Raw genomic sequence first — 60,948 nt, 5'->3', positions numbered from 1 at the left:
ATTATTATTTTTTTTTTACTTTGGGCAAGGTTGAATTTGATAGCATTCCACTCAAATATAATTCATGTTGCAATTATCAGATATTACAAATTGTTCAGTTTATTGTAACAGAAGGAATCCCAGTGAAATAAGCACTTTGGTGCCAATAGAGATTTATGAAAAGCTGTTGAAATTTTTGTTTGTTTTACAAAATGTTAGAGGTATTCCAAAATGTCTGAAGGGTATTTTATTATGTTTAAGAACCAAGACAAAGTTAGAAACATTCAATTCAGAGGCGCAGATAACTGTCAGACCCTGTATAGATAAACAGTAGTTACTTTGTCTGGCTTAACAGCTGCTTCTCCATAAAAACATCACAATACTGGATGGATTTCTACTTTTGGAAAGACATCAAATGATTCGAGTCAACACGCAAAACGAGGCACTGCTCAGCGAAGCACATTTAAAGGACATAAACCATCGAAGCCTGGCCACAGTACAGCCTCAGTGAGCCAACTGAGGGTTTTGAAAAGTACTCCACTTCTATAACCTGGAAATAGACACTAAATTTCATATTCAGTTATGATCACAACTCAAGTGAGGAATCATAACACATTCCACATTAGCCTGTCTTTTTTTTTTTTTTGGAGCTAGGAGTGTAGTCCCGGCTGATTTGGCTCTGGATAATGTTAGTGAGGTTTCCCTTGCACGACACGGATAGCTGCAAGGCAAAGCCCCGCCCATTTCTTCTTCCTGGGACAGCCACATGTTGGTTCATGAATCAAGAGATGAATGCTAGGCACGGTTTCAACCACATTCACGGTTTTAAACCATTTCCTTATGTCATCATACTTTTCTTTCATAAGCAGAGCAAAGACAAAAAAGCCACATTGGTAGCATTTTTATATCAAACTGCTTTCCCTTTCATTCTGAAGGCCATGCATACAGGATCAAAGTTTGGTGCTAAAACCTCTTAGGAAATCTTTGTGTGAATTGTGAGAAAGTGAAAAAGAAGATGCTTCGGACTAAGATGTACTGCAGAGCTGCTCATGATAAGATCAACCCAAAATGAGGTTTCTTCACAGACAAGGATAATAGGTTTGACAGAAGTCTGCATTGCTTGTGGCCAGTCACACAAAGAAGTTCTCAGAAGAGTTAAGGACAGACTTTTTACATAGAAAAAACCCCCAAACATTTTTCATCTAGTAAACAACTTCAAGGCATCTCTAAGGGTCTCCTGTGTAAAATAACCAAGTTGGACTGTCTTATACCCAAAGGAAATAATGAGTTTAACATTTTTCACATTCTTCAGTGAAGACCAAGGTCAAGATTTTCCACTCAGCAAGAGAAACCCTTAGAAAATACATAGTTCCATATATATCTCTGCACTACTTCAAACCACTTGAAAGGTTCAAAAACACTACTGGCAGGCTACTGCTTTGGAGTTTCATCCACAACTAAACGGAGCTGATGGTGCATGCGGTTGTCAGCCTTTAAGCAAGCGTTTCAGGATAATTTTGTTTTCCCAAGCAGTACAGATATTTCTATTCTTGTGAACTAAAAGGGCAAATGAACATCTGACAAGTCAATGGAAAATGTAATGATGATTTAATATATAAACACGATAAAAAGATTTAGTTTGAGTGGGGAAAGACCAGCCGTTGCACTGTGAGGAATGCTTGATACTGCGGCTCTGTAAACAGTGTCCCACACAATCGATCAGTTTCTTTCAGCTCAAGTTAAATTTAAACAAGTGCCTTTTAGCCTGTGGGACCTGCCCATTTTGTTTGCCCTTCTGCCGTTTCCACCTTACTTCACTTGTGGTATTTAAATAGGTCATGCTGGATCTGTCCTAAAAACAGATGGAGGATGTCACGAATTAAAAAAATGTTTCCACTGTGCCTTTGGGGAAGTGAACTCTCTCTTACAAAAGACCAGGGTCACAGTGAACCGTAAAATAACGATTGGGCAAGGGGCGATGGAAGTTACACAGTTAAAACCGCTTCTTGTCTATAACCTAGATTGCACCTTTATAAAAATATTCTTCTTGCTTTTTTCCCCCCCCTGTCTAGATGTCAAATTGTGGCAGAGTGAAAGTTGGGAAGTTGTGTAATTTACCACAGATGCGCACATTTGCATGAACAACTTCCTCATCGAGACAAAAATACTGCTGCAAAAGCCTCCTTTGTGCACACGGTCCTTGAATAATTACCACACTGGGGTAAATTAGTCCCATGATTCCAACATCACCTGTAAATATGAAGCTGAATTACAAATGGATGAACTTGAGGTGAAATTTGTTAACCAAAAGCCAGATAAGTCAAGATGCAGAGAGAGCTTTAATCCAGCATGTTCCAGAAAAAAAAGCCTTTCTATGCTGAAGAGCCAAGGTAAAGAAACGCTTCCTTTCTGTACTTTAATACAGCCTCATTTTTTCCTATTAATCTGTTATTCAAAATAATGTAAATATTTACATTTTCTCTGAAAAGAACTTAATGGAAGCCAGCTTTAAACTTATGACCAAAACCCTGATCGAGTTATGGATGCATAGTAACAATCAGACAATTTTCAAGTGAAAATACACAACTGTTTCTAAAGTTGGATACATTTTCTAGATGGATGCATATTTCATTGGCTTATTATGGATTTGAACAATCTTTAAGAATTATTTGTAAAGTCCTGCCAGTGGTTTTCCAGCTTTTCCAGTCATAAAAGACATGGTGGGTCAGGGGCAACGTATGGTCCAGGGCATTTGTTTAGGGACACTTCAACATGTAGTGTCGGTGTAAGCTGGAGCAACTCATGGTAGATTACTGCTCTTCCTCCTGAGACACTAAAACAATGATTCATAGTCATTTCTAAAATTTTAGTTTTATAATGCTGTTACAATTATATTTCACTTTCCCAGAAGCAATCATATTAGATAAGAAAATGCTTTTTAGTGGAATTTAGCAGACCAAGTTATTTGATCAATGTTTCTCTGTGCCATTTACTGATTCAGTTGAAGTTTCTTACTCACACACACACACACACACATCAAGGTAAATAAGCAGAAACTAATCTTGTAATAGTTCTTAGAAATGTTGATGCATTACACAGTATTGTTGCATATACAACAAAGTGGAAGAAAAACAAAATGGGGACACCTCTTCCCTCTGTCAGATCAGTTAGACGTCTTTAGAAATTTAAATAACTGTACATTTCCTTATTTTGGTCTAGTTTCCTTTTCTAACGTTTCACTCTTTGGTGACAAGTAATAAATCCCTCTGTGCACAGATGCACTCGTTAACACAAACCATGAACGAGTTTTGTAAACAACACTACAAAAGGAACACATTTCAAAGTCTTCCACTGCTTCACCAGTGACAAAATAATTTTGCATATATTCAAAAGAAATTAACATTTCTACTAACAGTCAGACTCACTACAAGACCAACAGTGCCACCATGTGGACATAGGACAACATGAAAAAGCCAGATGGATTATGTTTAGTGTACTTTTATTCACATTTTAATCAAGACAACACATATCCCACCATGCACCATGTGGCCTTACATGTTAACAGAAAGTGTTTCAGTAGGTTGCTAAAATGTGCCATATTTGACAGCCTCTTAAATATCTTATATTTGCAGCACTGTCTGGAAAACGGTAGACACAGCACACAGATATGATAAACAGACGTCACAAAATCAAGTAATTAGACAGTTGTAACTCAATTATTTAATTTATATATCAACTCTACATTTTTTATAATTAAGTCAGCAGAAACAGTTGAGCCAAATGGCATCTATAAGATAAAAATCAGCTAGCAGGAATCCAATTTGGTTGTTTGTCCCAAAAACTAATAAATCTCAAGTTTATTGCATAAATTATGACAAAAAAATGTTAATTTGTTTTAGTTACACTATTTTCCACAGTTTATTCTTGTATCTGGGGTACAGTGTGTTGGTCACATGTGGAAGGCAGTGTCTAAAATAGAAAGCAGAAAATTAGTTTTTAATTTTCAAAATGACGCTGCTCTACAGGATTATTTTTTTCATAAATATTCGAAGACCAAATATTTGTGAACTCCTGTTACGCATCTGTATACAAGCTGTGAGGTATTTTATTTTCCCTGTCTTGGGTGAATCAGTCAGGGTCAATCAGTCTCAAAGTCCAATACTCACACTTCAGTTGGAAATAGCAGTAGTCACAGTAGGGCTTCCTGTTTCGAATGTGAACCTGGACTCCAGTTTCTCTTCCTCCGATGTGTCGGTGGCAGCCCACACACTGAGAGGATGGAGAAGTGAGAAACGGATCAGAGTCAATTTAAGATTCCAGCTGATCTGTAATGTCTCAACTTCACTTCAAACTGTCCACCACCTTAGCACAAAGCAGATTGTTGTTTCTGTATGAACCTCAGATGCATGTTTGTCTGGGAACTCAACAGCAGAAAGTGAAGTTATTTTACATCTACTGGCTAATGAACCACCGTCAACAAAATCCCATGCCAGTGAGAACGTCAGCAATTGGCACCTAAGAGCGAAGCATGACAGAGTAGTGTTGTCACCCAATCGGCTAATAATTGTGCTTAAAATAGAAACTGGAGCAGAAAGAGCACATTTCACTACTTCTGGGAGAGCAGACACCAATCCAGATGCTTTAAAGATCAAACCTCAGAAATCTTCATGCAAGCAAAGCATGATTATAAAACACACTAAGCAGGATTTCTTCCGACCTCATTGGAACGAAAAAAAAAAAGCCTTCCCAATGCAAGCACCGAAAAGAAAGCAGGAAGTGTTTCTGGTGACAATTATTTAAAGCGAACAAAGGCTTTATGACCACACCCTAACCAGGTCATGACCTCTCACCTGGAAACAGGTCAGGTGGAAACAGAGACTAAGGGCATCTATGACCATGGCTGCCCCACTACCCAGGGCACGCTCACACATACAGCAAGTCCTCCTGCCACTGATCATCCTGGGGCGCCACATGTTAACAGTGTAAGGCCACCATGTGGGAAGAAGGTTGAGAAAAACTCTTGCACACAAGAAAATACATCTACATGAATTGTGTACCTGGCATGATGAGAGGACTCCGTGTTTGCATTTCTCTGAAATGATATTGATCCAGTGCTGTAGCGTGTGGAGGCATTCCTACTCTGATAATCGTAAACTGCAGCAGCTGAATTGGGGCGAGGGTAAGTAAATGTTGCAGCAGAATCTGAGGCCTGATGCAAAATATCCAGGTTGTCCAGAGACTCGTATCTGTGGCAGGTTGTAAAAAAAAAACATTTAATAAGACAGCCAATATGTAATATGAGCTTATGGCCCATTTATTTTTGAGTTACCTCTTTATGAATGTGCCAACCTCGATTGGCTCCTTGTGAAAACTGCCGCTGCGCTGACGTATCCAGCTGTTGTCAGTCAGAAGCTGAGTCCTTTTCTTCATCTCCTCCAAAATCTGCAGTCTCTCCCTCTCAGCTTTTGACATAGTCAGTGTTCTTCCCTTCCTTGGATCGACTAAACCTACTCAAATTTTGGAGTTAGCCCAGTGCATTATCAGAGGAAAATAATCGAGAGTAGAGTAAACTAACCTCTTGTTTGTTTGTATGATCCAGATAGAGATGGAGTTGACATGGACATTGCCCTGAGAAAAATGGAAAAAAAAGTGTAATTTCTCTACTTTTTGGTAGAAGTTTTAGTTTTTCCCATTGTACTTGATCTTAAAGATTATACAATCAAAGTAAGCCAAGCCAATTCTTTATTACAGCTTAAAGGAAAAAACCTGCAACAAAAGTAATTAAAGTTACATAAATTAAAGCAAATAGTCAGATGAAGCCAGAGTACAATAATCAGTGGAAACTGAGCTAAGCTTGTTCAGACCTGTGCGCATGGGACAGCTGAGCAAAACCATGGGAGCCCTCAGCCCTGATGTTCAGCATTAGGAGCAAAAAAGGCCCAGCCAAAGCACAAGATGACCCAGCAGTAAAGAGGGGAAAAAAAAAAACTTAGATCACGCAATGTGTGTACTTCATAAATTCTTGAGCACACAAGAACCATTGAAAGAAAGCTGGTTTACCAATCGTTTTCAGTATTCCTGTTATTCTGCACTCTGTGTGCATCATTGGGACGCTTTAGTTCTGCATCTTTTCGATCTCTGTTGAGGTTCAGCTTCTCATCTTTTGTTTTCTTCGTCAGTCCATTCACACAAAGCTGTGAACTGACGAACTTCTCGCGGCCACTCGTCTGCTCAGCTGTGTTCTCCTATAAACATGAAAATATATCTTGCAGATTAAGTGCATCAATAGATTTTGATTCTTTGTATTGCGTTTGGTTGTAAAACCTTTGTGCTGCTTGAAAATTATGATCTCAAAAGCCACAAACTTTAAGTCACATCTGTTCATTGGTTTAAAATAAGACTTCCGTTTTTGATTTTTTTTGTTCAGTGATAAACAGCATAAGGTGGTGAAACTCTACCCCACACCTCCATTCCAGCTTTTGGGAGGAAAAGATCGAAAAACTAAAAACCCAAGTTTTTCTAAACAAAATCAAAGATGATCAGATTGGATACCAGAGGAGTAACACCTAGAATCTCACACCAGTATATGCCAACTAGAATATTGGAAGGAGGGGAAATGTATTTAAATAAGCTAATATATAGGCATGATGGGAAGCTTGGGACTAAATTCCATTTAGTAGAAATAGTTACTACTACACCCCAAGACAATACCTTCAGCATCCCCCCTTCCATTGCAGCCTGTTGTGCCCTTTGCCACTCTGCCTCCAGCCTCTCTTGATCTCGCTGGTATTGTTCCTAAAGGATAAAAACACATGCAGTTTTTCGTCATCACTGACTGCATGCCAGTCAGTGATGGTGACTGCATCATCCTGACTGCATACCAGCATTTACCTGTAGGAGGCGTTCTTGCTCTTCCTGCCACTTCTCCTGACGCCTACGATCCTCCTCTCGGTCCCAAGACCAGCTGGATGAGGACGGGTTAAGGGAGGGCACCTGAATCTGGAATTGAACAAATGCATTTATTTTCTAATCACCTGGAAGTTTACATAAACTAAGCATAAGTCAAATCTGGCCATCCCAACAATAAAAACAACACCTTGAGGAAGTTCAGTAACTTACATCAGATATTGCCGATTCTGAGCCTCCTGTGTGAGAGTATCAGAGATCAGCAGAAACACCACACATTTCTTTCAGATGGTAAAAAGCAAGTGCAGCATTATATTCAGCAGATTGAACAGACACCACGCGAAGACTGGGGATACATTAAGGCTGCTGAATTTATATTTTACACTGCATACATTCCCTTTGTTACTCCCTTAGGCTGCATCTAAGGCACACATTCAAAATGAAAACAGAACAGTTTTGCTTTGTGCTGCAGTGACTTCTGGTGGCCAAAACACAAACATGGACTCTAAAGTAAATGGAAGATTTTTTTTTTCTTCATGTACATCTTTACCAGAAGAAATGTGTGAAATAACTTGTTCCAAGTTAACTGGACCCGAATCATGAACGCAAGGCTGCATTTAAATCAGCACACTGATGTTTCCCCAGCCTAGCATGGCACAGTGAAAACACTCAAATAGAAACTGTTCAAGCACAGAACAAAAACGACAAAAAATAAAAAGCATTCATCTGTCATTCTGACAAATTCCAAACCATTTGGTTTACTTGCTGATGCTCAACAAATGGTGGCTTTGCAGACTTTAGCATCCAGCAAGCTGCTCAAAATAAACATGAACTCCACACAGAGCAAACATTTACCACACAAGTAAACTGATGAGCTGATTCCTGCAAAGCCTGGGGAGAGAAGCCATTGCAGAAGAAATGTCAGGTAAAGCAACGACCACATAAGATGGCCACATGGTCAGTTTACGTAACCAGAATCTGGCCATAAAAACATGGCACATTTTCTCATTTAATATGAAACAGTAAAATGAAGCAGTTAGCTACAGAATGCTCACTACAGCATCTATGGGTCAAAATACCCAGTAAGACTCATTAGCAGGTTATTTTATGTAAAAAGGACAGGACCAGTGGTACCAGACCTGTGATCATTTGTTTGCATCAAGTGCAAAGACCAGAACAATTTTACTTCAATTTGCATGAACGTTTTTATATTAAAGTTCTTCCAATCCAAACTTTAACATTTTTTTGCAATGACTCAAATATTTGAAAGCAGATTTTGTAAATCTACCTTTATGCTTGACATGTTAGTCCATGTAGCCATTAATGTACACTAAGAGCAGTTAAGCGTGTTTTTTGTGCAGAAAGTGTAAAAGCTAAACGAGCAAAGCAAAGGCCTTCAAGGCTGTGATACAAGAAGCCTTTAGCATTACTAGCGTTACCTTTCTGTGTGAAAAATTCTGTCCTCTTTTTCTGATTTTCTGTAGTTATACTATTGTTTTCTACGTGGAAAGAAAGAGTGAATTATATAGGGAACAATCTTGTCTGCTTTTAAAATGGCTTGTGTAGAAAATCTACCTTTACGTCTGACATTAGTGGCATTGCCAGAGAACAGCGCACCGATGGCCTTCTCCTGGGTTTCCTGGAGGGATGAAAAAAACCTGTCAGCAAGTGAAAATAACAGAAAAGTTTAGAGACTAAATTGCGAGAGATTTTTACAATAGACTCACATTGTGTGTTTGCCCATTAAATTGTGTGTCTGTCATTTCTGTAGCGGCTGCATTGTTGGCATGGTGATTGGAGCAACCTATTAAAACAGGTGCTGCAGAAGTCAGGTCGAGGGTCAACATGCTCTGTCCTGGCCGGTTGAGATTACCTCCTTTATTCATGTGCCAATCTGAAAAAAAAAACAAAACAAACAAGCAGCCATAAGCACAAATCTTTTGGAAACAAATGCAATACAGAAATCCCAATTTCTTCTACTAATCAAAATATGAATTACTACTGCTGGCATATTTTACCCTTGATACCATAACGCCGAATGTCCATGGTTAGACTGCCGGTTTGCAGGGAGGATGCCATTTTATCCTTCCATTGACTGTAGGTCATGTATGCAACTCCAAAACCATCGACTGCCACAACCTCATCGTCCACACACAGCTGGCAGTGCTCCGCTGGACTGCCTGCATGATGGATGACATCAGGAAAATGAGGGAAAGAACAAAATATATGAGATGACTTTGTGATACCCATTTAATAAATGGGTATTGCATTCCTTTTTCTATAAAGGGAAAATGAAGCTAAAGCAGCTTCCTACTCCTTTAAGTTGGCAAGTAGGCAGGAAAGCCAAACTACAAACCAACAAGTAAGCGACACCTGCGTTGCATTTTAATTATTCATGAATGAGTTTAAAAATCAGGAGATACATTTTGAAGCTTTTTCACAGAAAAAATGGCCAAATAGCTGTACATCTGCTGAGGGGAGAATTGGAACAAACAGATTATCAGAATCTGCCATTTTTAACATTTTGGAAAATAAATACTGAAAACTATCCTTTCAGCAATATTATATTTTGTCCCGAATTGACCCACATATTTCCCAACACGTTGAAAACATTTTCTCAATCCTGCGATCTGACTAAAGCAGTTCAGTTTGGTTAAAAAAAAATATATATATATATATATTGTGCAATCAAGCTGAGAAGGAAATAATGAATTAGCTAAGCTCAATTTAGAATCTGTCATTCCCCAAACTCTAAATCTAATCCGAAAATCATTTGACTCCAGCTGTAATGTATTGCATAGATTTGAAACGCCTTACCTGGTTGAATAGATTTTATTTTTACTCCTGTGGAGTCCCAGTGAGTTTGGAAGCCAAAGTCTGGTACACTGTTCGGTTTAAGAGTCAAGCTCACTCTCATGTCACTGTGATCAACCTACAAACACACATACGTAGGTAAAGGTGACACCCTGTGATCCAGTGTCCTGCGCTTCCAGGTAGAAATAAGAAACCTGCTACACAAGTGTAGTAATGGATACCCTGAACACCGAATTTGTTTTTGGTGGGGGGTTTTTTTGTGTGTTTTTTTTGTGTACTTCATCACCATGTCTATAAATTTGATTTATGCTAAAACTGCATTACAAAGAAATGTTTGCTAAGCCAACATTTACTCTAATGATGAAGGAAAATATATTATATGCACAAAACCAATCTCTGACAAGATTAAAGTCAAGCCAACCAATAACATTTTAAGAAATTTATCTGAACAAATTTAACAATCTAATTAGCCTTTATTTAAGATAATGTGGTTTAATATACTGCTACTACAAAAACTCAGCTCAAGCATAACTTGTTAATGATGAATCCCTTCTTTCAAGGGTCTAGAGGTAGTAAGTTCATTATAAATTCTAATTCAGTGGACCCCCAAACCTCTCTCTAGGCCTTAAAAATGTGCAAGCAAAGAACAGTGGAAGATTAAATATTATACTGATATTTTGCTTTTAAGGCTCAATGCACAAACCCATCCAGGGTGGATAAGAACAGTGAGCAGCATCCTTTGGTAGAAAAACGCTAAACACAAATAAGGCGGTAAAGATATAGATGAGAAGCATTTCTGCCTCTGACAATTTAGCTACACAATTCCTCTTGACGTTATCGAGCATCTGCACTGATGTTAAAATCCAAATGAGCCTACATGAGGTAAAATAAATCTCAGATAATGTCTTAAGATGCTAAAATGTGTTTATTAAAAAAAATAAAGGTAAGGAGCCTTGAGATAAACACTTTGTGGACATAATTATCCACTTAGGTGCCATTAAACTATAACAGTCAGGGAGGAATAGCAAGAATTAAAAGAACTGCTGTCAAGCTTTCAGTGTTTAACAGCATTTCCCTGCAAAACACACCGGCAGAGATGCTGTTTATGGAGTGCACTAGCTGTCCAAATTTAAAATGACATTAAAGCACATTAACTCTGCCTTTAAGCTCTACAGATTTAAATGCAATTTAACTTTATGCTCAATTGAACTTTTGTCCAAGGTTTGAAGGCATTAAATTATTTTAAATAATTGATCATATTCATTTTATGGTACTTTACAGCAAGAATCACTTTTTTTTAATTGAGCTATAGTTCCATCGCCAAGTGCAGACTACTAGTACTGCATGTATGCAATTAATATAAGTATATATTTTAGTATCAAACATTAATAGCAGTAATTACATGAGAAGTCCATTATGAATGTAAATGAATTGCAGTTGCTTGGCAAATTACTGAAGCCTTTTTGGTTCCTCTAAAAATCCCAAAACTACAAAAGAAACAAAAAAATTTTCTCAACTCCAAAGTTTAAAAGATGTTTTTTTTTAAACATCTAAATTATCTAATTTGACTCAATTACTAACTGAATAAATGTGTACCTCAAACATGTAGACCTCAATATCACAACCTCACAAGCTTCCTTCAAAAAAATATTTTGGTAGGTTGCATATTTGATACATCGTGCTTCAATGAGCTGCACATTTTTATTTGGCTGTGATGCATTTATACTTGCCAAAACATTTTTGCCATGTTCATTTGTTACCATTTCATTTTAGTGCCTTTTTTTACCCCCCAGACAGTACTTAACAGTGAATTTTGTAATTACAGTGATCCCTCACTATAACGCGGTTCACCTTTCACGGTCTCGCTGCTTCACGGATTTTTTTGTGCCGTTTTTTTCACAGTGCATTGTGTTCTGCGTCCTGGTTGGCTGGTATTTAAATACAAGTAATATAGTTTAGCCATTCAGGAGATGAAAGTTGAAAACTTTGAATGCCTGCTGGAAAAACTGTGGCCAGAATCAGGGCAAAACCCAACCGGGGGCTCACTTGACGAGATCCATCGCTCTGTCGTAGATACAGCTGTGAATCTCGCAGCTTGGAGGAGACGCTCTAATGACATGATTACGGATCACATTAATAAGGCCCGATAGATGCACACGCACTTCTGCTGACCTGTAAACAGGTTTTGTTCTTTGGTTTCAATGTCGAGTATTTAATTATGCTGTATAATTGTAAAAACTAAAGGTAACTACTTCGCGGATTTCACTCATCGTGGGTTATTATCGGAACGCAACCCCCGCGGAAAACAAGGGATCACTGTATGTTAAAGTTACACCGAGTTATTGTTTCTCCAACTTGTAAAAAGATAATTTAAAGTCGACTCAATATTAATTCAACATTACCAAGCCTCGACTTGCTCATTTTATATTTTCAGTGTTGATTGTATGCTGAAGTACATTTGGCTTTGTACGAAAATAATACAACATACCTTTGAGAGGTCAGCATTATATGCAAGAACCAAGCTTTTGTTGTGGCGAGGTTGTTGTTTCGCAGGAGGTTGAAATTGTATGTGGGTGGAGGGTCGACTGTTCACTTCCTCTTTCTGTGCTGTAGCAGTCTGCCTCTCCTGGTTGGCCTTCTTCTGCCTAATTGAGGCCTGGTACTGACCCCTCAGGTGAGCTGCCGCAGTCTGTCTTTTAAGAGACGGTCTGTTGAATGAGGAATGTGAATCCTCAGTGTTTGACGTCAAACTCTGACTGTCAGCCTAGAGAATAAAAAACATGATCACGGAGGATCAGGCACATATCAGACTACGTCAAACCAGGTTTGAATATATATTTAAAAAACCCACAAAGTTATTAAAAACAGGACCAAAGACAATTTAAGAAGGGCAATTAATACTACCAAGGTACCACGAGCTACAGCATGGTACCCTAGTGCAAACTGAAATTTGGTTTCATAAGAGCAATCATTTGAATGATTTCAAGAAAAAAAAAAGCATATTCCAGGTTATCTTTACTTCATATGCAATAAATTAACTGGTTGACAAAATACATTTTCTTTGACGATGCCAAGCACGTTGTTCTGCTATAGCTGACTCGTTTGATGTTCTTGGATGACTGAAGTTTAAGAAACCAAGCTATGGCAATATAACCATTTATGCAATAAGCTGGGGCGTCAAGTAGTGGGTTGAAGAATTGAACACAACAACAGCCTGGCACCTCAAGCTGGTCACCAGCTTCACCACACACTTTAGTGGGATGGCATCCAATTCTTCAGTCAGCACTTACAGACTGTCAGCCAGTGTGGATATGTTCGTCACACAACAGCTTATCCAGGCAAATCCCACAAATGTTTAGTGAAATTTAAGTCAGGGCTGCAGGTGGATTATTCAATTTCGTCCATCCCAAAGTGTGGAAATGGTGTGTAATAAATCCCACTGTGTATTGACACAGGTATTGGCATCTTGACAGGTGGTACATTGTCCATAAAGAGTGGCGATATAAGATTGTTATGAATTGTGCAAGTTTATCGTGTCATCTTCTCTGCAATGAGATTGCCTAGAATGAAGATGAGCCTAGTCTGCTCTACTCCTCAACACATGCATTGAGGAGTAGAGCATTGACCAATGCATTTCCTAGTGTATCTGGGACCATTTAAAATGGAAATGAAAAGGTTTTCCTGTGGTATAGGAACTAACAAAATCATTTTTACAAATGCAATTGTAATCTTAGGTTTATTGGTAAGTTTATTCAATTAAGAGCACATTCACTAGCTTTATGCCAAGTATAAAGCCAATACTGTAAATCCATCTAAAAAACATTTTTTTAATTTTTCAGGGTTTGTTGGAATCATGAACTCACATTGTATTGCTTTGGTAGCGAGTGTCTGGATGACTTTGCCCCAAAAGGTCTGGCTGTGATTGCAGAAGACAGACGAGTGGAACCCTCAGACCGACGGTACCCACGAGGAAGGCTGGCAGAACTGGACCATGTTGTACTTCTGGACAAATGCTTTGAGGCCCCTGCAGACTCCTGCTGACAGGCTCCTCCACCCTCAGCTGAATGAATAATTTTGGGAGTTTCTTGAGATTTATTGATCTGATTAGTCAGATCCTCTGCTACAGTGACTCCTGATTGACCAGCTACATTTGGAGAACACATTTTCCCTTTTGGCTCGGTGCTGAAGGAATGTTTGTACAAAGCAGAGATGTAGCTACTAGTGGATTCTTTACTATCAAATAGTCCTGGTTCCGCGAGTTTCACAGAAGAGGCGTTCTGGTTTGGCAAAACACACTCTGGTTGCGTTTGCTCAGATGTGGAAGGAAAGGTAAACTGGTTGCCCAGGGATTTTACTTGGGTTTGAGTGGTGAAAGTTTGGTATAAAGAAGGGGTGGTAACTCTGTCTCTTTCATATGCAGCCAAAGAGGCAAAGTAAGTTTCCTCTCTTCTGATGGACCCGCCAGATTCAGGCTTGCCTCCAAGTTGAGACTCCTGCATAGACATGTTGAAATAGGTTGTAATAGATTTTAAGATCAAAGATAAAAATAGAAGCTCTCTAATCTCACCCGAGAACGGCTTTGAGAGCTGAAAGGTGCTTCAGTAGAGTAGCTGCGGGTCAAAATAACTTTAGTATGTGGTCTGAGATCAGAGCTCAGAGGTTTGGATGTAGAAACAGAGTAAGGACGGGGAGAGGAGCTGTGTCGCCATGGCGACTGGTCTCTAAATTAAAATGTAGAATGAAAATAAGGGATCAAAAACATGGATTTGCATTTAGTTTATATAAAGCTCAATATCATTGCAAGGCAACTTTGACATTTAGACAATATTTCTTACTGCATATACTCACATACCTCTTAATTGGCCCTCCTGTTGCTTCATTACCATCAGAATTGGTTACAGTCCCATTGGTCAAATGGTTGAAGACATGATCCCTTTCAAATGACTTCCTGTACAGTTCAGGTTTTGAGCTCTTGCGTCGATTCTTCCACCTCGTCAAATCCTGAACCAAACACGCAACAAAAACACCACATTGGCTGCATGCATTCAACCACAATTTCATTGTAACTAGTATATTATGAGAACTTCAGTGCCCTCATTACACCATTTTTTTTGGCAAGGCCACATTTAAGTTAGTCTAGTCTCAGAATAGGTAAACAAGTCTTGTTGGGAAACCAACATAAGAATATTCTTACTTCCATGCAACCTTTCAAACATCCAACAGTTCCATTTATCCAGCATGTGAAAATAAAACTACATAGTCAAATATATTCAATGACTACTAAAGACCTGATTATGAATTGTCGAATTTGACTTACATCCTGCCACTGAGCTTCGCTGTCCCTGGCTCCTACGCTATATTTTCTTTCAATTTCTAGATTCCAGTCCCTTGGCAGGCTGGTGTCTTGGCCTTTATCAGAAATGGCATTTCCATTTGAAACTTTACGTGCAGGATACACCATAGGGATGTTGCTGAGGGATTTGCTCCTGGTTCAGAAAGACAAAAAGAGAGAGTCTGAAATATTGATGACAAAAAACATTGGTTGTCATGCTGGCCATGAACAGCTGAAAGGTTTCAGAAAATGTTCACTGTTGTACTTAAGACAAATTTCAGTATTTCACAAAGACTTGGATGTTAAGACAATGTTTCAGAATGTATATGAAATCTAATTTTCTAAAAAGGCTGTTTGCATTTTTTTGTATTTCTGGCCCATTGCATTACATGAACAAGTTTGTTACTGAATAAGAAGTGATCAACATGACGCAGCAGAGCAAGAATAATGCAATTTTCTTAAACAATAAGCACAGGCACAACCAGCATATTTGACAGCCACTCTTAAAAAACAGATCGCATCTATTGCAGCTGTAAACACATTTTGAGTATACAAACGTCACAGAAAGCGGTAGCAAAGTGCAAGCAGAAGAGGAGCATGCCAGTCAAATACTGCAGGCGCTTAGCAGATGCTGCCATCTGCATAACACAACAGACATAACTTGTACAGTAACAAGTTATGGCATAGCTGTAGGCAACAGAGAATGTCAGATGCGAGATCTAAATAAGTTACAACAGCGTTTAGCAGGTGGTGTAATCAAAACAGCAGCGCAAGTTGATGGGAGAAAGAGAGACTGATTGCAAACAATGCTGAAGTCTGGCATAAATCCTGCTGTCAATTCTCTGTCTGGAAAATTAACAACAAGGATGTAAATCCAACACTTCATCTTATGAAGAGGCAAATAAAATTGGCAACTAAATTCCGCTGGCAAGGCACAACCGAGGCAAAAAAACATATCCAAATGAAGCAGCATTAAATCTGAAAAATGCGTCAACTCAACCATAATTATAACTCACCAAATCCAGCCAGGGTTGACCTGAACTGGTGTCTCAGGCCTGAGTTGGGTTTGATAAGCTCTACAGAACCAGAAATAAGATTAGTGAAGACCAATTTGTACCCAAATGTGAGGAAACTAACCAAAATACTAAAAGTGAAACAACTTATGAAAAAGAGGCTTAAGGGGTAAGTTGTACACACCTACATGTTTGGAATGCAAATAAAGCCAAAATATGATGGAAAAAAAAATAAAAATGAGCCAGTTTAATATTTTGTGTAGATATTAGACTGAGTTTTTTAGCCCGCATTTTATTTCCACACAACAGCAAACCAGAGAACAGTGCTGACATAAAGGTGTTAGTTTTAACACGTTTCCGTTATGGCTAAACAGAAGAGGCAATGCATGACTCATGTTCAACAGTTATTAACAAATGACTACATCATCAACATGCTGGTAAAATATCCTCAGTTACATAGAGTGCAAAAGTCACAGAATATCACAAAATGCAGCACAACACAATCACAGTCCAATCTTTAATGTGCTACACAAGGGAGGCCACAATATTAAGTTAGTATGTCAAAGCTGAACCCAGATTATCGATGTAGCATGCAATTAGGGATGGGTGTGAATCCGAGTCAAAGCTCAGGTTTGAAAAAGTTTGTCTTCATTGGCATTCAGACACTTTCCAGAAGTGGCAGAGACATCATCCACCATAGCAGGTGTGAGGCGCTGGGAGGTGTTGTCCAACTCTTCAGCAAAAGCTAAAGCTTTCCTGCTACAAACACAAAAGAAGGTGGATGAAATGGTTTTAAGTCAATTAATGGTAGATGACAACCAATTACATTAAATATAATTTACAGAGCATGTTTGTTTAGGTTATGTCTGCAGTCTTGCATTCTGTTTGCCAAACTACTGATGACCTGCACTGCTCTGCAAGTATAGCAAACACTTTAGCATAAGGAATTATATTAGCATGATAAAGAAAAAGTTAAATACAGCTTCATGTGCAACCGCAACACATTAATTTAATTCGAAAACCCTACAAAAGGCAGTAATACTTGTTAATGCAAAGTCATTATCAAGGAAAACCACACAAGTGTAATACCTTGGGCAAGGTATACATTTGACAGTCATACAAAAAGCACTGCGTTTTAATGGGATTTTATATGCCAGATCAACAAAGTAATAATTGTAAAACAAATGGAAAAGTACAATTTATTTTAGAAGATGTAAAGACGTGTGGCATGCAACTTCCTCTCACTGCAATTACAGCTGCAAGTTGGTACAGTTAATTATTTTACAACTCTCCTTGCAAAATAGCTCAAGCGCAGCTTGTGATGATTCAAAACATCCCAAAACATTTTATTTTCACTTCTAAATTTTGTGCCGTTGTATGAAATCCCAATGAAATGCACTCAACCGCGTTGTTGCAATATTAACAATTGAAGAGCAAGATGTAAGCATACTGTTCTAGAACCTGAGTAGTACTGAAATATAGCTCAAGCTATCAATTTAAAATAAAAACTGACCTTAGACCAAGCATTTTACGATACCAGGGTCGTTTCTGTGAGCCCAGGTGGATCCTATGGACGTGAATCTCCTCTTCAGGTGTCCAGTATCGAGGCAAGAAGCGATCATAATAGGGATTGGATGAGGTCTGATGTAAAGTATGCTTCATTCTTCGCAAATACAAATCATCATGGACGGGGTCTGCGTCGCTAAAATTCTCTTCTGAATCATCTTCGTTTTGATCTTGAAGAGAAACTTGTTCAGCGTCACTTTCATTCTCAGCCGGAGACCCAGGGAAGAATGGTTGTTGGGACAATACGGTATCTACAACACTGCAGTAAAGAGTAGAATACCCAAGACTGATAAGAGTGCTGGGAGTCTTCCCAAAGACACACCATATTAGGAACTATCAGCAGGCAAAAGTTCAAATTAGAGATGGGAAAGTTAGACTTACGAAATGCTTTTCAACCGTCACAGTTCTTGTGAGTTTTAGTTTAGCGATACCAGTTAAGGAAAGCTGACACATAGCAGGTGTTAAGGAAATTATATAAAAGTTGTGCCAACATCCAGCATCCCTGTGCAGCGTTAAAAAGTACTACAGATTTACTGTATAAGTTTTCACAACATTCAATTTCTAGAGTTACTTTACTTGTGGTTAACATTTTGGAAAATGTAATTTGCAGAACAATTACAACTGGTGGCTTCGATAGCAGTTTTGATTAAATTGTTTTGAAAAAAGGGCAAATACTGAAAATAAAATTAAATGTTTTCATTCAGCGCGTTAATTTAGCTTTTCATTTAATAAGTACATTTATAAAAAAGTTTAGGGAAATCGCTTGTTATCCCTTTTACTTGCAACTCTTGTTGAGAATCTCCATCAGTTTTCCCTTTTAAGGTCAGTGTTGTATACAGTTGAATGAAGACAAAGAAATATTCTATGAAAATCTTTCAGTTTTGAGAATGCATATAGTCACTTAATGCTTTGTCTCGATAAACTTAGACTTAAGCGTAGGGATAAAAATAAAGCTCAGGTCATTTAATCATTTTAAGCTTCTCTCCTCATATTTTGTTAAAACAATATGAAAAGCACTTACTTGATCTGCTACATCTCAATTTGTAATAGAAAAAAATAAAACATGAAAGCATGTTTTTGCAAAGCCAACGTCCAACTTAATCCCTTAAATCCACAATTTTTAAAATAATCTATTTAAATTTTTTAAATTACTGTCATGTTTTAAAGATTTGGCACTGTTAAAGGCCATGGCCTGATAAAAGTTTTCTACTTAGTCAATTTAACAGCAAAAGTGAATTCAGACAACATCAAAAAAATAAAAATAAAAGAATAAAACTATTATGAAAGCTTGGATACATTTTAGTATCAGATATTAACATTGTTTTAATGGCCAACAACTGACATTTTCCAGTACTATACGTTAAGCTCATTTCCCTACCCCTTGAGCAAAAAAAAAAAAAAAAGCCACACACAGCTGACATTGCTTTAGTTAGGATCCCTCCAACTCTGCACTGCCACATGCCCATACAAATAAAACATGCATGACCAACACCCTCTCAAAATAACACAAAGGAAAAGGGTTGAAATAAGCCAGCAAATCAGTTGTTTTAATATCGGCGCTATTCTACTTAGAGCAGCAAATATAAAGTAGAACTTCAGTCTATACAGATGTTGATGCCGATATGTTGTGCATCACTAAAATAAAATGTAAATTTAAACAGTTACAAACTAAACCAAATCTACCCAGTCACCCCCTATGGTGATAATTTACTTCAGAGCCAAACAAGGATGAAGACTCATTTACAACCATTACAAGATAAAATCTCTGCATATATGGATAAACTGTTGCAACAATCCAAATACTACAACTTTAAATATGCTGTTAAAACAGAAAATCCAGAATTAGTAGTGAAGAGGAATGCAAATAACAGTCGGCTGTTCTCTTGTGCAAGGCCAGCTGTAGATAAGCAAGTTTTTAGCAGTGTGTGAACTTTCTGTTAAAAGCAGCAAACACATTGACGTTACCTTGAGATTTGGCCCACCATGCTCTCTTCCCGTTCCTGTTTTCTACGAAGCGGTGGTGGGACATGTCCTTTGTCCAGGTGGGCTGAGACCTTCGTGCTGTCCATCTTGTACACTTGCTCTGCTTCAGCGTCACTTTCAAAACCTGGAGATTTCACACACAAAAATGATCCAAATGAAAATAGTTTAAAATTGATAAGGCAAAAAGTTTGGTGAAGAAAACCAAAAAGTTTTTTAAAGCTGAAAAAACAAACAGGCAGAAGGTCATGAAGAAGAGGGAAACCTTTGGAGGAGAACTGTGTTCGCACAGTCTCTGGAGTGCATAAATCAAATAATTATACTGCCTTCCATTACACAAACTTTTATCACCAGAGTGTTGAACTTGTCACTATGCAACACTGACGTGCATCAAGCCAGACAGCCACATGCAGAACATTTTTATACCGAATTAAAAAGGCAGCAATTGGTAACACAGTACATAATATTTTTCAAATGTACATTAAAATGTTGGCAACATCATGAATTACATTTAAAAAGAAACCTTAAAAAAGTGCAGTTTGCACACTAAAATGCCAGGAACAAGTTTACAGAGAAGAAATGGAGGGGGAAAAAAAACTGCCATTTAAGCTTCAGAGTTGGGGAAAACCACAGATTAACTGCATCTAGTAGCTGTGACACCCGAAATAAAATTTACATCTGGATTTCTTCAGACTGAAGGAAAACAGTCAACATGTTATATTTAGGCATTGTTTGATTCCACTAAATTTCAGGGTTTGCAAAACACACCATGACAAACACTCTCAAGACAGAACCTCACAAACCTTATTGGAAAAAAGTTAAACCTGTTGAAGCCATTTTCTCACTAATCTTGTTTGCAGAGAGCCACAATTCAAATTTCCATATCCGCCTTCTTTATGCATTTGACATTAGAAAGGTTAGAATCCCCTTTTTCTGAATCTGTAAATAACTCAAAACTCCACCCAATCTTACATAATATAATTCATGTGACATTGCAGGGATAGAGTGTGGAATACAGCAACTTATTGATGAGGGCATTGAATGGAGTACAAATACGTGCCTTCTTCATTTAGACGGACGGCTTGGGGATCCACATACTCAAAGCCATCCACTGAATTTCCTCTACCATAATTCTGTCTTGTTTGCAGACTTTGCTCTCCCTCCAAGTAGTGGCACTCCTTGTAAACCCCATCTTTCACAGATGCATTACTGCCTTCTTCTAGAGCCTGGTTTTAAAAAGGACAAGGTTACTATGGATCAGGGGGTCTTAAAAAAAGAAAGAAAAGCTGACAGAAATATCAAAAACACCCTACAGTTGAACAAGCAGCTTACCTTGGACAAGGCCAATCCTAAAAGCCCCTCAAAAGCCTTGAAATTTAGCTGAGGACCACTATAGAATGTGTCAAGCTGAGCCTTGCGACCCAGCCAGTATATTGTGATAAGAACCTAAAAAGGTAGACATTTGAAAACACAGTGAGCCACACGTGACAAGTGCCATCTCATCTGCAGTTCTGCAGGGAACGTTGCCAATTAAGATATAAAAGCATATCAGTTCAGCCTGAAAAATGCAAAAAAAAAAAAAAAATGCATTCAAGACATTTCCAACATCAACACTAGTATTTCTGAATCAGTAGCTGCATCCAGTGTAGATATAGTACTAGCTGTAACTGGTGTGCCAACTACATGTGTAGGCAGTTAAATTTACAGGGATTATGTTTTGAGAAGCACCACAATTGATTTTCAAGTTTTGTCGTCATTTACAAATATTACTAGTTAAGAAAAACATCCAAATTGAAAAGTAGAATAAATGTGAACTTACATTCTTCAGCCTTCTCTGGCTTTCATCACGCCTAGAAACAAATTATATTTACACAGACTTCAAAAATTTGATGTCCCCAGTGAAGAGAAAAAAAAAAACTGCTGAAAGATATCAATGCCTCTCATTTGCAACTTGTACTAATCAGCTACTTATCAGGTTTTTATTGATAACAGGGTATCAACATACACAAATGAAAAGTTAGGCAGCCATAGCGCCAGTCATTATCAATGCAAAATAGCCCTTTATTTACCTTCTGAGCACATCGGTTGTAAAAATGCTAATGCTGAAAGCACCGAATGTAGCCATAGACAAACATTTTAGACTGCAATTAATTTCAGAACTGTGCAGGGAAGAGAGTTACACAAGTACTGCTTTGAAAGAAGTGAAATTCTTCAAGAACAACTTCACCTGAGTGTCACCCGAGTGGACAGATCCTGAAGGTCACCAGAATGGAACAGCTGGGACTCATTTAGTCCAAGTTTTCCACAAGCTTTCAGAAAAACATTCACATTATCCTGAAATTAAAAAGAAAACATCAAATTAAAAAAAAAAAAAGAGGTCAAACTTACTTTGGTTCAGTCACCAACTGAAGTGCTTCACTGAGGTGTCAATGCAAAAGCAAAAAAATAAAAATGTTTAGTTCAGTCAATAATAGAGGGTTCCAATTAAAATATATTTAAAAAATTCATTTCAGAAGAATGCCATTTCCATCTAGATTTAAGCACGTAAAAACCAAGTCATATTAATGGGCCAATGATGCAACAGGCAATTTCTGTGAATCAACTGCTTTACAGAGGATTCAAACAAGTTTTGTATTTAAAATGTTCTTTTTGTTCACCATGTTTAGATGGGTGCAGGAAAATATCAGCATAATATTCTGGTTCAGACTTCTATGCATTTGTTTTAGGTTGCACCTTATAAGTCAAATAGGAAAAAGGAAATCGAGACTAAAGTGTCTGTTGTAATTTGTGTCAAGTCGGAGCCCCACATCTACAACTCAAACAAGCCACCCAATGTGAGCAGCAGGTCACTTTTTTCTTTCAAACAGCAGCTAAAAGCTATAATTATTATTGCAGCAGGAGCATACATGAAAATCTCCAACAGGATACAAACTGAGAAATTACTAAACTTAAGATGAATAAAAACGCAGCCCTTCATCAGTATGTTCCCACACAACAATGTTTTAAATAGTATATCTCTGCTTTTGGCGTTTTCTTTGACCTTTACTGTCTTTGACATGTCATCTGTATCAAGAAAGGGGATCTACATTATCCACCCAACATGCTAAATATCTTATTGGCATAAAAAATTTAAATAAAACTAATTTCATTCCAAATATTTGCAATTTATTGTGCTGCTCCATCACAAAAATAACCAGTGCATTATTTTTCTACCCCCAATTTATTTATTTAGGCACCATAAAAGGCACAATTTGTGTAATGAGTCCATCTTAAAAAATATCCAAGATAAACATTTTACACAAAAGCATTTGAGCGCCATTAACAGATCCAAAGAGCGTTCAGCTTAACACTTGGAGTAGTTTATGCTTAAATGACAGAAAGTGCACACCTCAAATCCTGTTAAATACTTTTTTTTTTTTTTTACCAAAATTTGTTTTACATGTTTTTGAGGTCAAGTCTCAAGACAAGTCAGACAATGAATGAAAAAGTCCAAAGTCCTTACCAAGTGAAAGGGTACAGAAAGTAGGAGCTCATGTTTAGATTAGTGCAGGAAAATAACATAATATTCTGGTTCAAACCTCTATGCATTTGCTTCAGGTTGAAGTGAGAGCAGATTTCAAGGTTATGCTTTTAAAATGTAGAGTAGTGCATGGTCTTGCACCACCATCCTAGGTAGACCTTGTGATCCCCTTTACACCTGCATGTGCTTTCCATTTCAGGGTACACTTGTTTTGAGCATCCTCAAGGCTCTCAAAAGGAAGTTTGTGGGAGCTTTTTCAGTCCTTGCACCAACATTATCAAATAGTCTGTCTGTAGATACCAGGCAGACGTCCTTAAGACAAAGCTAAATCCTCATTTGTTGAATATTGTGTGTAACTTTTGAATGGTCTGTTCATCTGTATCCATTTTGCATTTTCATCGTTTAATTCAACAATACTAAATCAATTCCAAACAGTTTAAGACACTTTAAAATAATAAAGATGATTTAAATCTTTGCTTAGTGTTGCATGTTGTAGCAAGCTGGTGCTTTTAATGACTGGTGAAGTTGAACTGAATTTAAGAGACATTCAATCTGCAATCACTTAATTTACTCACTTTAAAGTGGAAAATAATTGACATCTGTCACATAAACAACCATCATGTTAACAACATTATAAAGATTGAAACATGCAGTCCATCAGTGTGGTCTCTAAAGCTGTGAAAACCACAGGGAGATCTCTGATGTATCTGTAGATTACTCCACAACCACCTCTCCTGCATCAATTGTTACGGTCTGGCAGTTTGTTGGCCTCTGTTGAAAGGGTGAAATTGATATTTTTATGCTTTTGCTTTGGGCAGTTTTAGCAATCACTTATATTGAGGCTGCCTGGAGCCAAAACAGGCAGCCTCAATACAAAAAATACAAATAATAATCCCCATTTGTATTGATGGCTAATGAAACTTAACATATTCCTGTTCAAATACTGACTCAAAATATAGTTTCAGGTACATTCAGATTTAAAAAAACAAAAAACAAAAAAAAAAAAAGTCCCTCAACAGGAAAACCACACAACTTGACAACACTTCCTGGCTAGCAGGTGCTTTGTTTTTTTGTTTTTTGTTTGTGCAATTTGATCATATTCGCACTGACACTTGCACCAGATGGCTGAAGTGTGAAGTCTAACACTTACCAGGCCAGCAATGGGCGTGGAAAGTCTGTTCATCCGTTTGATAATCCCAGGTTTCAACTGGTTGATTAAGCTTTGAAAACAAAATTAGCAAAGAGAAATGTTTACCAATAACCAAGTCTGACCTTCAACTGCAATTAAAAGGAAAAAAAAAATCTCATGGGACAGCTTAAAACTTAGAAAAAGTAAATAAAATTGGATGCTTCATGTCACAAAAGACTAAGTTTATGCATTTTAAAATCCAAAGTGAGCCAAATCCTAATTTTAGTCAAAAGTAAAACTTAACTTGCAATGTCCATTTACACAACCAATAGTTGATATCCATGATAATCACATTTCCATTTCAAGAATTAGGTTAAAGTGAATACCTCAGATATGAGTTGCAATAATGATAATCCACTTGAGCATCGCTACTTACTCGCAAAGCAGAACTCCATTTTCTAGGGCAGAACGGAAATCGCTGCAGCCAAAAGATTTTCCAGTCACCTCCTAATTGTAGAAGAAACAAAAACATTCAAATTTAGTGAGAACTGCATTTTCTTTTCCACAACATGTAATCCTCAGACAACAGACAACACATTGCTGTCACTTTTTGCTTCATTGGTACAACTACTTGCTCAGGTGATTACCAGAAAACAGAACTTGAAAGGTGTTGCTCCACACACAGGGAAAGTAAACCACATTGTACGTAAAAAAAGGTGCATTAAAACTCAAATCCTGTATATGTGAAGATTTTAACTTTATCGCAAATTTGCAAGAATGATTGTATGGTAAAGAAACATGTAGGCAACTCAGAATTAGAATGTTGAAGTTTTTTTATGCACATATAAAACTGGCTCAAAATGTGACAGTAAAATAATGCATAATGCAATCATGCATTACCAAAATAACTTCAAATAAATAAATCAGAGATGAGAAATTCAGAGACCAAATCTAAACTCTAAATTTAAAAGATCCATATAGATGTCAGTCAGAAACTATATAAAATCTACTGCCAATGATAAAAAAATATTCTCTAATCTCAATTTAACCCTGAAAGAGTAAAAGAAAATCTGTAGAACAAAATATTGCAAAGTTACATAATCAATAGTGCCAACACATTCAAAATGTTTTTGGTAAAAAAATAAATAAAATTAAAAAATGCTGTGATTTCAAAGGCCAGGGGGATGAAAAGGGCAAGGGGTGTTTTTGTAATGAGGACATAAAAATGGGCCTATTAAAGTCTGCCTCTATAACTAACAGAGGGCCCCCAAAAGGCTGCTTCTCTCACCAATTAGTCCCCCCACAGGAATCCACAATCCCAATTCATTTATAGCTGAACCAGGCACTGGGTACAGTGCGGATGTTTCTCAGCAGAGTCAGACAAAACAATGCAGTGCAAGGTTAATGCAGCAAGACACAATGAGCCACTGTGGGGCACGTTAATCTCACATTTCAGTAGGAGTCCACAAAATAAAAAAAACAACTGTGTAGAAGAACTTCTCAAACTCTATAGTGCATTTTATTGGTTTCTGCAATCCTCAAAGAATAATACAGTACACATTTGTCTGGAAATTTGCTCTGATACTAGTTTAAGCTTTTCAATGTGCCATAAAAACTAACATCTTCACACAGAAATAATTAAAAGGTCATAATTGGAGTTGCCCAGAGAGGTCACGGCAAGAACTATGAATGTAATAGGAGTAGGTTGCTCAGGCTCACAAGGTGAATTTGCTTCAGCTTCACTCAATACCAAATGATCCAAGGTATGTTGATGCATTCACATTGACTAATAAGCACTAAGCAAACATCCACATGGAGCTGGAGCCATAAAACAGCAACATACAGACACTGGAAAGCTTATCTTGCAGCACAGTATATTAGCGAGACCACATTTACATTGTGATTCGACACAAAAAGAATGCATGACAATTTGCCATTTGAAAATCTGCACACTTTGCTTCACTGCAGTCTACCACACACACATAGCTCATCATTGTTCGGCATCCTTTTCATCTGTCAGTGCAGGCAAAAAGACGAGTAAAATTGGCACGGGCTTCCTGCCAAGAGAGCTCGGGACAAAATTCTCATAATGATCTACTCAGACACAAGTGACATTAATGGTCCCATTTACAGTTGATTGACATTCAGCGCCCACAACCCACATGTTATGATTTGGGGATTATAGCTTCCAAAATGAATGGACACAAGTGAGGCAGAAATATCAAGGTTATGTTTTGCTGTAAAAACCACATCCTCCACCGTGCGTGGCAAAGCGGGCCAACCATGTGTGGCACGATAGCGTGCAAAGATCTTTTATCACCTCCCTTTGCAAGTTTACCTCAGACATTATGCTGAAAATAAACCTCACATGGCATAAAGACATGTTGTTGCACATTGGCCTGTCCCATTTAAAATGTGACCAATTATCTCTTCATTTAAATGCTGCATTCAAATTATATATATATTTTTTTAATCTAAGACGGGGAGGATTTCAAACAAGCTTTTCTTTTGCAGGGGATAAACTTGTGCCCGAGTCTTATCAAGGTGTGCTTTGCATTTAGATAAGTCTGTAAAGCGACGCCAGGTTAAATGCAAAGGTGTTAAGAAAAAAAAAAAAAGGCCGCAGCACGAGTTAAAGGTGAGACTTAATGTCACAAACGGTGCGCAGGTGAATTTTAATTAATGGAATTCCTTCTCTGTTCTCACTGTAGGTTTAGACAAATTTGCACCTAAATATTGTGAATATTTGTAAAGGAAATAGAAAAAAAAAATTCAGTTTCAGCAGTAAATAAGACAGTTAATGTGTGATGTAAGTGGACCGACCTCAATCCAGCGCTGAGCCTCGGTGAAGGCGTCTTTACAGCTGACGCTGCTCTGCTGGCGCCACTCCATCTTAATATTCAGAACAAGCGAACGGTGCAGCGCTAATTGAAGGGCAAAACAGGCAACATTTCATTAGTTACGGAGCGCGGCCATCACCGAGCATACAACCCGCAGCAAGCGTTTTAACCAAGTCCAATTAACGACACCAAACATGAGTCAAAGTCGCAACACAGAAGAGGGGGAAAAAGTTAAATGAGAAATGAACCGCTACCTGAGGAAGTCTCTCTGGTTAACCTGGGCCGCGGTTAAATGCTCACCGGCCAAAGTTCCCTAATAATTGATGTCCAGCTTAATACTAGAGACACTTCTACTGACTTTCCCTCCCTGTGACAAGTTTCAGTCATTAAGTGAGGCTGACAGGGAAGTCTCCGCCCACCAGCAAAAGTTTTGACGGGAAGCCCCATCACAAGGAAGAAAAGTTTACCGACCCCCTGGCGGTCGGTTGATGCATAGCATCAAGGTCAGAGATGACTTGTGTGGCACCTAGTGAGCATCCCGTCGTTGGAGCAGATGGGACTTATCAGGGTTTTTGTTTGTTTTGCTTCGCACAGTCATAATACCAAAAACGGGTGTTGGACTGTAGTTTTTTGACACTAATTGGAGGGTTCAGTATGTACCAGAGACTGACTGTCCCAGTTCTGAATGCTAGACTGGTGGATCAGAGCATCTCCAAATGTGCCACTATCTAGGTTACCACATTTATATATATTTATTTTTGTATTTCTTTATGTACATATCTTTGCTCCCTAAAGGTAACATTTATAATTCTCTCTAACACTTTAGGTTATGCTGTGCTATCTGGTTGCAACAGCAAAATAGTAAAGACATGAACATTTTAGTGACCCGCCTGTTTGAAACTATAATTACTTTTATCTTTGAGACATTTGCATGTTGCATAATCAATGACAAACCTCCTGCAACATGCCCCATTTCACAATCTTCTAATTGTTGGTATGGTTGATTCATGAATAGAGTACGAGCTCACAGCTAGCAATTGGGTTTTGAAAATAAAAGTCACAAAATTACATCAATTTCAGAGTGTTCTTAGCAATTTAATATCCAGAAAGAGTCAAATAAAATATTTGAAATGTCTGAAAATACAAATATAGATCCAATATACTTCTTTTCTTACTTTTATTTCCCCCATATTCTCTAGCTGTCTCTGTAGAGATAGCTGCGGTTTGATACAGTGCTTTGGAAATGACAGCACATTTCAAGGGCAGATCTCTTCACCGACTCGTCTTTTATGCCGATGTGATAAAGGATGGCCTGTGACAATTTCATTTCCACACATGGACCAAGTTGCTAGCAAAAGAAAATTGTTTTTATCTTACATTTTCACGTACATGAAAGGCATAATGAGAGCCTGCTGGATGGGCCTCATCCTGTATTACAGCTCATGCTTACTGCAAACCAATTTCCTGCCAAATGCCTAAGGATTTGCACTGCAAAAAGAAACAAGGGCAATGATGGAATCACATAATTGTAAAGTAAAATTAGGTGCAGGGCTGTAGGAGACTGTTGCAAATGTAATGAATAATCAATATTCTTTGTGTAGCTTCTATTAGACAAAAGGGGAAAAAGGGGAAGATAGAAGTTCTCAAACTTTTTTGCTGTTTCAGTCTGTTTTCAGTCTAAATAGTTTGTCATGTCAATGTGCACAATGTTCTGAAATCTGAAGGTGTCCTGGACTTCAGTAGAAGTTGTTTTCAGAAAAAACGAATGAACAGACTCTTCTTATTTTCTTCATATTTATGAACAAAGCTGCCTTCAGACAGTTGGCTGTGATTTAAACTGAATGTGTGGAAACCCCACTTGCTCATCTTCGACACAGCTAGAAATTTAACGTGTGATCTTTATTCCTAGACCGTATAGTTTTTAATGATGCTTGATTTTAAGCGTCTCCAATGCTATTCTTTTGTTGGAACCTTAATATTACTTTTCAGTCTGTGTTGGCAAGCTGCTTTGTCTTAGTGTGAATTACGTGTTTTATCAGGTCTAAATCACTGGCCTTACGCGTGAGGGATACAAATGGATTTCAGAAGATAAAAAATGCCATTAAACAGACCAGTTCATCATCTCTATAATGAAGGATGCTACACACTTATCTATTGATTAGATAAAAAGCTGGATTACTATCAGTATTACCTCATCACGAGAAAGCTCAGAACCTGCAGTAATTACAGGAGCTGAGATGGTTCATCCTGATTGTACATAAAGTGATGTAATATTTGTTCATTCTGCTTATTTGAGATGATAGATATTATGCGTATGTACTTGACAGTTAAATCCATTGTGCATTTTAAATGACTGGTTTAACATGGTACTCCAAACACATTTGGACTCTAGGTAACCAACATGTAGGACGAAACCATAATTACACAAACCGCATCTTTTGTAGAAATATTCAGGAATGTTTCTATAGAGAATATATGTATTTAATATTTGCAAGGAAAAGCCCCATTTTTATATTAGCATGCCCTGTCCATTTCCTTTTCGATAAGGAACAACTCCAACAAAGGGGACAAACAGCAGAAAAAAATTAAACATAAAAAGAAAAAAACCATCAGAATACATATGAAATGTATTTCATTTTACTTGTGGCAGGGTTTCCTATGAATACATCACCTTATCAGAGGTGGGGAATTAATATTTTTTGTTGCACTTGAGTGCCAGCAGGGGTTGCTGTATCCCTGCATGTGCATGCGTTATTTGAGAGAAGGGGAGCGTGTGAGGGGAGTTTGCAGGCAGAGTGAAATGAACAGTGACGACAATCTGATTTGCCTCCACGTGAAGCAGTTCTCCCCCATGTTTTCCATCTCTGCGTTCCCCTGGGCCCAGTCCACAGTAAGGTGAAGAGTAATGCAAAGCTGCTTTACTGAAGAATACTCAGTTTTCAATTATATCCACTATCATTTCTGCTGCCAGCAGCGGCAACATCAACAACTAATCAGCCTTTCCATTATACTCCAGATAACATTTGAAATGAAAAGAAAACGAGACTGACATAAAAACACTCTAAACATATGATGTCTGAATGTGAAAATTACTATTTACATATCTTAGCCAGAACAGCCGAACACTTTCATGGTTCAGAAAGTGCTGTTTATTTGTGTAAAGTTGTTTTGACACAATTTAATGGATGGGTGTTTAGTAAGAGTACGAGCGTAAGGTCTTGTACACAAAATGTGATTAAATGGATGCAAGTAATTTTATTTTGGGCTCAAGCAAGAATTTATTTTTGTGGTGGACAATTTAAGTATCTGGGTAATAGTAAATTGCTGCTGTGGAAAATGACTAATCGCTTAAAAAACTTTTGGAAAGTCATTGAAAAGTGTAATCATCAATGAATTATTGAAAACATGCTCTTCCCCAAAGAAGGGGTAGAATTTTAATGGCATAATGCCAATGGATTTTTTTTTTCAATGTCACAGTTTAAACAGTTTAAGAGGCATTTTATATTTATTCATGAAACTCAACATGCCTCACCTAATCCTGAATAACAAAACATATCATACTATGAACGCCATCATATCCCAATCTCTCAGTTTAATACTCATAGAGTTAACCTATTATGCCTGCCTTTAAAGCCAAATGACTCCCTGAATCGTATTAGCCATTTTGCATAGTGAGAGTGAGGTGAACATTATACTCCTTTGCAGTAATGTACATATTATAGGAGAGTAATTAGGATCCTGGTGCTAAAAATTTAAATAATTAGCTGGAAGGTTGCCCCACAGTTCTTTTCTGAACTGCTTGAAAGGCAAATGAAGGGACTAAAATGCAACCCTCAGAGATAGAGCAACTGTTGACATATTTTCTTCACAGAATTGAACATTTTCGAGGTTTGCATAATGTTAAGCTATTTTATTACTTGTCCAGACACACATTTATATGTATGAAGTTATTTATTTTATTGGTGAGCAAATATTACAAAAATATAAACAAAGGTGGATAAACAGTTGAATCCAGATGTTTATGTACACTGTATAGCTTTTCGTTATGTCAAACATTAAATCTTATTAAACTTTTCCTGTCTTTGGTTAGTTAAAAATTTCCTTTTAAAATGTACACCTTTGAAACATATTTTGGGTTTTGATTTACAAGCTCTTAAAATAGTTACCTGGGATTTTGTCCCATTCCAGACAAAAGTGAATCTGGTGTGTATGTTATCTTGCTCACACCTTTTTGTCTAATTTGTAAGTTGAATTGTGAAAATAAAACTCACAATGTGCATATCCTGTTCATAAAGAGATCTAAATGAGTCTAGGTCCAAAGGTAATTGAAAAAAAAAAATGAAACAGAAACTATTGAGGAAACCGAAAACTTTTAATACTCGTGGATATTAGGAAAGTTATAATTAATGCTAACACTAAACAAGTGACAGAATTGTAATTATAGGATACAGAGAAGGGTCCCTGCATTATTTTTCATCCAAGAACTGTGCTTTTCAAGCTTTGTTTTATCTTAAGGGGAAAAAAAAAAACTTTACACGATTAAACCAAAAAATGACAATGTGATGCTGAAATGAAAAAAAATAATACAAAATTACATGGGTGAGTGTCACTGAGTGTCATGGAAAATTACCCAGTTTGTGTCCTTTTATCAATAAAATGGGTTTTCACAATTTCATATAACACAGGCTGCTGTTTGGAATCTAAATACAGAAAATTGTATTATGCAGTCAAGTTAAATCCATTCAAATGAACCATTTTAATTTATTTCACGTTAATTGAATACATTTCAGACCTTTCATTTAGTTTCAAAAGACTCTGTCAGCGACAGTCTAGTGGTGTAGGGTTTAAATTTTCCTTCTTCACCTCAACTGCTCCCTTCTCCCTTGTGTCTGGTGTGTGTTGTCCCAGGGAAAGACTGAAACATTATCACAACAGGATGTGGGCTGGGATAACACTGAGAGTGCTTCCTCTGCAATGAAAGTCACCTGGGAGACTCTCCAATTATCATTGCATTTTAATGCATCATCTGAGTCTGAGCTGAGCAGCAGCTTAGAAAAACCAAGAAGACAGTCTGACATGGATGCCTTGGAAGAAAAAAAATCCCTAGGAATGATTTTTGAAGTGTGGTGTCCTTTCGTAAACTTGCAAACAGTCTTCTGCAAGTTCATAAAATAAACAGAAAATGAAATATTTTAAAATGAGTTGCATCATAAGTTTCATCCTCTCCAAGGTCCTGCAACTCCGTTGCACGGGACCGCATTTATTTCATGAACTCGGACATGATTTTTACCCTGCATGAAAAGCTTTTTCACCAAATTTAACTTACAATTTGAGTCACTCCAGTCTGCTCGATATTACCTTGGACAATTCATAGAACCTATGACTGTGACTTAACCTGAAATGATGTGCAATATTGAATTTCAGCCTTGGTTTGCTGTCCTTTTTTTCTTTCTTATATCTAATCAATTTAAGTGAATTGATTAAAATGGCCAGTACTCTTGCATTTAGAAAATATGTTTATTTACTTTTCCCCCAAAATGTAATAATTTGTTAATTTCTGTACATGTCACTGAGTGATGTCAGCTGCTTCAGGTTTCAAGGGACCAACATCCGTGAGGATCCGATCTGGTCAAATTACATACATGTAATCAGAGATTATCTTCTTTCTGCAGGGAGGATGTTTAAGAATCTTACCCAACTTCTGCTGGTGCATCATTGAAAATAGCGTACCTGCAATGATTTGGTATCACAAAAACCACAAAGGGTCATTTGATTTACTCAGTGCATTTTAACGTACTAAAATATCAGTAGATATATAAGTTAATAATTATCCACAAATAATTGTTCATGTCTTCAGAGGTCATGACCAGAGCACTCATCAGACTAATGTGACACAAACTGCAGATGATAGCAATTTAAAAACTTTACCAGTCAATTTCACTACAAAAACATAATTTGAATGAATACTGAGGGAATTAAGCAAAAAGTTGTGTATACTATCACATATATAGTGTTGTATTTGATTTAACTTTATTTAACCAAATACTAACATCAAACATGTTAAAAAAGCTATAAATGTTTTGTTTATTTACGTTTTGGCTCATTAACAGAGTATAAAATTAGTTTGGCATGCGGCGTTGAATGTTTGTAATAGTCAGTACAGATATGTTGTGTAATATATTATTATTCCAAGAGCTTAACTTCACTGTTTGTAAAATATCAAGTGTGAGTCTTTATCTTAATATTATTTCTTTCTCCCTTTTTGAATAAGCATTTGCAGTGTGCTGCTTTAATATTAACATTCCTGTCATTATACTTGTCTTGACTAAAAAGTCTTTAGGTTCACAGTAACCTTTAAAACAATAATAGCGCACCTCTAAGTGTTTGAAACACAGAATAAACATTTTTAAAATAGAATAAAATAAAGCTCAGTAGGTAATTCTACATAAACTATCCATTGTCCAAGTGATTAAAGTGGATAGGTGGTTAAACAAGCACAACTGACAATGATACTAATTAATATAAATACATAAATTATTAATTCATTAGAATATATATTTATTTGTTCCTTTAGTGACTCAGAGATGGTAATTTCTGATGCAAGTTAGGGTGTAACGTAAAATATTGAATACTATTAATATGTAGAGCTCTATGTAGTATATTAATCGTTTTAAATGTTTTAATTATTAATGCTTTTAGAGTTTGTGGACAATTAAGTCAGGCAGGCAGGGAAGGCATGAAGGATTTGTTTCTTCTTGCATTTGCTGCTGTCAGCTTGATTGACAGCTATGTAGACACCCCTCTATAAATCCCTCATCTCACGTGTGTTTGTCATAGTCCTGTGTAATTTGTACTTTCAGCCTTCATCCCCGAGAAGCAACAGACTTTCTTTAAGGAAGAAAGTTGGACTTGTCACAGGAAGGAAAGCAGGGAGGAATTAATGATGGCTGAATCCCAATTAAGGGAGGACCTGCTTTGATGCATGCTCGGTCACTGTCATGGCTCACTGGAGCGGCCTCATTGATTCCACCTGTTCTGTCATTACTGAGACAAGTCAAAATGTCTTCTCCAGAAAAATATGGACATTGAAATCAGGTTCCTAACCAAGTAAAATTATCAGGACGTGTCTAAGAGGTGTTCAAGATAAGAGCTAATCTGACCGATTCTCCTATTGATAAGGGAAGACACTTAACTGCTTTTTTTGTTATCCCTTTTGGCGTGTGATATTCCTGAACATCAATTATGGAAGAAAGTGTGATATCTCTTTCCCTCATTTTTTTATGGCTGTACATGGCAAAGCTACATGCTCGATTATTTCTCCACAAGGTCAGTCTTGGTGAATTATATAGTTTTGCATTCTCTCCATGTTGTGAGGCAGAATTATAAATGTGAAATGAAGAAGAAAATGTGTTTAGAAGAGACACAAGATTCAGAGATAGAAAACATATGAGATATTCAACATTAAACATGTTTAAATATGTGAATATATGACATATTCTACTTTAAATATGTCAAATTTGAATGAATCTGCAAACAACTAAACTGGCCAATTTGAAAATTAAACACACAACAAATAAAAATATTCACAATAGGGCAACATAGGGAAAAGGTTTTTAAAAATTCACTTGTCATACCAGAGTTTGTGAGTTATGGCCCAATGCAGCAGGTTTCATGATGTAAACTGAAGCTGACCCTGTTCATTTGTTGCATCCTCCTACTTTGATGGAGCTGACAGTTGAGATGTCAAATGCCTGTTAAATGCAAACCAAAGAGGAGACACTTGATCTTAGCATGGATGAGTTGCTGTCATCTTATGGGATTTTGCTCACCAAAGGCTACAGTTCTGTTATGTACCACTGAGGCACATGGATTGGTCAAATGACCCTGAGGTCTACAATAAAGCCATCTCAAATGCAATGAGAAGGAAACACTTTGATGAGATAATGGACTCAATTCATCTGGTGGATAACTTAAAGGCGACAGATGACCCTATTTACAAAGTACAGCTCATATTCAGTGCACTGAATGACACCTACAAGATGTTGTCATACACGAAAGTGCTTTCGGTTGATAAAGGCATGATATCCTATTATGGCAACCAAGGCTGAAAACAGTTTATTACAGGCAAACCAATCCAGTTTGGCTACGAGTGATGGAGCCTCGCTTCACCCACAGGATACATGTTTCATATAGAACCCTGTTACGGAGTCCAGGCACGTCTTCCTAAACCGGCAGGTTCTTCTAGGATGGACATTTGTGAATGATAACCTTTTCACCCTAGATCATAGTGATTGTTGCAGAGTATGAAACCTACATTTTCACAGACATAACCGGAATGAACTACTATGAGTTTATGTCGAGGTCTGAGGATCGAAAATGCATCCACTTATACTGCAGGGATTGAACAGGGTAAGGTTAACCTTCGCCTGTCCTTAAAATACATAATTTCTCAAGTCCATCTCTATTCATACTTGAAAATTTCTCTCTGTTTTTCTAATTCTTGCTAATGAATGGCTTGGATTTTCTGCTATAACCTTTTGTGCTCATCCATTTATCTTGTCTTCTGCAAACAGTAGATTTGAGATGCGTTCACTTCAGCCTTGTGAAGCTTTTTTGGTGAAGTCACAAACAGTTATTTTTTGCTTTTCTTGTCTTTGAAATTTTTAAAGTGTTTCTGTCATCTACTATTGATGTTGTCTTGCATCTGCCCCTTTAATGTCTGATATTTATTACCAAGAGTTTCTTTCTATGTCAGGACATTCAGAGTTGTTTTACGTGTAGGGAAAAGCTTGCTCAACGATTCTAAATAAGTCTCCACGTTCTATTAGTTTTACAAGGGTCTGACTTTCACCAATAGACAGCTGTCTGCTTGTCAAATTGGTTAATAAATTCTGTATACACAGGCAACAATCCAACTGAGAGTAGATGGTGCTATTTATTAATGTTCCATGTCGCAGGACATACCTGGGAAACAAAAAAATCTATTCCAGTCACATGCTCCAATGCTTTTGCTCAGCTAAAAATCTGTCTTTTGTTATGTATCATGGTGTCTTCTGAGCTTTGCACAAAGTGTAAATTCATGAAAATAAAAGGTTAGATGTTTAACCTCCTGTCTCAGGACATCTTTTCATGTTAAATCCAAATGTTGACAATCTACAGCAACGACAGAGAAACTGGCCTGGAGGTTCAGTTCTTGCATTAAATGCTTGAAAAACTAACATCTGGTCCACCCAATCAAAAGCAATGACAGATACGGTCCAGCAAATAAGACATGGAAACAGAAAAATCTGCCCCGGAAGTAGTCAGGTGACCACAGGGATTGTCTTTAAAAGGAAGATCTCTCCACTTGTCCTCCCCATTGGGCATCATTTCTTCCTGTCATGAGCTCTGTTACCCTCGTCAGCCCATCATCTTCGGGGCTCTAAGTGCCGTCCTCCTTTTCTCTCTGCCATCCCAGCTGCATCTCTGTAACACTAATCCTTTTCCAAACCCGTGATTGGTCCTCTACGTGTTACTCAATCAAAACAGCATGCTTCGTCCTACCCACTCCCACTTCTTTCCTGTGTTTGGGTCTAGCCAGCAGGCTACACTTTCAGTATCCAGCTCATTACCCTCACATCTTGTCTCTTCACGGACAAAACCTAACCTTTAGTTTGTTTAGCCGAAGCAGTTGCAATCATTGTTACCTCCAGACAAAGTGTAAGAACAAACAGAGCTGAGTCAACATGACTGAGCAAATTCATCAGGGTGCAACCCAAACAAGTCAATAGAAAATGAAAGAAAGAAGTTGAAGTCAGAAACAGTTGAAAAGAACGCCATAAACCTGACATATATAAATTATGGTTTTGATTTTCCTTTAGTGCACAATTGAGAAAACGTGCACTAAAGGTTCACATGCCCCGCAGTTCCACAAAAAGAGAGAGTGATGACATCTCCAAGTTAGCAGGGAGAGATTAATGCACAGAGTTGCTTGTGAGAGGACATGTGTGGAATGCTAAGAAAGGCACCGCTTCTGCTCTGGGACAGAAAGGAGTTGATGCAAATTCATTTTGACAATGAGCGACCTGCAGAGAGAAGCAGAGGAGGCAGCGAGAGGTGTCAGCACCTTTTGTCTCACTGCTAAAGATGAGAGGCAGTGTTTAGTTATGGAGGATCTTTAACTTATTGCTTCAGCTGCACGATTTTCCTGTTTTGAGACTAATTATGTCGAAGAGAATTCAAACTCTATACAAGCATGTAGTTTATCTTGTGTTGATTGTTGCATAATGTCACCGTATCAAATCTTGGCGGTGTGTGCTGTTCTCAGTTTTACAGCTTTAAACACGTAAAAAGATGACAACACAGAACGAACATGGTGAATTTGGTCATTTGCTTAAGAGGTTGGCTCTCAGCGTTCTGCGTAGTTCTGCTGAAAATGTAATACTTTAAAATGCAACATGTGACTCGACAAATTGTGCAGTCTATAATTGGTACTTTTTGATACACATTAAACATAGTGCACTTTGTCATCTTGTTACTCTCCATTTGTAGACTGTAAGTGGGGTAACACAAAAATGCTGGGTAAAAAGTTAGGTGGCCCTGGTTTGGATTTTGTCAAACACAACGTTGGATGCAATTAGAATAGAAAGAACAGCGTGGAATACATCTTATGGTGTTTGTGTGTATGTCTCAGATTTTTATGGGAACAGAGAGAGCTTTAATGTGAGTTACAGGGCTTTCTCCAAAAGATGGCACAGTGGGGCAGCATGAGGGAAAAGAATAAACTCTATGCTGTGTACAGAATGCTTCTTGTTTGCTTATTTTCATGTTCAGCCAGTGTGCACAGACCCATTTGAATCATGTAATAATAGCATTATATATATAAAACATTGCTGTCCTCTAAGGTTGGTTTATGCTCCTAAAGTTTGTATCTTATGTTGCATTAAATTCACCTTAGAGGAGCTCAAAATTGGCAATGAGCTAAGATCGCTTCAACAGGAGTGTTACCGCTATCTACAGTTAGCAATACAAGCATACTATTGTTTTATTTTTCATCTATTTTAAGCATTTAAACTTGTTGTTCTATATTGTTATGGATAACAGCAAACTGAATCATTAAGCATTTAAACTCAAATGAAACATGCTCACCAATATATGCTACAATGCACTACAATGGCTAAGTGTGATGTGAACCTTCAAAAGTAATAATAAATAGTTAATATCAGCAATTTTAACAACACTGTACAAAAGCCCTTATGGGTATAAAACTTGGGGCTGCTCAGCAAGCTCCAAGTTTTCAAGTTGTAATTTTTACTGTTATTCTTTTTCAGACTTGGAACTGAAAAATTCGACTTCTGAGTGCATAGAGAACGCGTCCCTGTTCACATCATCCTGTAATTCAGTTCTAAATGAAAATATGTTTTTTTTAAGGAGCTTACATGTTTCTATTCTTGGTAAGACTGCATCAGGGATGTTCTCACGTCAGAAGAAGGCAGGTAGAGTACATCTCTCTATACTTTCAAATAAGATCCATTAATTTTTTAATGTGTTTCCAGTCAATTTTCTGTGAATAACTTTTAAATTATTTGAACGTTGCCTGGATGAATGACCATGTTAGAGTTGCTTTGTTGTGTTAGTTTTGATCCGTCCTGTTTTGTAGACTTTCGTTCATACTTGTATGAACGAGCAGTCATTCCTTCTGGTTTTCAATGACGAACAGCTGGAAGGAGATTTGCTCTTATACTTCTACTTTTAGACATTTTTTATAATACATAATCATGGCTTCAATATATTGTTTTAACAGCTGGGAGCATCTGACCAGCATGTCGAAAAATCAAACACCTGTGTCACAGAGAGTTGAAATGAAGGCTTCATGGATGCATGTCAAGACCAAAGCATAGAGAGACACAGTTGAGAAGCATTAGTTTGTGGCATTATGGAAGCACACACTCCACCAAGACACTGATGGTAAGCAATCCCTGATTGGTGTACCAAACAGATTGATGTGCCTGGTCACAACGTGAAGTTAAAGTTGCGAGGGTTATCAGTGTATTTGTGTGAAAGGGTAAGAGGAGACCTCCATGACCACTGTGACATACAGATGTCAAAACATTTTTTTTAAAGATTAATCTCCTGCATTTTCTCTTCAGACATTATTATCTACGTGATAATAAATATTTTTTTTTGTGACAACATAATCAGTTAAATGTGCTATTCGTCTCCATTTCAGTTGGAACTAAACTTTGGACCTATTATTTATCCAAAAATCATATCGCTTATGTTAGAATTCACACTTTATTGGTAGCCATTAACATGAGCAGTGTTGTTCTCTTCACACCTTTGCGTACCCTCACAGTCGACACATCCAGTAGGTTACATACAATTTAACACCTATACAAGACATTGACTGACTACACATTCACTCAGTGCCAAATTACAGCGATACAGCGGACAGCATCTCAACATAAAAACATTCTCCTCTCAAATCAGATCCTTTAGAATCAATGCGAGCTTCAAAAGAATGCATAAATTAAGAAAAAAGAAAAATAATACAGAAACGAAAATTTAATTTTAAAACTATCCAGCCAGTCATGCATAACTTGCTAATTGGTCTGTGTGCCTAAGCGCTAATTCACATCTGTTGGTGAGCAATATGCAGCAGCTTTACATTTGAGGTACAACATTTATTCTAATTGTAGGAAATATTTTCATGGTGTCACTTATCCGCACCCAGTTATAGGATTGTATTAGAAAAAATTAATCACTGTGAAGACATTATGAAAAGGAACAGTTACCTCTACTGCCTACACAAAATATTTCAGGCACACATTTCATTAGACCCAGTAATATATATATATATATATATATATATATATATATATATATATATATATATATATATATATATATATATATATATATATATATATATATATATATATATATATATATATGAGCATACAGACCCAGTCTAAAATTGAAAAATAAGTTTGAATCTCTCCCAAATGTCAGAAACTGTAACCAGAATATTAAATATGTAGTTAAAAAGTGCATCAATAATTTCCCCATTCAATTATGCAAAATGATTTCTGAATAAGAAACAACTCCAATAAGCAAGCCTAACTTTGTAAAAAAAAAAGTTTAGATTAGTTTCTATCTGAATGGTTCAGCTCTTTTTCTCTTGTTATCAATAGATTTACTCTGAAAACATACATTGCCATACATTTCTGAAGCAAACAAAATTCACAATTAAATGTCATTTATATTGGAGTTATATAGATGCAATGGGATCCCTACAGGGAAAACTATACATGGCCGTGTGATTGATTTAGTAGCCTGTTAATAAAACTATTATTTTTGTGACTTTGGTCAACTTGCATTGCATAAAAAGGTAAAATGATAAATTTTTGCACTAATATTTATCTGACATTGAATATTATTTTAGTTGGGAATATAAAAAGAAAATATCAATGAACTTTAAAACATGTTACAATTCCAGTTTTAAGATGCCTGAAGGCAGCAAATGACTACAAACAATCAATATCACCCAAATACATAATACAAAGAAAATATATTTGAGTTGTATATTTTAGAAATGTGCTTGGCAAGAGCGATGCAAGAGGCTTTTTAATTAGTCTCCCAAGAGAACAATTGACTCAAAATATACTTACAAGGTTAAGACAGAACTATTCACACAGAGTAAACAATTGTATACATGTGATTTAGAATAGTTTGAACAATAAGAAAATACAAAAAAAGAACAAAACAAGTATTACATGCAACAATGTTGTTTTACCATAAAATGATCTAACTGGTCACTTTTACTGTCTCAAATAGAGCGCAAACTTCTTTTTTTTTGTCACAGGATGGAGCACTGAACTATTCTCTATAAATTCCTGGTTACATAGTTAACAAATCCAGGAGGGCCACTCAGAGTTTATGATTCTCAGGGACGTTGCCCATCTGCTTCTGTCAGACCTCACAGTGTTACAGGCCAAACTCACTGCAGAGGACTTGCAGTTATATCATCTCGTCTTTTTTCACTAATTTATTTTAAAGCAGAAACTTTTAAAGCATAATGGCAGAAAAATACAGACATTTTATTCTACCAAACATCTGCTGTGTACTGAAGTGGAACTTCTGAATCCTTTAACATGCTATATTGATTCTGTGTGTGATGGTACAGAGAGTTTAACTCAAACAGCAATTTGCAGTTATCCATAATTTGAAATTAATGGACACCCTACAGAAAGGTGGAATGTAATATTAACCCACAGCGTGGTGCTGAGCCGGTCATCTCCCTCTGAAAGAAAAATAATAATACAATAAATATATTCTATATATGGGTTTTGTTAATCCTCAGGTATATAGAACAAACTGTATTTGACACCAGTTCTGCAAAAGAAAGGTTGTAACTAAATCCATGCTAATCAGAGATGCCTAAAGTGCCATGTTGATGCAGATAGATTCTTTTTATATGATTTAGGCTGCAATTTTTACCAAAGAAAATAAAAGCATCTCAACATTTTAGCACATCTGTTGTGCAAAAACTTTCAAATTGATGGCTTGACAAATGAAAAGTAGAATAGCTTGGATTAGCTTGATCTTCAGAGTATTATGATTATTTATTCTTCCAATACTTTCACAAGGCTATAAAAGTCTTGGTAGTTTTGGGCTGTTGCTAATGCAAAATTATCAGCATTTGCATTGCCAAGGTTGCAAGGTTAGAGCCAATGTGAACTGATAACTAATATGGAAAGTTAAAGTCAGTTGTCTGGTCAGAGATGATTTTTACAGATTTCTCCAGCATTCATAGAAAAACACACTCAATCAATTCATAAAGTTAATTGATATCTAACATACAATTTATGACACAGACTAAAACATGCACAAAGAGCTTATTTCACCCAAGATCAATGAAAACCTGACCACTTTAATCACAGGAATAGATGTTTCTCTAATGAATGGAGTCATTATGGGTTAAGCTAATATAATAAATTCTGTATTAAAACCTCGTGGCATATTCATGCCATGCAAAAACCACTTGAAGCTTCTCTGGATTCCTTTTTACTTGTGACTGCTCAAAAAATAACACTCATACAGAGAGTGCCATGTCTCTGATGTCAGCGCTGCTTCAAACATGCTGTGACAATAAATAGCCAATCCTGCCAACAAAGATAGAGGGAAGTCTTCAGAAGAAAACTGAGCATAAGAAACCCTTATTAAACAGAAAAGCACTGTGGCATGTAATAGGAAAAGTAGATCAGCTGGCCTAAACATTCTGTGAAAAGTGTTTGTCTCATTACGCACAACTTTCATTAAAATTCAAGAAAAAGAATTAATGCGCCATTAAGTAATCAAGGACTGACTTCTCTACTTAAAAGAGATGTCCTCTGAGGATTTCTATGTCATAGTTGGCTACACAAAACCTGTGGGCAATCACTTTCCCATGATCACTTACAAGAAGGATTCTGTAAAAAAAATAAAATAAAAATATGGGTCCTAATTTGATGCAAAGCATTTTCTATGTTGGTTTTTGGAGGAGGTGCGGTGTTGTGAAGACGTTACAAGCAGTCAGCATCTTTTCTTGAGCACTTACTTTCTCAGCACTCTAAGTTTGATGGTGAAGAGATCCTCTTTAGAGTTAATAGCTGCTTGATGCAGGGCTAGAAGTAAATAAAAAGTGGATAGTTATTTTATGTAAAGAATAAATCTCAACAGTGATATAGCAGGTTATGCAGACACTTATTCTTTAGAAAATGTTAACCCCTCATTTCCATTTGATACTTAACTAACACAGAAGATGGAAAAGACTGAAAACTATTACTTTTTCTTCTTTGTCATTACCTCTGAGTTATTAAACAATTAATTAGAAATGTAGTTAGCAGTACCATCAAAATGTTGATTTCAGTCTTTCTAATGGTTCAAAAATAATCTTAATTTCGTATTTTCCGCACTATAAGGCGCACCTTCATTGAATGGCCTCTTTTGAAACTTTTTTCATATATAAAGCGCATAGAATAGACGCTTCAGTTTCGGTTGCTCTTTTATTACTCTATTATTACACATCCACATTTATAAAGATATGGTCCCCGAGTACTTTATATAGTAGGCTGCCCCAGTTGTTCTTTCACTGTTGTGATATTGTGCCCAACTGCTTTCTGGGTAACACAGACCAACCAACACGCTGCCGCCGCCATAGACATAATATAAGATACATCCTTATATTACGTCTATGGCCGCCGCAGTTTCTGTCTCTCTTACCCCGCCCCTCCACCCCTTGGCTTTAAATGTATTATCAAACTTTATTAACAAACCAGCGTTCTGACAACTATCCCAGCATGCACCCACACTTCTTCTTCTACAGGGGAAAAGGAAGTCGGCGGCTGCTTACCGTAGTTGCTAGACCTGTTGTGGCTCAATATTGGTCCATATATAAGGTGCACCAGATTATAAGGCGCACTGTCGGCTTTTGAGGGAATTGAAGGTTTTTAGGTGCACCTTATAGTGTGGAAATTACGATAATAATAATTTTGTTTTGAAAGTATTTCTTTGCTTTGTCATAACCAATCATGAGATTAAAGAAGATATATTTGTGTAATTTTATTGTGTGAACCATTAATGGACTAATTGTAAAAGAGGCAATAACAACTACTGCTTTGTGTTTTGGTATTAACTGCTTGCTGTGTTCCTATTGCTGAAAAGCTGTGAGGTCCTTGACAAAACCAAACAACCACATACCCAAAATAAACTGCTCCATTGGAAAAATCAAAATGGACTTTTTCAACTTTATATCGTGTTATAATGTGACTCCCTTATCAGAATCACACCCAAAGTGTTGTTTTTATTATTTTATGGCTGTGTGAGAAATCCTTGAATCTCCCATTGCAGCCATTCAGAGGAGTTTAAACGCTTGCTCTGATCAAGAACGACTGTAAACGGTTTAATGAAAAGCATCGTTGCTGTTGGCAGAGTGTCAAAAACACCAGAAGCTTCAGAAGAAGTTTAAAGAGACAGACCCTCTTTTTAATGTTTATGCACTTAATTCTCAGTTGTCATGATCTTTACTTTGTCAAAGAGCAGAATATTTCAAATTCATTGCTTGCTTATGCAAGTATCGAAAGACCCCAAGGATCCATTACCAGCTTTAGATTCTTCGTGACTATTTAGTGCATCACACAGTTCTGATGAGAACACCGACAAGGCATTATGAAAAGCAGTAACTACCTGGGTGAGCATATAGATTATTTACATTCAATAAAACCATCTCGGTGTCGATGCCTCATCCATGTAGGCGGGTAGACAATGATAATATAATGTGAACAGAATACTGAGTGTGTGTAAACTAAAGTGGAAAAAAAAAAGTTATTGAGTTCCTAAATGTCTAAATGACTTTATATAAAATATTCAGTGAATAAAGCTGAATTCTACCTCTGGCTTTAAACTGCAATGAAAAATGAGAGAAATTAATATTTTAGTGTTGTCTAATAGCCTTCATTAGTTTTCACCTGCACAATAAATTTCATGTTCTCTGGTGCAAAAGCATTTGAGATAAGAGGAAAGGGTTCAGGGGTGTTTGTAGACTGATCATACAGTAGCTGTTGCTCACCTGTTTCTTTGCAATGAGAAGCATCAGAATTTAGAAAAATGGGCAGGAGATCACCGTGGAAGAAGAAAGCCATTATAAAGCCATTTACCAGACAGCTCCCTGTACAGTAGCTAGGTAATGAACGGTGTTCAGCTGAAGAGCTCATTCTCAGAGGAGGGCTGCATTTACCACTTCCATTGAGGCCAGTGGAAAAACAAAGGATTACCCAAGATACAGCAGAGACAGGCTTCATTTCATGGCACAGTGTGTCTTGTCTACATTGCCAACTCTTCCTTCCAAAATCAAATAAAAGATTGCTGTCACTGTCGCTTGAAAGAAGGAGTTAATGCCACATGGTAATGTATAGTATGTGTTAAATCAAGTGGAAATAATTGCTTTTCATGCAGAAGCACAAAAACTGTCAAATTGAGTTGCCAGGGTAGGTTTGTGCAGTAGTTTCCACTGCTGTATCACAGCAAAAATGTAGAAATCCTAACATGTCCAGGGACTTGATTCCTGCTAACCGACAATATTATTTGTCCAAATGTTTGGTGCTTCCACATGGAGAGTTTGGTAGTTTTTCCTACTTTGTGTTGGTCACATAAAGAGATGATCTGTTCATTAATTACTTTGCCTCTGATTTCTGCAATGCTAAGTTAAACAAAGCTGTTTTAGCACATGATTAATTTCAGTCCAAGTTCCTGTCTGTCATCTTCATAGTTTTTTACAAATAAAAAAAATTAAATTATTATTTTCACAAAAATGCACTGGACATTACAGTCACAATTCAATAAAATTATATCCCATAAAGAACTGATAACTAAGAAGACTCATTGTCTCACCTGAGAGTCCATGTCTTGTCCAAATTTAACCAAAACAGAATTTGAAAGTCACACTTGATTGTCCTGCTGCTGTATGACCTTTCACCCTGACATTCAGTAGATGCCTTTACATAAACATGTTTCTAACTTTTTTTTCATTAAATTATACCTAGACAAAAACCAAAGATATGCAATGTCATTTTAATTAAATTGCCTCTTTGTACAATTTGTGTCATAATACAGTGCCTGAATTTCAAGTGGGAAAATCTTTTCCCTTAATAGCGCTGCCATATTTTTCAGCACATTCTTTGTAATAAAATCTGAAAAGTTTGTGACAAAGTTTTGGATGAGCACACTCTATAGCGATTTCATCTTTCAATTTTCCTCTTTTTCTCAAGTAATAGTTAGTTAGCATAATTTCAACAGGTATATTTTGCCATCTGTCAAGCAGGAGGTTTGTCCAGGCAGTACAACCATAATCCTTGAAATGCACCAATTATTTCCACCCTCTTTTCTCTCCAACACACCCTAATATTTTCCACCAGCTCTTGCTGGGGATCCCATCTGTGGAAGATGCGGGGGTGTCCGCACACTCAATTCATTGCCTCTTCCCACTGTCAGCTTGAAAGCCTACAGCAACTATTGCCTTCATTTCCATTCCCTTCATTTCCATTTCAATCTCTTGCTCAACCTCACAGTTTCTTTTGTCTGCTTCCTTCAGACACGGTGGCATGATTGATGCTACAAGCATCGGAGTTCTACAACAATTGGGTTTTATAAGCGAATACGAAGAATTGTACATAATAATTGGCTCATAACGAGATTTTCAGCTTGACCGACTTGACCGGGAACGAACTGATCAGACCATCCGCGCTCACTTTTCTCTTTTCTTCTTTTTTTACTAAAAACACCTCATCAGTCCGATAGGTCTTTTTTTTCCTTTTATTCAAAAGAATGTTGCTTTCACTTAGTAAAGATATTCAGTGTTATCTGAGTTATAATGTCTGTGGAGAAAAAAAAGTTAACTAAAAGAAAAGTTGAGTTTTCTCATTGTCTAACCTTTGCTCTGCTTACTGACCAGTGACATACACCCTCCAGTTTTCCATTAGTGCCATTAGGTTTCCATCAGAATAGACCTTTGACTAGTTCGGGAATGTGACTAGATAAAATAAAAAAAATAAATTTTGAGGGTATTTGATGATTGCGCTTGTACAGGAGAACGTCTTATTTGTTTTGTTGTTTTATATATTATTCGAATGTTACTCTGCAAATTAATAGAAACTGAGTTTCCTTATTTAATGAAATTCATTTTTGCTTACAAGAATTTGAAACTCTGATTTTCCAGCTGAGGTTGAGTGTATTCAGCTGTCTATCCCTGAGACGCAACCAGAGAACTAGGCAGGCTCCCGTCAGGCTACATGCCCCCATTATAATCAAAACCTGGGAGGGGTCTGACTTTCTATAGACCTTTTCTCTGGCTGTAGAGACAGAAAGTAATCAGTTCACATGATGCATGTAATGTGCAATGCAATGCATAATGCATAGGGACAGCTGTCTGTGCGTGACCGCGTAGATGGTTATTTCCAAGTGAGGAAGTGAATGTGGAGTTTCTGTAAATGAAAAAAAAAAAACTATGTAAACATCATGGAAAATAAACCTGATGACAAAACTATAGAAAAAATGTAGCAAACACACTAGAGTAGATTTATCAAATTGTATCGTGGATTTCTACAGCAATGAAATAAAAGGCAAAATTTATGAAATAACCATTTTTATGATAGAAACTGTCTACTGTTGTCTACATTTAAAGTTGCACGGTAAAAGACTATCGCATAGGTCAAAGAATGTCATTGAAAAATACTGAAGCTAAATAAAATTAATATTTAAAACAGTTTTTTCCCTTGATATAACCAACTAACGGCATCCGAGTGATCATTTTCTGAGAGTGCATATTTTATCAAGATGGCCAGTAAAAGGCAAGTTGTGTGTTTTATAATGTAATGAAGCTTAAGTCATTTTATTAATGAGTTGCATTCAACCTCACCTGTCCTTTCAGAAGAGGATTGGCTGGCAAACAAATAAAAGTTCAGAAGCAACATATAAGCTCTTCCGGCCTGCCACTCACCATGACACTTTGTAGGACCTTTTATCCACTTCTTGGGGCTGAGTTGGGAATCACCAGTCAGTGTGTTTTCAGTTCTAGTGTTTTGCTTAGGTAGCAAAGTGACCCAGATCAGATACTCAAAGGCTCAGTTGGTCTGAAGTTTTCCACCTTTTTAGTATAGCGTTTCCAAACTGTGATGGAGACCAGGGGTTCCTTCACATATTGATTATTGATATTATGTTATTTATTTACAGTCCAAATGTGTTTTGTATCAGTTCTTTATTTCAGTTACATTGTGACATTTAGTGAACATTGTCTTTGGGTAGGGAGACTGACCATCTTTCCTGTTCAGAGAATGTGGTGGGAAATGTCAGTTTGTTTCTCATTTAGACTGGTTCAATTTTGAGTTTAATTGTTTGAGTACTTACCTTTCTGGGTGTGTCTCAGCAAGATGGAGCAGACAGGGCTGCTGTTCTTACGGATTTAACAAAAGTTGCTGCACCAAATAAAGTAAAGTGGACTGAGGAGTGTGACAAAGCTTTCAAGGATCTGAAGTCTGCAATCTCCAGTGACTGTTCTCTACAGTCCAGACTTTGATGACCTGTTTATACAACAAACTGACGCCTCTGGAGTAGGCCTTGGTGCCGCGTTGATGCAGGACATTGATGATGAGAGACATCCTACTGTTTTTCTCGGCAGGAAGCTTCGAGACAGAGAGACCAGGGTATTCCACAGTTGACAAAGAAAGACTCGCAGTAAAGTGGGCTGTGGAATCACTGCGGTACTATCTGTTGGGCCGCCATTTTACTCTGGAGACAGATCATGCTGAAATGGTTACACCAAATGAAAGACTCTAATATGCGTATTGCAAGATGGTATCTGTCATTGCAGCCTTTTGATTTTACAGTACAGTATCGGTCAGGGAAGTCTAACTTTGTGTCTGACTCTCTGTCTAGGACACATGTGTCAAACTCAAGGCCCACGGGCCACATGTCATTTTATGTGCCCCCCAAAGGTTTTGAATGCGCTTCCTAACCAGACGCTCCAAAGCGTTATTTAACAATATGAGGTGTTTAATTTATTTTTAACATTGTATTTTCATACATTTATGCTAGGGCTGCCCAAGCCTAGTTTTCCAGAGCTACCATCTGCATCTTTAGATGCGTTCCTTCTCTAACACACGTGGATCATTTTCTCATTATAAGGCTCTACAGAACTGAGTTGCTGCTAATGAGGGAAGTCAACCTTTTGCCTGGGGTGTGTTTTAGCAGGGAGGCATCTAAAAGTTGCAGTCTGGAGGACTGAACCTGTACACTCCTGATTTGTACCGTCAATGTGGCCCATTGAGGGTGGCCAATATGCTGAAGTGGCCCTCGGTGAAATTGAGTTTGACACCCCTGGTCTTCTGTGAGACGGAGCTTTAACTCCCATCTCCGGCAGAACTTCGAACACGTTCTGGGGGAGGTGGGGAACATTGAGTCTGAGTGGACCATGTTCTGTGCCTCCATTGCTGAGGCGGCTTATCAGAGCTGCGGCCGCAAGGTTGTTGGTGCCTGTCGCGGCGGCAACCCTCGAACCCGTTGGTGGACACCTTCGGTGAGGGATGCTGTCAAGCTGAAGAAGGAGTCCTATCGGGCTTTTTTGGCCTGTGGGACTCCAGAAGCAGCTGATGGGTACCGGCAGGCGAAGCAGCATGCGGCTCGGGTGGTCGCTGAGGCAAAAACTCGGGCGTGGGAGGAGTTTGGAGAGGCCATGGAGAAAGACTTCCGTACGGCTTCGAGGCGATTCTGGTCCACCATCCGGCGTTTCGGGAGGGGGAAGCAGTGCAGCACCAACACTGTTTATAGTGGGGATGGTGTGCTGCTGACCTCAAATCGGGACGTTGTGGGCCGGTGGGCGGAATACTTTGAAGACCTCCTCAATCCCACCAACATGCCTTCTGTTGAGGAAGCTGAGCCTGGGGACTCTGGGTTGGGCCCTCCAATCCCTGGGGACGAGGTCACCAAGGTGGTCAAAAAGCTCCTCGGTGGCAGGGCCCCGGGGGTGGATGAGATCCGCCCGGAGTTTCTTAAGGCTCTGGATGTTGCAGGGTTGTGTTGGCTCACGCGACTCTGCAATATCGCATGGACATCGGGGGCAGTTCCCCTGGATTGGCAGACTGGGGTGGTGGTCCCCCTGTTTAAAAAGGGGGACCAGAGGGTGTACTCCAATTACAGAGGGGTCACACTCTTAAACCTCCCTGGTAAGGTCTATTCAGGGGTCCTGGAGTGGAGGGTACATCCAATAGTCGAACCTCGGATTCAGGAAGAGCAGTGTGGTTTTCGTCCTGGTTGTGGAACACTGGACCAGCTCTACACCCTCAGCAGGGTCCTGGAGGGAGCATGGGAGTTCGCCCAACCAGTTTACCCCAGGGGGGCTTTGTGGAGGGGTTCTCCGGGAGTATGGGGTACCGGCCCCTTTGATACGGGCTGTCAGGTCCCTGAATGTGTGAGAGTCTGGTCCGCATTGCTGGCAGTAAGTTGGGCTCGTTTCCGGTGAGAGTTGGACTCCGCCAAGGCTGCCCTTTGTCACCGATTCTGTTCATTACTTTCATGGACAGAATTTCTAGGCGCAGCCAAGGTGTTGAGGAGATCCGTTTTGGTGGCCTTAGGATCGCATGTCTGCTTTTTGCGGATGATGTGGTCCTGTTGGCTTCATCGGAACGTGATCTGCAGCTCTCGCTGGAACGGTTCGCGGCCGAGTGTGAAGCGACCGGGATGAGGCTCAGTGGCTCCAAATCCGAGGCCATGGTCTTAAGCCGGAAAAGGGTAGAGTGCCTTCTCCGGGTCAGGGGGGTCATCCTGCCTCAAGTGGAGGAGTTTAAGTATCTGGGGATCTTGTTCACAAATGAGGGAAGAAGGGAGCGGGAGATCAACAGGCGGATTGGGGCAGCGTCTGCCATGAAGCGGGCACTGTACCGGTCCGTCGTGGTGAAGAGAGAGCTGAGCCAAAAAGCGAAGCTCTCGATTTACCGGTCGATCTATGTTCCCACCCTCATCTATGGTCATTAGCTTTGGCTCATGACCGAAAGAACGAGATCACGGATACAAGCGGGTTTCCTCCACAGGGTGGCTGGGCTCTCCCTTAGAGATAGGGTGAGAAGCTGGAGGGACTATGTCTCTCGGCTGGCCTGGGAACGCCTTGGGATTCCCCCGGAGGAGCTGGAAGACGTGACTGGGAGAGGGAAGTCTGGGCCTCCCTTCTGAAGCTGCTGCCCGACCCCGGATAAGCTGCAGAAAACGAACGGACGGACGGACGGACCGACCGACCGACGGACTGACCCACCCACCCCTGGTCTAGGATGTTTGAGGATTGAGTACTGTTGTCCTGGGTGACGGGGGGAGGAAATGTGATAGAGACCAGGTGTTCAATTTGAGTTAATTGTTTGAGTACTTACCTTTCTGGGTGTGTCTTAGCAAGGTGGAGCAGACAAGGAGACAAATGATCCAGAGCAATACTCTGAGGATTTATATTTAGTTACATTTACTCTTTGTTGGACCTTAGATTAGTTTAGTTCTAATAATTTGCATCCAATATTTGTTGGGATCATTTATTATTTGTTATGTTTGTGTAAGTAGTGATTGTTTCTTGTTTGTTTGTTTTTTTGATCACCCCTTTATCTGGTGTAAGTGTTGGAACTTGCCTCAGGTATAAATGTCAGCATCTTTGTTTCACTGGGTGAAGGGTGTCGGTGTAACTGTGACCTGGAGCTCCCAAATAAACCTACCTCAACTACATTCTGTTGCCTCGCCTCCTTCCTGACCGCAAAGCCTCCGCTGGTCGAAGTGACACAAAGTTTTAGCAGTTTTTTTTTTGTTTGTTTGTTTTTTCAAAGGTTGTATTATGAAATGAGCAGAGCTTTTATCTTTTTGGGCTGTCTGGCTTTTTACGATGCCTGATTGCTTTGATTGTGAATTACTGATGTCTATTACTAGAGTCCGTTTCCTCCGGCACAGGAAATGCCTCTGTATTCACTAAAAGCATATTAAATTCATTTTTGTCATATTTATTGTATGATAAGGGAAACAGTTATAATATTTTCAAACCATTCTGTAGTGCAGCAGTCTGTTCCTTTAAGGATACTATAGATTCAGCAGAAATCAACAATACCGTTGACCACATTAAAAGTGCTGTTTGTACACAATGGAAAAGTTTTTGTGTTACGTAGAAGATTTATTACCAATAACAAGCTAGGGGAAACATATTAGTTGTGGTAAAACTGGCTACTGTGAACAAAGAGAAGAAATGAATAAAAAAAGAAGTTGTTTTTTTTTGTCTCAACCCTAGATTTAATCAGCTATTTGGGGGAAAACTCTCATGTTTTTTGTTATGGAAGATAAATTTGTAAGTTGAAAATTACAAAAAGCCTAAAGAGTGAGCATTATGAGTGAGCAGTGGCTTCTCAAAGTCATTTCCTTTTTTTTCCACAAGAAAGACTAAGTGGAAACAGCTCGACTTGGTTTGTTGTTCTAACAGGCAAAGGTCCCTGTATAATTAAAACCCTGCTCTTACTACTTACAGTGGGATGTTTGGAAAGTATTGAGCTCATTTCCATTTGACATTTACCTTCATTACCCACCTCCAGCAAAATGAGATCCAGTATTACATGCAACTTGTCATGATTCCTGGCACTCAGACACTGAGATCCCTCTCTCTTTCTCTCTCCCTTTCTTTCTCTCTCTCTCTGTTCTCCCTCTCTATTTTCTCTCACTCCCTCTCCCTCTCTCTTTCTCTCTCTGTTCTCCTTCTCCATACAATAATGTGATTGAAGTTGGTAATTGTCACATATAATTTTGTCATTATCAGAACTGATTCAGTAAAAGAGGGGAGAAAGTATTATTTTCCTTTTAATATAATTTATATCATTTTTTTAACAAACAAACTAAAAAAAATAAAGTCTGGTTTGGAAGGACTCTATAAAGGCAACGTATTTTCTTGTTTTTGTGTCCACAAAGCATCGTTATGATGAGTACTAACACCATTTGCTGACAATTCGCTGTCTTTAATATGGCAGCTGTGCCACAAATTGTTAGTTTTATTTTCAAAAGAAAGAAACCTATAAGTGAAAAAAATATAACACACAGTTCTTTTACTTCTTTTCAAAGATAACCCATTTCTTTAGTAGCTTGTCAAGAAACTGAAGTTCAGACTGTCACAAAGTGAAAATCAGCCTGTTTGACTGTCAAGATTGTCTCTAAAGTTGACACAAACTTCTAGAATGTAATGTAATACAACAGGGGAAAAGAGATACTGTTTGGTAGAATGACAATACTTTGCAGAAAATGTGACTGTAATGGTTTCCAAGAAATATCCAAAACAACAGTGGCTGCACTAAAACACTGACTGAGAAAAGGGTGTACCTTTATCTTTAGAGCGTAATAAAGATTACATACTTATATAAAAACCATTACCACAATATTTTTGAAACCCATATTTCTTAATTATTTTCATGATCCAGAAGAAAAGTTAAATCCATAGTTAAAGAATTCCTTTAATTAGACCAAAAATATATGTTTCTGGTTGCAAATAAAATAGCTAATCCTGAGTGACAGTAAATCAATTTGAAAATAGTATCGATTATAAAAGAAATAATATGTTTTGAATTACATTTTGCGCTGTCCATAAAAAAGTCCCCACCTGGATTTAACAAAACAAACAAAAGTAATAAATCATTTCCTCAGAAAATGATTGACATTAATAAGTACAATTATTCTCAAATTAATAAATTATAAAAATGTTGCTAAAACTAACATTTTGCTAAGTGCTCTCCATGATTAAATGTTTGGTTAATTGCGTCCACTGGTAAAAGTTAAGTGTATTTCCAAAGACACATCATGAGAAAAGAGTGGAAATTCATAGGGACTTAACAAGTGTGTGGCCATTTTGTTACTGAATTAAACAGTTTTATCAAAACTGCAAACAGGTTGCAAATAGGAAATGGAAGCTTAAAAGCGTAAATTCAAGCTGGGAAGACTCCAATCAACTCGTCGGCCGCTTCTATTACCACGCCCTCACTTCAATCAACAAGCACCGGAGCGCAGCCACTCCAGCCAATCACCTCGCAAGAGTTCCTTTAAGAGCACCAGCAAAGCTGGGCTCTTCAGCTTTTCAATCGCGCTTCGACCCACCTCCTCCCCATCTCCTCCCCATCTCCACCCCATCTCCACCCCATCTCCACCTTCATCCAGATGAGTACCTTCGAACTTCCTCCTTCCTAGACTTTTCTCCACCACCAGTGTCCGGGCCCAGGGGAGAAGACTACCCTGAGCTCCGGCCCAAGCCGATTATCAAATCGCTTGATGGTCAGCACGAACGTCTTCAGCCGGGCCCGAGCGCCAAAAAAGAACGCAATCTAATAAATCTTTCTAACTGATGTTTTTCTCTGTGTGAGTTTCTCCAGATTGAATTGAGAATTTAAATCAAATAAGGTCTAGTCAGTGCTCTGTTTTTCATGATTTGACCAGTTTTTCTGTATAAGTACTTGCATTCTGGATCTTACAGAAGCTACATCGCTTTGGATAAATGCAATTAAAACTTTGACACAAATATTCTAGCTTGACTAGGGGTCTCATCTTAAAGAGATGAGACTCATCATCAGTTACTCAACTGGTAGCAAACTTTTACACTTTAAAACTTAGAGTCTGCTTGTTGAAACAAAAACAGCATACAAATGCTGAAAATGTTTAATGACTGGTGACATGTTTATTGCTTCTGTGGCTTACTCAATTGCAAGCAAATTTGTATAAAATGTTTGTGTTTCTCAAAAAACTACTCTCACTTGACAGTCAATTTACCATTATCAATGTACTGACTATTATTCATCTGTCTTCTAATTATCCCAGGATAATTATTTGTATTTATGTAACATAAAAAAAAAGTCTAAATGACTTTTTGCAAACATGAACACATCCTCTGGAAGAAAAGCAGCAACAGACTTTTTCTTTTTATATAATTGAAGAGAAATGACGCAGCCATGAAATGGTAATGACCCATCTTCTTCTGCAAAGAGAGACAACCGTTGAGACCAAGACGTGACATTAATGGGAGAGAGGAGGACAAGGCTGACGTGCATGAGAGTAGAAAGCCACATTCAGTCATTTCTCATGGGTATTTGTGAATGTGTGGTCATAATGGTGACATAAACTGCAATGAAGGATTCCTGTTGGGAGGAGCAGGAAACCGCTTTATGTTGTCATTCAGGGAACATTGCTCTAATTTCTACAGGAATCACAGCTGCTGCGGGGTGATGCTGAGACATGCAGAGTGACAGTGAGTAAGCAACTAATTAGTCATAAAGACTGCTTAATAAGTTTTTTATATATCTTTCTCTACATATATTTATGCCTGTAATTCTGTGCTGTTGCTGTTAGCTTCATGGTTTCTGCTAAGCTTCTTCTGCACTGTGGTCACAATTCCCACATGCCTGGTGGTGCATTAGTTATTTACAACCAAAGTTTAATTACTACTCTTCCTACACCAAGACACAAAAACAGAGAAAAACACAAAACTGTAATTACAAAATTCACTTTTGCAATTAAATATTAGTGGAATTCAAAGCTGGCGTCAGACACAATGATATATCTACATGTAATGGTGCATAACTCAAAATGGCCAAAATGTTGATCAACATTTTTGTGAAACACGTGGGTAATATATAAAAAATAGAATCAAGACTTTCTTACAATGCAAAAAAGTGAAACTTGCTAAATATTTTATTAAATTATTGCTGCTATGATGGAAATGAGTCATCTTTGTAAATATCAGAAGAATAAAAAGATGGTGAATGTGACGTATTTTAAATTAATTCTGTGCAATGATCCAAACTGAAAACATTTTACAGATGCACTGAGATAAGCGTAGTGCCGCGTAGTGCCTACTTGAAAGTTTGCACTGCAGAAGCTGTTGCCAAGTGCAATAGAAAAAGAAAACAACCATAAAAAGATAATCACATACATGAATATATAGTTAAAACACAAAAAATCGACAAAAAAACATACACTATTTTAACAACTTCAACGAAAAGAAACAAAAAACAGTTGTGTAGATACATTCCCAGTGAACCACTCCAGCATATCCGGAGTAGTGCTTTAATAGTGATATTAAAACATTATTAAAGCAATTGTGCTTTAATAGTTCTTGGGAAAATCTAGAGGTTGTAAAATCATAATAAATGTAGGATCAAAGCACGCAATTGCTGAATGTTCTGAAATCAGTATATAAACCTGATGTCAAAATCCTTTTACTTGTTACCTGTATGCATAAAACAATTCAAATAGAAGCCAACAGCATGTCAGCAAACAAAATAATTTGTTTATTGTTTGAGCTTTTCAGTCCTGCAGCTGGCTGGTTGCACGCACCATATGCCATCACTACCATTCTATCGGCCTCTTTCATTCTAGCAACAAAGACAAGAAACATTATTGTTTACTACCATTTTTTTAAAGCAGTAAAATACCATTTTATCATTTCATTCAGACCCTATTGATATATCTGTTTTAAATTGGAATTTCTCCCACATAAAACATCATTCTGAAATTGATTTCTTTTAAGATAATGCCTAAATTTTGCTGGTATTTTTCTGTTCCTTGTTTTTAATGAACGCGTTCTCATTTATCCTTTTTCTAGATTGTTTTTTTTAATTACTTTGTGAATTAATGTTGTTCAATAAATTGACTTTGCTTGCATTGCCTTGTCTTTCTTACAATATCAGTAGATTCTTCCACACACAGACTGTTGAAATATTATGAAAAATGGGTTAGCATGCATTAGAGATAAACCAGTTCTGTGATCACTGCCTCTGATGCATATCAGTAAATCGACTTCCTCCCACATTTGTTATTTTAAATAAATCTAACAGAATTGAAGGTTTTTATGAGAACTTAAGTTTCCAAACACACATTTGCCTTAAACTAAAGCTAAACATAACAGAAACTAAATATAGATTTTCTTGAATGCCTTCTTCTTCATGATAATATATATTTTAGTTTAATTGTGAATGCAGATCAACCATCTGAAAACATATGTCTTCAGGTTTATGATTTAAATGCTTTTTTTTTTTACAACATGGCAGTGAACAGCTTACCAAGCTACTGAGAGGTTGCTCTAACAAACCTTTTATGCACTGTCTACTTTCTTGGTTGAACATTTTTACAACAGATGCAGCAGATTGAACTATTAAAAGATAAGAACATTATGACTAATCAAAAATCAATGACAGAAGATTGCTTTCATTATTGTGAAGCTTCTCCTGCATCTGCAATTCAACGGAACATTTTTGAATTGTTGCTGTTCAGTTTCTTTATTACATTTAGTCTCCAGAGCATTTAAAAAAATTTAAAGGTCAGAAAGGGCAAAAATTTAATTCTTTAGTGTCGTTTAGAAAAAGCACAGTAACGTCCAAACATTGAAAACAATGGCAGGCACAAAAATGGATGCTCTAATGGTGCTTAAAAGCCAAATTTCAAGGTCAAAGTGACAGATTATCTTCCAGCATGTTGCTATGTTACACAACTAAAAGCAAAGCTGAAAAAAATGTAGGTCAAAAATAAATGATAATGATGTACAAAACTGCTAATGTGCTTAATGTGTGCAGCAGATGGGAAACCTTTTTTGTATGTGGTTTTGTTGCCTCTGTGTTGTGCAGACATATACGTTGATATCTTCTTGCAGTGGCACTCTTTTCAAGTCATCTATTCTCTACACCAGCTCAGTGTCACATATTTGTCTTGTGACTAGTAGTCAATGAGCAGCTGGCAGGGTACACCCTAACTAGGTTACCTATCCATCACAGCAAAACGCAGAGCCAATCACACTCCATTCAAGCTGCAAAATGCACTTGGAAATTCATCTAATATGTATTTTTGTCAGAGGACAATGGACGGAGAAAACATGCAAACTTCAAAGGGAAAGTCCCTGACCAGGATTCTTGCTGTGAGGTGATGGTTCTTATAAACTGTACCGTCATACAACCTTTACTGGTGTTGTTCTTAAAAGAGCAGACAATGGATAATGTTTGTTGTGTTTACCTCTATGCATACAGAGCACATTTGTTTAAAGAAAAAGCAAAACAGGTTTAATCCTTTTGCAAACCTGCTCAGTGGGAGACACAAAAAATATGCCTTGAATAAGAGTAGTTTACCCACATGAATTTTCTTAAAAACACGGTCAAAATAGTTCATTTAATATTGATCTTCTCAAACAGCTTTCCTATGTTAAAACAAAAGAAAAAGCAGCGAAAAGTCTATTTATAGTGTTTTTGTAGCTGTCATCAGCAGTCCATTAGAAAATTGATAAGCCAAGTCCATGACTTTTATCATATATTACAATATTAGGATCCTGGATGGCACCTTTCAAGAGACTAAATATGGCTTCAAGGCCAAAAGCAACACCGTTTGCTATTTCAGGCTGTTATATAACAAAAGATAAACTGTGGTATAATATTTGATTTTCAATGCTGCACTTTAAAAAAATCTGTGGGACCGCACAGAGAAAAAAGGGTTGTGATCAATAATCCTCAGTCAGTCTTACTGATCATTATTCTCTGTGGGTTTTTCTTGTTGGGTTTTTTTTGCTACAAAAATCAATGCATGTATCTTGAGAAAATGAAGAGTGTAAGTACAGGGTATCTTACCCTTATGTAAAATTAAAAGTAGACAAAATGAAGTCATGTCTGAGGTGAAGTCTTCAGACAGAAGCATGTATAACCTTGGAAGTATGAAAAACACAGGTATGGAGGTGGAGGGATGCTCCGTATATATAAATAAAAAAATAGAAGAAACAAAAAAAAAGAAGAAACAAAAGTCAGTAAGCACAGGAGGACAGGTGTTTGAATGAGAGGGGGACAGGTGGAACAGTAGTGAAACTGCAAAGTACAGACGGTGGATGAGTTCAAGAGCCTGCGGTCAACCATTCTAAGCAACAAACGGTACACAAGAGTGATGAAAAGAGTGCAGGTGTACTGGATGGAGATGTGTGTCCTGGAATATATGTAGAAGAAGGACAGCTGCAAGAGAGAAAGGTGGGTTTTCACAAAATTGGATGTGAAACTGGCTTTGGTGTACGGTTCGGGACCAGTGCACTGACTCAAAGAAAGGATGTAGAGATGTGATAGCATGATTTTAAAAAAGTTTCCTTTTGGCAGTTTTTAATTTAAAAAAAAAAAGCTCAGCACTGGTGGTGAAAAGGAAAACCTGAGCTTGAGCTTGTTGATTTTTATAAAGCAGACTGGTTGTTATGGAGACCCTGAGATTCACAGAGATGATGGAGAGACAGCAGCAGTCTCTTGAAGTTAAATATCGTTTGGTTTTTTTAAATTATAAGTCTAAATGTGGGCCTCTGTTGTCAAAATTGATAGGCGTAGGAAATAGTAGAATTAGCTGGGCTCAAACTCAGGACTTTTCAGGTACAAACACAAACATAGTTATGCAATCATTTACTGCTCAAACCACAAATAATATATATTTCCAAGACAATGGTTTTATTGCTTTGACACAGAATTGTTTTCTTTTCTTCAGGCATGGTCGCTTCATTTGGGGAGGTGGGACATCAACTTAAGAAAAAATCCAAAACATTATTATTTCAATTATTTTAAAAGTAATTTAAAACAGAATAGAATAATATGCTGTTTGGTCATTTATTTGCAGTTAAATTGTGAATTTGAAGGTTTACAGTGACCACATACAGTTGACTTTGCAATTTGCCTTGAAATTATGTCCTGTCTCTTTAAGACGATCCTACTCTTTCCTAGACTCCTCCTTTAGCATGTCCACATGTTCCTCCATTATGTCATTTACATCTGTTCTTAGGAAAGTTGAACTGAGAACTAATTCGTAAGATGAACTCAGTGGACTCCCAGTCACGGGGGAGGGCCGCTCTGAGGAGGACCTGCTGGGAGACCTCAGCTGGAGCAACATTATGGAAATAGACAATGTTTTGTCAAATAGTTGCCACAGGAGATTGAAGGATTTCTCAAACTTGCATGAAAGAATCAAAGCAACACGCCAGGTATGTTTCTGATGGAGCAATAAAATGATATAAATCTCAAAAAAGTCAATTTGATTTTATCTCTCGGAGAGAAGGAGAATTTGTTCGTATGACAAAGTATTTTGTATGATCATTCATACGTGTTATAGCCTGTCTACAGATAAACAAAAACAAGTGCATGAATCATTTGTGCTGTTTTTTTCTCTTTTATTTCTACTTTTGTTTTTACTTCTTTGTCCTCCCCCTTTTCTGTTTTCTCAGTTTCCAGCTTCACACACCTGCAAGTCATCATCAGTCACACTTCTCAGTATTTACGGTTTTTATCCTCTTTGTCAGTTTTCACTCACATGTCCAGAAATACCTTCCAGGGTTTTCAGGTCATTTTTTCTTTCGTCAAGGTGTTTATTATTTTTTTATTGCACATTTTGCCCTTCATCTCCAGTCTTACATTTTGGATTGCTGTAATCACATAAGGTGAATTTGGACACATAATGAAAACAACTTCTCACATCTGTTAGATTTATGTACTCCTTCTGATGGCTGTTGACCAAAGATTTAGCAGCGATGTATTGAAACATGTCACAGCATTGCACAAACACACAAACAAACACACACACACACACACCCACACACACACACACACCACTGCAGATGCACAATTAAACCAACCATTGCTTAATGTGGCTCTTCATCACATCTGCCAGCATGCAGGTCCCAGGTTTCTGCTCCTGCACAGAGTCCACCTACAGATTCCACTAAGGAGCACTCTTACAATCAATGAAATCAACAAAATGTTACAATGAGCTGGCACACTTTCAAAGAAGTTAACATTGCAGGATGTCTGATGAAAAGGTTTTGTTTTGTGGAAAAGGCAACGTGATCATAAGAAACAGAGCATTACCACTGCTACGTTGCTTTTCCACTTGAAGAACTTTTTGTGCAAATCTTTACATCTGATGCTGCTGTTTCACCTGAACTTCCTCATTGCTAGACTATAAAGGTCATTCTATTCTATTCTATTTTATTCTATTCTATTCTATTTTCTGCAAGTAATCAGCCACATTCTTGTGACAGCATTTATTTTTTACATTTTTAAAACAAGTTAAATGTAGACAAACTTTATGGTCAAATTAATTAACAATAGTCTGTATGCCAGATAATGCACTGAAAAAATGTAATTAGTTAAATGGACATTTTAGATAAAATATTAAAACCTATGAACCTGTTTTGTTCAGGTTCATTATGTTCAGTGCTGTTTTGAATTACATCCACTTTTAAAACCTTAGCTCAAGAACCTAATAAACATCATGACAACCCAAGTCAATACAGCCGAAATCCAACAAAAAACTATCATCTC

General features: G+C 37.7%; 1 protein-coding gene across 7 annotated transcripts; it reads right to left on the bottom strand.

Moving 5' to 3' along the window:
• Positions 1-3,461: 3,461 nt before the first annotated feature.
• LOC103461947 (LIM domain only protein 7-like) lies at positions 3,462-27,505 on the bottom strand. 7 transcript variants are annotated; one of them, XM_081605128.1, is made up of 32 exons: positions 27,334-27,504; positions 27,063-27,163; positions 24,676-24,746; positions 24,261-24,330; positions 21,818-21,924; positions 21,410-21,440; positions 20,923-21,036; positions 20,651-20,816; positions 19,576-19,717; positions 16,048-16,107; positions 15,017-15,185; positions 14,552-14,700; positions 14,267-14,420; positions 13,563-14,192; positions 12,188-12,463; positions 9,703-9,817; positions 8,904-9,065; positions 8,613-8,779; positions 8,461-8,524; positions 8,325-8,384; positions 7,741-7,776; positions 7,099-7,124; positions 6,871-6,978; positions 6,691-6,774; positions 6,040-6,224; positions 5,844-5,888; positions 5,555-5,607; positions 5,309-5,486; positions 5,037-5,225; positions 4,830-4,938; positions 4,146-4,248; positions 3,462-3,948 (listed from the first exon to the last, which is right to left on the bottom strand). In XM_081605128.1, the coding sequence occupies exons 2-32, from the start codon at positions 27,129-27,131 to the stop codon at positions 3,929-3,931; spliced, it is 3,912 nt and encodes a 1,303-aa protein (XP_081461254.1). In that variant the 5' UTR covers positions 27,132-27,163; positions 27,334-27,504; the 3' UTR covers positions 3,462-3,928. The 7 variants fall into 7 exon arrangements, with proteins under 7 accessions (XP_081461254.1, XP_081461255.1, XP_008402578.2 ...); XM_081605129.1 differs by lacking the exon at positions 5,844-5,888 and having other exon boundaries at positions 27,334-27,505; XM_008404356.3 differs by lacking the exon at positions 7,741-7,776.
• Between the last annotated feature and the right edge of the window lie 33,443 nt (positions 27,506-60,948).

This window comes from Poecilia reticulata, chromosome 3, assembly GCF_904066995.2.
Source record: "Poecilia reticulata chromosome 3, P_reticulata-male-v2, whole genome shotgun sequence".
Lineage (NCBI taxonomy): Eukaryota > Metazoa > Chordata > Actinopteri > Cyprinodontiformes > Poeciliidae > Poecilia > Poecilia reticulata.
This window is presented reverse-complemented; position numbering and strand designations above follow the sequence as displayed.

Excerpts from the sequence above, each read along its gene's own strand:
- LOC103461947 (XM_081605128.1), bottom strand. The coding sequence starts at position 27,131 with ATGGAGTGGCGCCAGCAGAGCAGCGTCAGCTGTAAAGACGCCTTCACC. Across the intron at positions 20,817-20,922 it reads TAGGATTGGCCTTGTCCAAG|GCTCTAGAAGAAGGCAGTAA; the intron begins GTAAGCTGCTTG and ends TTTTAAAACCAG. Across the intron at positions 3,949-4,145 it reads CTGCTATTTCCAACTGAAGT|ACACTGCCTTCCACATGTGA; the intron begins GTGAGTATTGGA and ends TTTCTATTTTAG.